This window comes from Vanellus vanellus, assembly GCF_965231255.1.
Source record: "Vanellus vanellus genome assembly, chromosome: Z".
Lineage (NCBI taxonomy): Eukaryota > Metazoa > Chordata > Aves > Charadriiformes > Charadriidae > Vanellus > Vanellus vanellus.
Genome location: NC_138908.1, coordinates 69,299,640 through 69,350,489, shown reverse-complemented (window position 1 = coordinate 69,350,489; position 50,850 = coordinate 69,299,640). Strand labels below are relative to the sequence as shown.

The following is a 50,850-nucleotide window of genomic DNA, read 5'->3' as shown; positions in this document are numbered from 1 at the left end:
ACCCCAGAACAGGGATTACTGCTCTAGCACTTCCACCATTAGTCAAACTTCTCACTTAGAATAATTATTTGAAAAGTTTGAACAATGTTTTCAGTGTCAAATTTATGCATGAGTCACTTAGTGTGAATTACTTTTTAGTAGCATAAAAGCCCTAAAAGGAAGCATAAAGTCTCTTCAGAAGTCATTAATTTTGTAAAATTCATAAGATCAAATATATGTAGTTTAATTAATTACATTTCCTTTGGACTTGGACTAATTTTATTAACAGTTTTTCTTCAGTATTGACAAATAAGACTCATAATCTTAAATTTTCTAATTAGACTTTTTTCTTTAGCAGAGACATATTTGATGTACAATTTTAGTATTTCAGTATAATATTCCTGACTTTTAAAGAAATACGATTTATTGAAGTGGGACATGTGCTCCCAAAACTCACTGTCACATAAAATGCAGGCTCAAAAAATGGTCTTGATGATACTATGTAACTACAAAGATTATTTAATAAAAATGCAGTACGCTGACCTTATCTAATACTAGGAAGACTATATATGTGTTTATGTAACAAACTGTAAAACAAATATGTAATGATAATTGATTTATGTTAAAGCAGTGAATTATGTGGCATATCTGTTTATTGTCTGTGTTTAAATGGCTGGAAAATGTATAGTTGCTTTAAATATCATTTAAGTATGTAAAGTGTAGTAACAGCCAGTGTTCAAAATGAATAAGCAGAATTTTTTTGTGATCTCTGAAGCATTGTATAGGTGGGGTTCACATCATGAAACCTGTAAATGTATTTCATAATTTTTCATTAATTGTAAACAATTTGAAGGTGTTGTGCAAGGAAACCAAAGTCATCTAAACCAGTTGATAGATCTTAGACATTGTACAAAGCCATAAAGACAAATGAAATGAAAAAGTGTCATGAGATCAGGCATCATATTCTCAAAGAATTGCTACCTCAGATTTTTTTTTCCTCCCTTTGAAAAGGCAGACAAAAGCATTTTACTTTGTATGTCAAATTGTGAATCATTATATCAAGATTAAAAAAAAATCTTACTTGTTCAAATTATTTTTTTAACTAACAGCTTGTCATGGAATCATCACTTATGTTGCACTGGTCATACTAGGGTGGGATATTGGAGATGTGTAGCAAAATGAAGTGGGTTTAATATGAAAAAAATAACAGAGACACTTCTGTCTTGTAGGGAAAGCCATACTGACCAGCTTGGCAGCCAAGCATCAGTCCCTTTCCTGGACTGAAAAGTTTTTTGCCATTGCCTGTGTGCCCAGCTTGCTAGGACTGAATGAGCTGAGTTGTCAAGAGATGCTGTGATTCTGGATCTCAGCAATGGAACTAAGCATTTATAAGTACTTGCTATTTAGAAAGACCTGTTTTCAGCTGAGTTCCTCAGAAAGAAATTTTTAAGCTCTGTCCCTAAATGAATGAAAATGAAGACTAGCCCTGCTCTCAACTATCTCAAACCCTCATACTAAATTCAGACTCCAGTTCCTGTGAGCACGGAAAGATGAACTGAATTACATTAATTGGAACAATCTGGTGGCCCTGCCTTGGAAACCATTTTGAAACAAATCAGGGAATTTATTAATCTTTCCTGTGTATGTCAAGGAGGAGATTAAATATAAATGGAATACATAAATACATAACATATGGGGATAGAAAGAGAGATTAATGAAGGGAAGAGGGACACGGTTGCTGCATGTGGCAGAATGGAAGAGGAGTACAGTCACTATAGGATGGTACACAGGTAGATAATAAGAGAAATCAGAGGGGGTAAACATGCATTTTGACTACAGCTGAGAAGAGAGGAAGGTAGAACAGAAAATGGAAGCAAAAGAATCAAATTTAAGACTAGACAAGAAAAAATGAGAACTAGTAGAACTGAGAGGAGTGATAAATGAGTTTGTGAGTAAAAAGTAAGAGAAGAAAATACTTTTATATCAAAAGTGTGAATATACACAGCTACCTGACTCCACAAAAGTAGTGAAGCCTTATTAAATGCTGAAGAGTTGGCAAAATGCTGAAATCAGCTACTACAGATCAGCTGTTATATATAAACAGAAAAAGTCTTATACATGAGAAGTAGTCATTCACTTTCTATCAGTTACAGAATTTTCTTCTACATATCTGACATCGGTCCCAGGCAAACAGAATACTGGAAGAGCTAGACCCCTCATCTGATCTGTTGTTGCATTTTCTACATCCCTAAGGAAAAAATAAAGAGAAATAAAGTGTACCACACTGTTTTTAAAAGCAACCTTCAGTTTTTCAGACAGATCTATAGATGAGGTGTATGTATTCATTTACATTGTCTCACACATATGCCTATCATTCTTAAGCATTCTTCTATTTTTTATTTATTAAAGATAATGAAATGACCTGGAAGCTCCAAGAGAAAAAGGACTTTGTGGATACTACTAAATGGTCTCTTGGCGTTTCTGGGCACTGTTTATTTTGTACCTGTGACAATGTGTCTGTTAACATTTTCCTTAATCAGAAAGTCCCTGTCTTGGTGACAAATTTGGAAAATTCGCAAGTCAGGCTTAAAACACATCTCTCCCATGTAAGCTGAGTTTTTAAGAGAAACTATTATATCTGTCAAAAGTAATTAAGAAAAATATCTGAATTAGTTGTGTGGCCTCTTGCAATACTTACGTGCTAAAACCTGGGCTTATACTCAAGACATTGGTGCATAGAACAGTTAGACATAAGGAAGTATTTTTTCACTTCTTCCTCTCTTATATTTGGAACGTTTAACGTCCTGTTCTACATTGTGATGCTGCTTGTCTTGGACCTCGTCTTTATTTGACTTTTTTTTTTTTGACAATGCTGCTTTTGGGGCTGCTTTTATGAGCTGCTGAGTACTTTCGCCTCATTTTGACATCAGTAAAAATGGAAAGATATCACTTCAATTCCTACAAAGACTGCAATGGTCAGTTTTACAGACATGTAGCACTGAGTAAAATTTTTATGGGATGCTAGAAATCTTTCTAGAAGTCACTTGTAGAAAATATCCCTTCAGTAGGACAGAAATGTCTAGGAAGAGGCAGACTTTTCTACATGCAGAATTCATGCAGAAATATAATGATGTCAAATCCCATTTTTTACTATTAATAATACTGTAGACTAATCTTAATTCTCATCCCTGTGTCCTTCATTCCAAACTGAAGAGGAAACTACTGCTCAGCTACATTCAGAAAGAGCTCCTGGGCTGCTTTAGTGCTGTTTATTTTTCATCTTGTAAAGTAATTTTTTTATTTTGACTACAAATACCATCCATCATCTGGAATAACACAACCATCAGTTCCATATATGCATTACATTTCTCAGAGGTACTCAGCACTATCTGGGCTTCTGAAATCTTTATATTGTGCTTCATACATATTTTTAGTCATTGTTTAAAATACAGCAATACTGAGGGTGCTGGTCTGAAAAAGTACTGCTCAGAAAAAACATGTCAGCAGCCATTAACTAATTGTATTTGTTCAAATTTCTGCCATGCTGTTAAGTGCAGGTAGAAGTCTCTGGAACTTCTTTGCCTTTAATTGTGCTAGCAGGTGTCTCAAAGAAACATATTTATAAATTAAATTGAATGTTCTGAATAATATACAGAATAAACAGTATACTTTCCAGCAGAGAAAGAGACCATCCAATATTTAAAGCAAACTTATTTCCATTTGCAGCATAAACCGTTTCATTGCTAGCCTTGCAATACAAGCTAGGCGTTTTTTCCATTACAACTTCAGAATTTGTATGCAGTCTGGAACATCCAAGTTATTGTAGTGTCATTACTGTAGCAACAGAATGACTTGAAGCACAATTATTCTATGAACCAGATCCAAATTTTTGTAAATTTCTAAAATTTAAGAAATTATAGAAAGTAGATTTCATATGCAGTATCTATATTGGTTGGAGAATACTGGTATAAAAATAGTTGCTCAGGAATTCATTGTTTCTAAGTGTATCTGAAGGAAAATGCTTTATATTTTTTAAGTTCTTAAAAATGCTGGCTTTAATAAAATCTGTTAGTGATTTCACTTTAAGATCAATATTGTTCTGAAGTCTGTAGCTTTCTGATGGACTTTTCAATCTTTTGTCAATGTAAAATCTCTTTGCAATGGTGTTCACATTTCAATTAATAAAAGTTCTTGAATAAAATTCACAAATTCTATCTTTCTTCAATTCTAGTACATAATCTATAATAAGAAAAATTCATTCCTGATTAGCATGCTCATTATTCACAAAGGGGTGTGTATTTTAGCATTATAATTACCCAAAGTTAGTTTGGGATATGCTCATAGCTCGAATTTGGTCCAGAAGTTACAATTTTCGCTATCTCAGTCTAAGTCAGCAACTGCAAAGGAACACATTAATACACATCATTTCATTTCACATCCTATTCAAGGTTAGGAACATTCCTTGATGCCTCAAAAGAGTCCCAAACAAAACTACTTGATAAACTTTTAACTTTTTTCTTTAGACATAACTAAGGTATGTGAGCACTGCCCTGGTTAGTAGAAAGCACAGATTTCTGACCCATTGCAGCAAGATCAGGCAGTTTTCCTGAAAAAGTGGGGCTGCACCTCAGGATAGGCAAAGTTAGTAGTCAGCCTTCTGCCTTAGGAGCAGCCAGGGTCACCAAATCATTGTGAAACACCTTTCACTGACAATTGTGTCTAGTTACAGTGTACGTCAATTACCATTCCAGGGAACACAATCACAAATTGGATTTCTTTTAGTATTGCGAAGCACTGGAAGGTAATGGAGGAACGCAACAGAGAGCTTCCGGTTTTTACACAGAATCACAGAATGGTGGGGGTTGGAAGGGACCTTTGGAGATTGTCTAGTCCAACCCCCCTGCCAAAGCAGGTTTACCTAGAACAGGCTGGAGAGGGTGGTGTCCAGGCAGGTTTTGAATGTCTCCAGAGTCACAGACTCCACCACCTCTTTGGGCAGCCTGTTCTGTCAGCGTTCTGTCACCCTCAAAGTAAAGAAGTTTTTCCTCATGTTCAGAGGGAATTTCCTGTGTTCCAGTTTGTGCCCATTGCTCCTTGTCCTGTTGCTGGGCACCACTGAAAAGAATCTGAGCCCATCCTCTTGACACCTGCCCTTTAGATATTTATAAGCATTGATGAGATCCCCTCTCAGTCATCTCTTCTTCAGGTCACTCAGCCTTTCCTTTGCTCCTGTCCCCTGATCATCTTCGTAGCGCTCCACTGGACTCTCTCCACTAGTTCCTTGTCTTTCTTGAAGTGGGGAGCCCAGAACTGGACACAGTACTCCAGATGTGGCCTCCCCAGGGCAGAATAGAGGAGGAGGATGACCTCCCTCAATCTGCTGGCCACACTTTTTTAATGCACCCCTTCTTGGCCACAAGGGCACATTGCCTCGTCTAGTGGGAAGTGTACCTGCCTATGGCAGGGGGGTTGGAACTAGATGATCTTCAAGGTCCCTTCCAACCTAAACCATTCTGTGATTCTATGATTCTATGATTGCTGGATCATGGTCAACTTGCTGTCCACCAGGACTCCCAGTTTCCTCTCTGTAGAACCGCTTTCCAGCAGGTCAGCCCCTAACCTGTACTGGTACATGAGGTTATTCCTCCCTAAGTGCAGGACCCTACACTTAGAATCATGGAATCATAGAATCATCTAGGTCGGAAGGAACCTTTAAGATCACAGAGTTCAACCATGAACCTAACTCTGCCAAGCCCATCACTGAACCATGTCCCTAAGCACTGCATCTACATGTTTTTTAAACACCTCCAGGGATGGTGACTCCACCACTTCCCTGCGCAGCCTGTTCCAACATTTGATAACCCATTCGGTCAAGAAATTTCTCCTAATATCCACCCTAAACCTCCCCTGGTGCAACTTTTTAGTTGCACTTTAGGCTACTCTTGTCCTATCACTTGTTACTTGGGAGAAGAGACTGACCCCCACCTCCCTACAACCTCCTTTCAGGTAGTTGTAGAAAGCAGCAAGATCTCCCCTCAGCCTCCTTTTCTCCAGGATAAACAACCCCGGTTCCTTCAGCTGCTCCTCATAAGATTTGTCCTCCAGGCCCCGCACCAGCTTCATTGCCCTTCTCTGGACACACTCCAGCACCTCAAGTTCTTTGTTGTAGTGAGGGGTCCAAAACTGAACACAGTATTTGAGGTGGGGCCTCACCAGTGCCAAGTACAGGGGAATGATCACTTCCCTAGTCCTGCTGGCCATACTATTCCTGATACAGGCCACAATGCTGTTGGCCTTCTTGGCCACCTGGGCACACTGTTGGCTCATATTCAGCTGGCAGTTGACCAACACCCCCAGGTCCTTTTCCACCAGGCAGCTTTCCAGCCACTCTTCCCCAAGCCTGTAGTGTTGCATGGGGTTGTTGTGACCCAAGGGCAGGACCCATTAGTTGGCCCTGTTGAACCTCACACCATTGGCCTTGGCCCACTGATCCAGCCTGTCCAGGTCCTCTGTAGAGCCTTCCTACCCTCCAGCAGGTTGACATTCCCGCCCAACTGCCTTTGTTGAACTTCATTAGGTTCCTCTCCACCCAACTCTCCAGGCTGTCCGGGTCTCTCTGAGCGGTGGCACAGGGACCCTTGCAGGGGGCTGTGCTGGTACTCTTTGCTGAGGAAGAACTGGACGCCGCCAATATCCCGCTGCCGGCCCGGGGATAACGGCAATGCCGACTCGCCGCCGTTGGAAGTAACGGCCCGCGGTAACGGCCGCTCCCGCCGGCACGTGCGGGCGGGCCCGGCGGGGGGCGGGGCGAAGGGCGGGGTCGCACCGCCTCCGCCCGGTGCTGCCCCGGTAGCGGCCGAATATGGCGCGGGGGTTCGGCTGGCTGCTGTGTGGGGGTAGCCGCCGGTTTGGCAGTGGTAAGGGAGCGGGGCGGTCAAGGGAGGCGGCTCGGCTGTACCGGAGGCGGGCGGAGCGGCTGTCCGAAGCCCGGCGGGATGGGGCAGCCGCGGTTGTCCAGTCGGGCGCTGTGCGGGGCCGTGAGGCGCTGAGATGTCTCTTGCCGCGGTGGAGGCTCGGCCCGCCGAGGTCTGCTGGGGCAGCTCCTCTGCGCGGAGCCCAGAGCTCCCTCAGGCCTGGGCTGGCCGGGTCGGACCGGGGAGGCCTTGGGGGGGCTCAGCGTGTCTCCCCGACAGGCCGCCCTCGCGGGGATTTTGGGTTGCAGCACCATGTTTGTACATGGCGGGGGGGGGGGGGGGGCGGGGAGCAGTTTGGGCGTAGCTGTACATAGCTGTAGATCCCTTTGAAAGACATCCAAAAGGCAGAACTTCTCCAACGCACGGATTTTAATTAATATTTTTGGGACTGCGCTCTTGTTGGTGATTGTTAATTCATGAGTGCTGTAAGTGGGTTGTAAGGGAAGTGATAGTGTATGTAATTTTTTTCAGGAAGCTTTAGTCTTCGTTTACGTTTTAATGTGTTTTAGAAATTGTTAAAATCTTCAGACATTTAAAAATAAATAATGTAGTTCTCAGCAGATAACATTAGGGATGCAGAAAGAGAATGTATTTAAATGGTAACTTTTTCTGATACCTGCTTAATTACACTTCCAGTTAAATGAAAGGCATGACAGTGTGATGCTTACAGGATTTCAGAAAGAGGACGGAAGACGGCAGTGAGAGTTATCGGGGCCCTGGGCACACCTTGTCTGCCCTGAGCAGCTTCACCTGGGGCCTCTGCTTGTGCCCACGGCCCGGAACCCCTATTTCAGCCCAGCCCTGAGATTTCAGTCCCTGCCTCAGCTGTGACAGGAGTATAGCTGTGCCACCAGTCTGGCCTATGGCCCCGTCTCCTGGATGGACCTTGGACCTCTGTTGTAGCCTTGTCTCCAGCCCTGTCTCTGGCCCCATCTGCTGCTGCTCCTGACTGTACTCCATGGGTGAACCCTGGACCTGATTCATCTCCTCCACTTATGTGGGGCACTCTTAGTGGGCCCTGCTTTGCCCACCTTGTTTACGTCCATTGGGACTGCACCCTGGTCCCTGAGAGTACCGCCTGTGCTCTGGTGACCCTGGGCTCCTGGCTCACATATACATATATATCTATATACATTTTGCCTTTACAAAGATGTTACCTACTTATTTTTTCCCCCAATAAAATCTCTCAGACAAGGAAAAAAAGCATCTAAAACTTGCTTTGACTGTAGTTTGTGTATTCTCTGACAAAGCGTATTGAGAAACTCAGATGTGCACTTATCAAAGTGTTTGATAATTCTCTATTTTGCAGTTGCCTTTAGGCAGCAGAAATGGAAAAGTTCTGTCTCCACACAAGCAAAAATGCCTCCTTGTGATTTTGTACCTGAAAAATACGAAGTAAGTCCTATGTATTACACTGAATTTAAGTAAGACTACACTACTACATCTGAGTGACAGGCTCATCTGCTATTAATAGTGTGTTAAATATGATTATAAAATTTGCTAATTTGGGCAGAAGACAGTTATGTTGCAATGAGGATATAAACTGTAGGTGTACCTGTGTGACAATTCTGTAACTTATGGCTAAATTGTTGATTTCAAAAACTTTAAGGAAGTAGTAAGTGCAGAGCAGCAGTCATGTCAAAAGCTAAGTTTCAGAGGTTTGTAGAACCCTCTGTGCCAGAATTTGTTAAAATCTTCGTTCTGTAAAAAACCACTCTAGACAGCTGTGTAATCTATGTGATCCACTACAGCTTCATTAGTCTGGATCATTAGAGAGTATAAGCATGCTGACCTTTTTATTCCATTCAGTCCTATCCGTATGAACATATGTGGAAGATTCGTGAACAAAATATTTCTCCTTCACTGCGAATGTATTACAAGAAGCCATTGTTGCTGCATCAAGGACATATGCAGTGGTTGTTTGATTATGAAGGACAAAGATACCTTGATCTCTTTGCTGGAATTGTCACTGTCAGTGTTGGTCACTGTCACCCGTAAGTTTGTTACTGTTTGATTTATCGTATAAAATACAGGAAGAGATACCTATGTAGGTTTTGTTCTTTGTTAGTCTGTGGCACTGTGAGCCTAAAACCAGAATATAATTCAGTAAATGTCATGTATGTCTTATATTAAGGTCAATTTCCACTACATTTTGCATAATTCATTAATTTTGTCTTATTTGTTCATCCCTTTGGCAAATGGCTCGGTGTCTGCATTTTCAGAATTAATGACAGGTAGGTGTGTGGATGTACGTGTGCACGTCTGCATTGAACTGAATTCCTTTGTCTCTCCTTGTGCTACATGCAGGAAGGTAACTATGGCTACCCAGAAACAGCTTGCTCGCCTGTGGCATACCACTAATATCTACATGCACCCATCAATCCAAGAGTATGCTGAAAAACTAACTTCTCTTCTTCCAGAGCCACTTAAGGTACTTTGCATCTGTCAGGAGCAGGGGCTGGTGAAAGGGGTGTCTGTTCCTAAGAAACATTTAATATAAAAAAAATTATTAAATGAGCCATGATATCTGGGGAGGGAAAACCTGCATATGGATTGTAGACCGTCAGATAAAGAGAGCGTGATGACCCTCAATGCCTTCTCTTTAGACCCAGAGGTAGAGATGTATAACATCCCAAGCTTCTGTTCTGTTTGTTCTCTCCCTCCAGTTGCCACTGTGAATGGGCATTGCCATCTTAAATATTACTGAAGGAACTCAGATGATGTTAACTATTCTTATATGTACCCAGCCTTAATTTGCTTGATCTGAAAATTAGCAGTGAAAAGTAATTGACAGTACTTTGTGTAGGGAGGTTTACTAACATTTAAATAAATAAACCACAGAAATGTTGCTTTTCACATGCCTAGAAACAGTAAGAAAATTATTGTATTTGCTTTCAGGTAAAATAAACTGGTCATAAAATGACACTGGATTAGCAGGAGAGTGTGAAGCTATCGCAATCTTAAAAATGGAAGGAGAGATAAAAAAAAATTTAAAAATGTAAAGCATCTGCATAGTTTAAGCAGTGGAGAATCTCAGTTACTTCTGAAAATTAGCTTTAAAAGCAGTGACTTTAGAATTTGAGCCGTTTTCAGATCTCAGCACTTGTATTCAGGATATCGCCTTAATTCTCATTTGCTCCCAATAAGCAAGCTCTGCTTACCTCTTTTGTTCCACAGTTGTGTGACAAATGTATGTGTGGCTATGTATGTTGTAACATGTGGGGACACCCTACAGCCGTTTTACCTGTAGGAAGGTTATCTCTATTCAGTCAGTCATGCTTAGTTTGACCCAGACACTTTCATTTTTCTTTGAATCACTGTTCCATCTAAGGAAAACCTGAAGACTCCAACTCTTAAAGATTTTCTGTATTCACTCTAAGTAGATCAGCTTGATTTTAGTTCTCATCTGTAGTGTATGGGCAACATTAAGTTTATTGCAGTGAAGTCACCTTGTGGTAGTGATAGGTTATATAGCTCCTAATGTTGTTAAGTGACGTGGTCTGATGCTGAACAAGACGGTGGTAGTTGTGTGCTGTACTGATCCTAAGCATCCTCCCATAGGTGGTTTATCTAACCAACAGTGGGTCAGAAGCCAATGATTTGGCTATGTTCATGGCAAGACTATATACTCGTAACTTCGACATCGTCTCTTTCAGGTAATGATGATAGATCTTCACAAAACTCATTTGTGTGTGTGATCAGTCTCTGTGTGTCTAAACCAGGAAATAATAGAGAACTCTTTAACCCAAGGTCTGCTCAGGAGAACGCTGTAAAAATTATTTTATTTGACAGGAGTAAAACAGGAGTTGAAGATTTGATACAGTATATTAGGACTAGGTTGCATACAACCTGCAATTTTTGCTTTTGTTACTTAGAAAAGGGTCTAGTCTCTGTGTTCAAGGTGTGCTTTGGTGGATCTTCATTCAGGGCCAGAGCAGGCCTTGGCAATAGCTACTTTCTTCCTTTGTTCCACTCCTGCAGTGCCCCACTTTGTGAGGGTACAAAGGTGCCTCTGGAAAAGCAGTGCAGTGGACCACAGCAGCAAGCTGCATTGTCTGAAGGCTAACCTGGCAGAAGGATTTTTTGTTTTGTTTGATTTGCTGCCTTATTTTTCTGCCAGATCCCTGAACCATAGTTCACTGCACAGGTAGACAAATAGCTCTTCTGGCTTAACAACAGAGGTGGTGCAAGGGTGAGTGCCATGTAAGCACCAGCGTAAGCACTTCTCTGTACTGTGCATCCCAGGCAGCCTCAAATATTAGAATAAAAGGCCGGCCTTGCTGTGAAGAGCTGTATTCTGTTATTCTGCTCAGCAGAACATTGGGTACCCACCTAGCTTGTATGTTCTCATTAATGAACTTTTGATTTGTGTATAAAACTGGCAGCAAACCACCATGTAGTTTAATGATTGGCAGCATCTGTTGGAGAGAGCAGCAGTTCCCAAGATTCAAAGAACAGAGATGTTTGCTCTGTAGGGCTCAGGTGCTACAGCAGAACTTCGCGGGGCACTGTCTGAATTGCTGTTGGTTCCAATCATTGTTCTCTTGTCCTTGCAAATATTACCTCACAGTTTTAACATTTGAAATTTCAAGAAACCAATGCAGATGGGCAGTCATGGGTCTCCAAAACCAGAGCAAACAATGGCAGTAGGAATCGTTTTGACTGTAATAATGCACATTTTTCTCAATAATTTGTAGCTCAGATGCATCGCTTCTTGGAACTAATATTGCTATAGTCTCCTTTTGGAAATGAATGATGTTCATGTGCTTTGTTTGTTTGCGCAGAGGAGCATACCATGGAGGCAGCCCTTACACCCTGGGACTGACATCTATTGGTCTTTATAAACATGGTGTTGCCAATGGCTTTGGCTGTTCAACAGTGAGATTTTTATTTTTTTTTTTTTTTTAAATAAAGTGTGTAGCTAACAGTTTATTTAATATTTCAACAATTAGTATGTTTTCTATCCCGAAAGTGCTTTATGGTTACTAACTAAACTGCAGTGTAGCTGCTTCTGCTGTGTAAGCACAAGAGACGAAGTCCCTGTTCCTTCTCTGTGTAGTTACTTGTGCTAATTTGAGTGAGGACAGCCATAACACGAGTGGTCTTGACTTACAGTGCTTTAGTCGTGCTTGCATGGAAGTCTATGTAAGGTGCAAAATAACAATGCTCAGAACCCCTTTTCTCAAGTTTATTTTGGCAAATCTGTGCAGAGCTGCTTTCAGCTGGTCTGAAGTACCTCACCCCTGGAATGAAAAAAATCCTTAAGTCCCTCATTTTAACAAGACACGAGACATACTGTTAAGAAGATTCATTGACAATGAATGGCAGTATGTTATCTCTCTGCCCTTGAGCCGATGGGAATGACTTTCTGTCTGCTAGAAACTGTTATTGGCAACTCTGATCTGTACTGGTGACAGCTCAGCCACAGCACTGGGTGTAGGAAGGGTGCTTTATATCAGGCTTCCAACCTGGCTCAATAAATGAGTTGCCTGAAGTCATGCATTGATTCATCAGCAGTCAGGTTTAGAAGGCTGGAGTTCCTAATTTCCAGCCTGTACTTACTCTACTAGATCTGCCTGCTTTCCTGTATTTTGCAGTTTTTTATCATACCTCAGATTATTGATGTGCTACTGGCAACTCTAAAAATGTTGCTATTACTCTTAGATAATCAAAACTGCTGATTAACTTAAAGAACAAAACAAAGGAAATCATCAACTGAGTAACTATTGGTGGAATAGTCAAAACTTGCTGTTTCCAAAACTTCTTTTTCTGTTCTAGTATTCCTTGAGGGTTACATTTAGTATTATTCCATAAGTGTTCTTCAGGCAAGTCTCTTGAACTAGGTATGCCCTTTGACTCTAACAGACATTTTTTAGGTTTTTTTCATTAGTTATCCCTAAGTATGATCAAAACATCCCTTAGAAAGGTGGTGTCAAATCTGTAGCTATTTCTCTTATGCTTGACAGACAATGTTACCAGATGTTTTTCGTGGTCCATGGGGAGGCAACCATTGTAGAGATTCTCCAGTGCAAACTGTTCGAAAATGCAGCTGTTCAGAAGGTTGGTCAATGACAAAATGTGTTTGGCTTTTAGATTAGAGCATACTAGAGGGCTGTGGAAATAGGTTATATTTACCTCCTCAAGAAAGGTAGACTGCTGGTTAGGATTTCCAAGGGCCATCAAAGAAAATATTGCGGAGAACCTCAGGCACATACTTACCACTGAGAAAAATTTTGGGCAGGTGACACCTCATATTCTCAGATTTCTTCTTAAAATCCCAGTCTTTGTTTCCAGCACTTGTCATGATCAACTCTGGAAGCTGTGGAACTCAGTTTGGCACACCTGGAAGAACAGAAATGTTGATTGGTGTTTTCTGCTGTTTCTGAAGTTTGGACAGCTCTCCAGCTTTTGTTTTGGAATAATATGAATTATTAAATAAATAATAAATAAGGACCACCTGAAGCCAGTGATAGACAAAAAGTCTTACATGAAGCAAAACATGCCATAAAATGTGAAAACTCCTCTACTGCTCTCCTGTTAACAGCAATTACAGTATTTTTTTTGCCACTATTTCAACAGGCACTCTTTAGCATTTTAATTCACATGCATACATAACAGAATGTTTTCTTTTTAGCTTTGCCCTCCCTAATGAATGGGAGCATTAGCTATACTAATTGCTCTGTTCTTTATTTTGTGTAGACTGATTCGAAGCTGTATTCTCCAGAATCCTCATGCCTGTACTAACCTAACGATCCCTTATGTCTTATGCGGATGTTTATTAACCCCTGAGAAAGTGTCTGCTTTTTCCTTCTGCTGATGTAGGTGAATCACAAACACTTTCTCTAACCTACAGCTTACTGACCTGTATAATGTGTAACATCTTATTGTCTGGCAGCTTTGCCTTGCTGTTTTGGAACTGTCGTCCCTTGGAGTATAAATGGTTTATGAGAAAACAAGGGACTCTCTCCTATAATGTTTAGCCTTTTATTGTGTATTTTAGAGGTGGTTTACTATGCAGTCAGATAATACTTGTTGTTTAGATGTGTAATTTCATGTTTTGAAGCTAGTCTTGTGTCATTTTAAGTAAATTCCTTTTAAACTGTTTACCCTGTAAACAGGTGTATGTCATGCAAACGACCAGTACATTGAACAGTTCAAAGATACTCTGAATACTTCCGTGCCAAAGACAATAGCTGGATTTATTGCTGAACCAATTCAAGTAGGTAGTTTGCCATTTCTCAATTGTGATAGCATAAATAGTGTGAAACACTCAAATCTGATATTCTTTAGCTCCATCGTAAACACACACTTCTGCTGATTTTTATTATTTTTTTAATGCCGTGAACACCTTAAGTATTTGAAAGAATGGATGTGCTTTCTTAAAATTTCAGCTTTTGTCACTGATTTCAACGGAGCTAGAATTTTGCTCATGAAGCTAAATTAAACAGAGAATCATGATTAAACATACATGTTAATTCTCTGGTTAACTTTGTCATCAAAGACAGTCTGGATTTCTCAGTGTGTTGGTTTTCAAGGTACTCGTTTTGGCAGTTTATCTTCAATCGATTCTGTCTTGCAGTAATCCAGTTTACAATACGACCTCACAAACATTTGTACCAGCACAGCTAATGGAACAGCAGACTGCTCTGTGGAATGGGAATGAGTGACTTGAGCAGGAACTTTCTGAAGCAGTTTCACTGCTGAAGCCAAAAACTTGAGACAACAGCCTTGCTATTACCTGAGGGCTGCTGGTGTTTTTTCATGGTAGGATAGTCACATAGTGGAACGCCAGTTTCCTTGTCTGTTCCCAAAGACCTTGTCTTTTTTGTCTTGGCAGGGTGTTAATGGAGCTGTTCAGTACCCAAGAAGTTTCTTGAAGGAAGCTTATCGGCTAGTACGGGAAAGAGGGGGCGTTTGTATTTCAGATGAAGTGAGTTTTTTTGACATAAGATATCTAGAGTTTCTAGGGTACCTCTGAAAGTTGTCTTAAAAGAATCCAAGGAATGGAAACTGGAAGCCTGGAAATAATCTAAATGAAATGCTATACATTTTGTAGCTTAAGTTTAACACAGTGCATCTTTCCAGGTACCGGAGCCTCCCAGTTTTTACTGTCTTTATTCTGCTGTGTGGCATTCTGATTTTAGACACAGGAAATGTTCATAGCAGACTTCAGTCCTTTCCTTTTGGGAGCAAAATTTACACAAATAAATGCCATATGTTCATAAATGCCAGCTGTTGCCAGCTGTGATGTGAGGTGTGTCACAATAACAGTTGCTCTTATGAGTGTTGTTGCATACATAAACTCTAGAAGGGAGTTGATTGCTATACCTCTCCCAATATATTTTATAAATAGAATTTGCTTAGCTAAAGCTGTTCTGAAATAGTAGCAAACACTTCAGAGTGATGGTGATACATACCTCAAGCATTGCAGTAGTAGAAATCAGCAATCATGGAGTTGCAATTTTGAAATGTGGTAGGCAACTGCATTTCCTCTCACTTTTGAAATGGAACCTGCAGCTTCTTTGTGCGTGTCACCATGCCTAAGATGTGGTGACATGTTATCTCTTTCACATGTGAAAGAAAAATCTCATTACAATAAATGTATTTTGTGTAAAGCTGTCTGAATAAGGATCCTAATACAAGTTGACTCCAGATGTAGTTGGATTTTAATGCCAATCAGTAACAACAGAAAGACAAGAAAAAGAAATGATATTGTAAAATGTGAGAAAGTGATGGGAGTTTCTCTGGATTTTTCTCTTGAAAGGTACAGACAGGATTTGGACGGACAGGGAGCCATTTCTGGGGATTTCAAACACATGATGTAGTCCCTGACATTGTTACTTTGGCAAAAGGAATTGGTAATGGCTTTCCAATGGCAGCTGTTGTTACAACAAAAGGTATAAGTGTTCTGTTCTGCTAAGGATTAAAATAGAGCAATTACAAAATATACAATAATTACTTACTGGAGAAATGTGTGTTCAAACAGCTGAGCTTTATTAATAACCTTCATCTCAGTCTATCCTGTGACAAATGAATTGGATTCTCATTACTCACTCGTTTTGCCAAGTGCAAAGCTTTATTTAAATGGGGTTAGTTGTATAACTGAAGCAGTTATATGACCATATGAGTCATTGGTAGAGCTGGTAAGAGATCCTGAAAGCCCTCATTAAATTAATCGTTTTACTAATCAATGTACTGTGAGTATGTAAGGCAGCATGTTAGCCAACTACTTGATATGTACAAATGAATCTAGTGAAGAAAATTTGTAAATGCCTGTTTAAGGGGACACCTGACAGCATATGTTAGAAGTATGATTTTTAAAAAAAGTCTGGGTTTAGCATCTGCCAGACACTATAGTTTTGGGAAATGGTCATATTTTGCACAGAATGCTTGCATTGTCTCCAGTAAACTTAGGGTTGAAGCACAGCAAACTTAACTTTTAAGTTTAAGCACATAAGTACTGTTACCAAACATAAGACAACTGTAAGAGTTATCAATGTTGTTCTTTTTCTTATAGAGATTGCAAGTTCCTTGGCTCAAAACCTTCATTTTAATACATTTGGAGGAAGCCCTTTGGCCTGTGTAGTTGGAGCTGCAGTTCTTGATGTAGGCAAAATGTTGTATAAGTTTATATATTCCACACTCTTTCTTGTAGCGATAGGTGAAAAATGTTTACATGCATCCTTACGATAAAGTTATATGTGGGCAACTTTTTAAATAACTGTATAAAATGCATAAACATATGTGTGTATTATGCATACCTGGACAATGTGCCTTATGTGTAGGAAAAAATAAATTCCTGGTTAGTTCCATTGCAAAATTTTTAGCCCTTTAAGCATGAATATGAGCCCTCTAATTATGTTTTCAGAATCTTCTTTCTTTGTTCCACTTTCGTTCTTTACTTTGTTAATAAAATTGTAGGAAAGCACTTTCTCAAAAGACTTAGCTAACTTTCATTGATTACGCAAATCCTCAGGTAACCCAAATTTATTCTCTGGCACACGTGCTTACCAGAATCGTTTTAACTCCACAGCTTTTACCTTACACCTAAGAAGCCTTAACAACCAGATAGTTAAAAGTATTTGAGGTCAGAATTCCTTTTGAGAAAAAAAAACAAAACAAAACAAAACAACAAACCAAAAACCTCATGAAAAAGACAATAGAAAAATCTGTAACATATTTCACCTATTATCTGGCATAAAATCAGTCAGTAGGCAGTAGGTCAGTCTTTAATTTGTCTTGATCATGTACAGACCATTTTTCCTTTAATCTCACTTTATTACAGCAGACACTGTTTCTACTCATGTTACTTTCCTGAGTGTTTTGTTTTTTTTTTTTTTTAATATTTTATAAGATGGCTGATCATATAAATAAAAACACTTTGAAAAAACAGTTTATAAATAACAAAGCCTGAACCCATGTTTTGGGTTTGTTTGGCTCTGAAGTAATGTGGAGTCTGGATCTGAAATAAGACCAAGGAGATTGTCAGAGCCAGGAAGAATAAAATGGAGTTGAAAGAAAAAAAAAAAAAAAAAAAAAAAAAAGAAAAGAAAAGAAGCATCCACTTTAACTCCTGTAATGGTATTTTTTGGGTTTTTTTTTTTTCATGTGAATGTTCTTAATGCAAATATTAAGTTCATAACTGTGTCAGTGCTGGTAGCTGCCTGCATGTGAGAACTTCCATTAAGGAGAGCAGACTAAGGAACAGAAAAAAAGATTGTGATTAAAAAGCATGGTGTTGATAAATCTAATTAAGACACTCAAGTTGTTTCCTAAAAGGCTGTCCAGTATGCATAGGTGTGTCTTGTCAAATTACATGCTTCTCCTGATACTGGAGAAAGAATTAAAATATTTCTGGTAGGATTTTGAAAATAATTCTGCTGATCAGGTATTTTTCAGTTATGACTACATGTGAATTACTGGATTATGTCTATGGAATAAGTAAAATATGAAAAATGCCACAGCAACATCAAACTATTGCATTCGACTCTGATGCCATTAGAGGATTGTAAGAGAAGATAAATGTAAGGACCGAGGTAGTGAAGGGACATAGTCTGCTAGGAAGTGAGATAAACATAATGTGTCATCAAGCTAAATGGGGAAATAAACAACTGTATTGGAAGCTTTTCCTGCAACACTGTCATTGTACCTCATTTTAACCAGGCTATTGAAGAAGATGGTCTACAAAAAAACAGTGAGGATGTGGGAACATACATGCTACTGGAGTTGGCTAAACTACGGGATAAATTCGAGATTGTTGGAGATGTACGTGGCAAGGGACTTATGATTGGAGTAGAAATGGTGACAGATAAGGTTAGTGATTTACTTTATTCCTTTCAGTTTACAGTGCCATTGAAAGTTTTATCACATTTTATTTCTGTTGAAATAACAGGAAGATTTTCCATTAAAAAGAAGAAATGAAGTGAGAAAACATCGCTCTGGCTGAAAATGAGCCAGAACATTCCAGCATTTCAAATATTTCACAAGCTTTGAGTAAACAGTGACTTGTGTACCTTAATTGCATAAATGCATCTTAGAAAGCAGATCAATTAGGCAGCTAATGTTTTCAGCCAGAGATCAGGCTGGGATTTATTGGAGAGACAGGAATATACATCTTTTTCATAGAACTAATTTAGAATATCTGTGTGAAGTTTAATGTTCACATTCTTTAGGATAGTCGCCGCCCTCTTCCAGCTGAGGAAATCAGTCAGATCTGGGAGGACTGTAAAGACATGGGGGTTCTGATTGGCCGAGGAGGACTCTACAGTCAGGTACTGAACCTCTGGTTATACGTAAAGCTTATTTTCTCTCCTTAAGAACTACATCCCATTTCCCTCAAGCTAAATTAACTTTAGTTTAGAAAATAAACTAGAAAACCTATACTCTTAGGAACTAGCTTTGTTTAATTTTGCTTAATTTACAAATTGTGCGGGAGCTGTTTGTTTCTTTTCAAGCATGCTGAACTAGCACTAAGCTTAGTTTTCCCTTTCTGGGGACAACCTCCCCTAGAAAAGAAATGTACTGTACTGTGTGTAAATTAGAAGAGAAGGGCAATATTCGGGTCTGATAAGTCTTTGTTGCTGTTCAGGTTATCACCTGGCCTGTCAGCATAGAACAAGTCTAATTTTGCTAGTTTTTTTCATTCTGGAGAGCTGGTAACATTTGACCTGGATGGTAATTAAAAAAAAAAAAAAAGGTCATCAATTGGAAGTTCAGCAATGGAGCAGTAAGAATTGCATGTGAATAGCCATCAGCCCACACCAATTGAAGATGTACCATGCTGTGTCCAGAGCACTGTGTCACCAGCTTCTTACAGCACGTGAGTTAACAACGAAGAATTGCCTGCTGGCTGGTCAGGTCAGCAAAGCCCCCTGACATAGAGGAAGCAGCTTCTGCATGCTACAGATGAAGGATGGCTAAAATAAATAGGATGCCACATCTGTCACCTCATCAGTTCTCCCACAAGTCACAGACCAGAACATGGGTAACAGGCTGCAGCTCAGAGTATAGTAAAATTTGATTCTGTCCCAGGAGACTGCTGTCTATTTGTGAGTGGTCATTTCAGTTGGAGCTGTAGCAAAGGACCATTATTCCACTCTTGCTGCATAAAGTCCTGTGATATGACAGAAAAAAATTAAGCTGAAAGTCTAAGATTCTTATGGAAGTTAAATACTCTTGGAAACATTATAATATAGATCAATCATTTGGATTTAAGAACCTAATTTCTTGACAAGTTAAACTGTGCATATATCACTTCTTGATCACCATGCATTCAGGCAATGGTACCCTAACTGATACTTAGCATTTAGTGATTTTTTCATAATACATTCTCTTAGAAGCCTTAAAAAAAAAAAGCCTATAATATAACAGCAAATCAGCAGGCACAATGCAAGAGGTTACCACTCTCAATAGATATTACTTTTCCCTGTGGCAAAGCTGCCATAAAGGAAGATGCCTTTCTGAGTACAAACCTATCTAAGGTTCTGTACCAGCTCTATCTGGAATAACAGAGCTGCAAACATGACCCACTCTAGTCAGGTCTCTTTTGGGGGCAGTTGCTTTGTCGTAGGAGTGGAGCGGGGAGTGGGATGCAGATAAGTCCAAAACTGCCTGGCTTCAAGAGTGCGTTTATCAGAAGCCTCAGTCCCTGCTCTACTGTTCTCCTGTAATATTATTTTTCACACTTTTGGTTAGAGTTTTGGGGCAGAAAGTGAGATAACCTAGATGGGCTGCTAGAAAATGTATGCTTTCCATACAATTTTAAAGGTTATTTTTTCTCTTCTCAGACATTTAGAATTAAACCTCCTATGTGCATTACTAAAAAGGACGTCGACTTTGCTGTGGAAGTATTTCATACTGCTTTACAGAGACACATGGAAAGAGTAGCTGCAAAATAGACTTGTTCTCTTGTGTGAGGCACACACGGAACCCGATACTTGCCACCCAGATGCTGCAATAATCTACATAAGAAAATCATAGTCTGAAGATGAAATACTTGTTCAGTATCATAAGAGCAGCCTGACAGATCCAGTGTTTAATAATGAATATACTCTAATCTGTTTTGTAAACATACAGTTCAGTTCTACAGTGGTGTCATGGATTAGCTGCACACCTATTCTAGCCTTAGCATAAAAAACCCTGATGGGATTAACTTTATCTCATAAAATGAAGATGCAGACACATATTCATCTTTGATCTATGAAAGTCGTAACAAAACTGGTAATTTTTAGAAAGACTGACAGCAAATCAATAAAGTTGTTTTGGGTCAGTACACAGTGTTTGGACTTTGTAGCGTCCGCAGTGTCCTGGGGGTGGTACCAGCACTGCCATGGAGTGCCTCCTGCTGCTCTGGCCCCAGCCTTTTGCTCTTAAGTGCGCTTTCACGGAAGCATGGCATGCTGCCAAACAGCTGAGTGCTGGCCTGCCGGTGGGGCTGGCGCAGAGCTGGCTGGGACCAACTGCCTTCCACAGTGGTCACCACTGCTCCTGCCCCCACCCCTGCTACCAAAACCTTGCCCTTTATACCCAATATGTACAAACATTTGTAAAACACACAAATGGTAAAGTATTTGTTTTTATTTAAATAAGAAAAAAAAAAAGTAAAAAACTAGTGGTGCAGGGTTAAGTCTCTGTAGTCAATCTCTGGCAGAGAACCACCATGAGCAGAACATAACTGGAGGCTTCAGACAGAGTTAAAACTCTTTACCCTTACTACAAGGATACACTGTAATTAGAGCATAAAAAAAAACTCTGTGTGCACACAGAAGTTGAAAAGTTTCTAATTACAATAATTATTTTTGTCATGGGGCTCTAATCCAGTCATCGTCATCTCCAAAATATGCTTTTCTTTTTCTCCTGCTGCTTTTGGGATTGCACAGCACACACATTAGTCATTTAGCAAAGATGCAGACTCTGGCTGGTGAAATAAGATACACATTTCTTTCTTACATAATCACTTTTTTGATGTTTTAGTCAATTCCCTTTTTCAGTTTCCAGCCAAAAAAATGGCATTGTGGATGGTCAGCAAGAACTGTACATTTATCATTTTACTTTTGTTCAAATTTTGAGTAATTCCTTGACCCAGTAAAGGTACCATGTAAACTTGTGGGGGAAGGAGAGAGTATTCTGCCATTTTGTGTGACGAGCTGAAACTTTAGAGGAACTTGGTTAATGCAACAACAGTGAGTGCTTCTGGAAAATTACACAACATACTACAGCCCTTGCTGCCCACAGCCTTCTCCAACTGCATTGACAATTCCTGTGTAAAATCCACTTCCACTGCAAAATCAGGTGTTTGTTATCCCACCTTTTTTTTTGTTTTTGCTTTAAAGTGCTACTTAAGCTCACATAGATTATGCATGTAAAGGGAGATGCAATATCAATTCCCATGTTGTTATCCAGTAGAAATCAGAATAAATGTCATTCATTATTTCTCCCTTGCCTTATTACAGCAAGACTCTTCTATAAGACTTTTTTTTTTTTTCCAAACACATGGCATCCAGGTAGATGTACAAAACCAACAGGAATTGTCAAAACTAATTAACCAGCTTTGTCATCTTACTCTTTCCCTTCTGTCTGCTGCTTACTGTAATTAAGTAATTTGAAAGGGCCCTCCAGGATAGCAGAAGAAAAGCCTGTGTTCTTCCATCTCTTGGTGATGTTTGATCTAAAAGATGATCAAAGCAGCACAGGCCCCTCTACTGGCTACACTTACCCTGAGATAAGCCCTCTCAAAAAAAAAGCAGCAACACAAGTGTTAAAGTAATTTATTATTTCCTCCATGCAAGTTTCTACAGGACTACAAGGTGAGTAGCTTTGACTTACTATTTCCCCATCACCACTGAAAGCTGCTGAGATGGTAGGTCCGAGCCTGCCATTACAGGCAGATAAAACCAAAAGAAAGCACAGATTCCTTCACAAGATAATACTTTTTGTGGCATCTTCCTTCTTTTTCAAATTAGGACTTGCCTTTTCTGTTTAACTCCAAACACAGGCAAGGTGCAACTTTCAGTTTTGGGAGAGTTTTCATGTACAATTCTGAAGACTGTCACTGTAACAAAATTCTATCTGTTCTTACGTTTCTCTTTTTTATTTCTGGTGTTTACAGCTCCATTTACAGCTGGTGCTTGTGTTGCTTTTGCATGTCCTGTGGCTTTTAGGTGCTCAAACAGTTTATTTCGGGATGGAAATGCACAGTTGCAGGTTACACAGTGGATGGGAACTTCATTCTACAATGAGAGAAAAAACAAAATGCTTCACATATGTAATAAATACAATACACCAATTTGTTGCATGCAGTATCTCTTAGACAATGAAATGTGAATAAGCTGATTGTTTCTATCATAGATATTCCATTACTGATTAACAAAATATATACTTGTGATTTTTTTCAAGTTCAAATTCTTGAAATTTCAAAGAGTACTATGCAGAACCAAGAACAAGAATAGAATAGAAGCCTTGCAAATCTAATTCAAGATAAAGAATACTTTTGATCTCACCTTGACTATACACACAATATAATTTAGCCTCTGAGATTTAGTGAATTTAACATGTGTCATAGCTGTAGATATTACAAGACTTTGCTCTTTCTCGGAAGCATCAATATTGGGAACGATCCAAATGGTACTGCCTGTCACCTGCCTGATGACAGCAGCTCTATCTTCAGTTGTTTAATTCATTGGGTTTGAACTGCCTTAGGTACAGAGCTTTAGCAACTCTATCAGAACTGAAATTTAGTCCTGCTCTTCTCTGCGAGGACAAGAGCTGATGTTCTAGTCTCCTAGCGTCTAATAAAATCACAGGGATAGAAATCCCTGTATTACTAAAATATAAGCAAAAAAAAACCTGAAACAGTTGGACTGGAGGTGATCAACCAACCAATCTTGTTTGTAATAACATGTCCACCAGCTTTTAAATAGTGTAAGTAACTTGACATACCGTTGTTGGCTGCTCTGAAGATGCCTTCGCAGGCTTTTTTGCATCCTTGGCTTTTTTCCCTTTAGGCTTAGTACTGCGGATAAACAAAGAGAAACCAAGATCAGTGCACAGGGACGCTCAACATTTAAGAGCTTCTGATGGTTTCCAATCATCAATGTCTCTGCCGCTTCCCGCTGTTCTTCCTTCACACAACACAATGCAAGTGCTTCCAGCAAATTTCCATTTAATTTATGCGATCAGTTGTTGATCTCAAGATTCAGCTGGACAATTTATCTATACTGGTAAGTGATGTGGCACGGATCTGCGGTCAAACACCATTTCCAAAGTAGATCCCAGCACTCCTAGTTTAGTATCGTATTTATTCAACTCTGACTTAGTGGAGCATCCCCCAGTTCACACTGGTGAGTAAATCTAGACTTGTTTGACAGTATCAAACATGACACGGAATGACACAGTGACAGCAATATTGCAATTCAGCGCACCTTTTCACTTCAGTTTTTGTTTCGTTGACTTGGCTGACATCTTCTGTAGCGCTTGCATCCTCTGACACAGCACATCTTTGGCCATCATTTACCAACTCCTCTGCTGAACCACTGTCCTTGTCTATGCAGGGCACCTCCTTTTGTTCAATTGTCTCTTCATCAGCACTTTTTTCAAGAGAGTCCTCATAAGTCTATCCAAACAGGAGAAATGCAAGTTAACTGCTTTAGGTTCATTACACAAAGCCACGGACCCTCTTAATTTTACTGTGTGTTTCAGTGAGATTGTGATAGGTAAAACCTTAGTTCTGTTTTGAAAGATGAGGCCACCTGTCATGAAGGGAAGAAATACCAATAAAACAGCCTCTAGAACTATGGAAGAGGAGAATGAAGGTAGTTTTTAATTATACTTAGGGGTCAACTCTGTTCTGGCTACCACTTCACATTATAAAATAGTGGCTTTGCTTGTTACTTTGCAAAACATTAATTATTTAGACTATAAAGTTTTACTGTGCCAGACACCTGCGTTAGGACACTTAAGCCAAAATATCTGACCTGACTGAAGCTAGATAGATACGCTGTATTTTCCCTCCCTAACATTAGAAACACTGGCAGACTTTCCCACTTACCAGAAGACAGAGCAGACTCAATACATTCAGTTCGGCAAAAGATCAACCCCTGAGCATGTCAGAAGCAAAACAGCTCAGCTCCCAAAAGCAGGATAACAAATTTGCCCTAACACTACAATGCAACTCCATCACCTCTAGCATCTTTTGCAGAGTCTCAGCTACCTGAAAAAAAACTCAGCTAATATATGTACCATCAAGAAAACAAAACAAAACAAAACCCACAGCAATTCCCTATAATCTGTAAAGCTTGGTAGGCGATGGAGGTTACGTTTCCAGAAGAATCTCTCTGCACAAGATTCCAGCTCATGCTATGCAAGAGCGGCACCTACTGTCTGGGTTGCAGAAGACCTCGAAATCAAACTGATGGAAGAGAGATGCAGTGCCTATATGCAGCCTACATGCAACCTATAGAGCGAGAATGAGACCTTCTGATTTCAAACTGAGGAGGGAAGAGCTGGACAGGAGTCTGATGGTCTGCACAGAAACAAGAACATCAAGCCAATAGTGACTTGGACTATGCAATACCAGTCAAAGAGAAGCAAGGAAAATACAGTTGCTTGAAGGTCTCAGGATCCTTTTCTTGAGGATGAGAGCTAACGATGGTGTGGGAGAGAGCAGAGAATGTGAACACATAATAGGAGACTAGAGGGATTAGGTTGGGGAAAGATAGAAGACCATCTTGGGAAAGGATGGAAGAGGCAGGACCTGGTACAGATAGCTCACTGGGACAAGGCTAGGATTGAGGTACTAAGTAGAGGTAAGACTTGAAAAGGATCAAGCTTGAGTAAGGCAGACAGAAGAGTCTGCTCACTATAATGCTGCCACTCAAGCTTGCTGTCAGCACAGATTGGTTATACCATGCAAAGACTCAGATCCTGGAGTACAAACAGATTGGTGTTACTCGTTTACAATCCAAGTGAAAGGTGGAACAGATGCATTCATTCCAACAACTAAAATGTCAGTAGGATGCCAATGATGTGTTACTTTTTTTTTTCCCCCCGTGTTAGAGATTAACAAACAATACATTACACTAACTCTAGCAACCAAAGCAGAAAACGACACCAAGTAATTGAGCTGCTAATGCACTAAGGCCATCACTGGTCTTTCTGATCAATTCCTTGTATTCTCCCTATCTGCCCATTTCCATCTGTTTTCCTTGCACTTCAGACTGTAGCCTTTTAAGAGCCAGCACCACATTTATGAGGATCTGCACAAACAGAACGAAGTGAGGTCTTTGAAATTATTATAATAAAATATGATTATAGTAAGTGTAATAAAAATTATTTTGTAGTCAAAGAAGAATTAAGAATCTCTGAAAACAGTCTTCAAGTTCTGTAGAGTTTCAAGTTGTCTTCTTATTTTTGGGGACAAAAGTTAAGTTAGGAGACAACTAAACTCGGTTGTAAAGTTCCCTGAATATCATTATATGACTACATACCATCATTGTTTTCTGTTTCTTCTTCTGCTTCTTCGAGAGTCTGTAAAGAGAAGAATTTAAAACTACATTTTTTCAGGAAAAAACACAAATTAGTACAATTCTAAAAAGATACCAAGTTATATTTTTGCTTATCCTCTTAACAGGATATTACAGAGACAGTAGCCACAAACAGAAAATTACTCATGTCTGAAGTGAAAAGAACAGTTCTCCTGAACTACTCATTGCATTTGGTGAGACATTTATTCTGCTCAGACTCAACTTGAACATACTAGTGAGATAGTTGGTATCATGCTTTGGCCATTCAAAAAATGAACTTGTACAACTTGCTTCATCAATTCTGATTTTAAGCACACTCATTTTCTAGTTCTGCCAGCATCCAACTGACAAAAAGTACTAAATCAATAAACACTGACCCTGTCCAAGTTCCCCTGTTAGAAAAATAACAATCACTACTTTTCCTTAACATGTGGCTTTAAGCAGAGAAAATATGAGACTATTATCCTACAACATTTGATTCCAATCATACTACTGCATGCCTTTTACTGGAACTCTGATGCTAAGAAATATTTTAAATTGCACAATCCTGTGAGTTCCAGCACAATTATAAATCACCAGAAGCTCCCTCTGAGGCCCTCAAAGACTTATTAAATCGTTAGTCACGATAGAATTAAAAACAATTTAGAGTACTTCTGCTTGGGCATGTCTTCTGTTTCTTCCTCCTCTTTGGTGTGTATTCCATTTGCATCATCCAAAGACACAGGAAACTTCCCTTCTTCTTGTTCCAGTTGCTGTCGTAACAGTGCTACCATCTCTCGATGCCTCTTTGATTTTTCATGATTTTTCATGCTGTGAAGATCAGCAGATCATTACTGCAGGTAGCTCTGAGCAAACACTGTTATATTTACATATAAATTAATAACAGACCCATTATCCATCACTAGTAAGTATGAAGAATTCTGCCCTGACAATGTCTCTACTGGAAAGATGACACTGACCATTATGTGAAGTCAAAAAGTCTTTAAAACACATTTTTAAAAAAGTTAAAACCTAGCACTCCCACCCCCAAATCCCCAACCACAAGCACTTACGCTTTCTCAGTTTTTAACAATTTGTCACAAGCAGGGCAGTACAGACCATCAACAAATTCAGCTTCTTCAGTCTCATCATTCAGTTTATCTGAAGAGATCAGTGGGGATCAGAGAGACAAAGTCAGATGAATGATTTTTTAGCAAGCTGCGCTTAAAGCCCCAGCAAATAGTTGCAACACTGACACTCAACATCTTTAGTATTACTGACATGCAGACAGATCAAGACCACCTCACCAAATCATATGTTAGCATAAATTAACAGCTGTAGTTTGATATCTTCTCATGTTCAATGGAGAAAACCAGAGAGGGCAAGACTCTAGCCTGGCACGCCTCAGCTGGAGGCAGGAAGTTGCACTACCATCAGAACTGTGAATCTGGGGCTTTAAGTGCAGTGAGACGATACTCAGGCTGCAGCGACACACTACAGATCACCCTGCCGAACACCCCATACCTTCAACGCCTTTTGTCTCCTGTTCTTCTAATTCATCTTCATCCCCTGATCCATCTCCAAATTCCTTTTCATATTGTGCCTCCATCTCTTGCAACTCTCTCTCCAGATTTGACATAGTTATCCAGCTCTGCTCTTTATACTGCTCAGCAAGCCTTTAAGTAGAATAATACAGTAACTTCTACATCACGTCCATGAGATGGGAATTACAGAAACAGTGTTATTTCAAAGATAACTTGTTCTTCTCTGGTGTTGTAGGAGGAAAGTCCCAAACATATTATGATGGAGTAAACAATTGTAGAGCCTGGAAAACTGAGTAGTTAATTTGCGATGTCAGTGGACACATCTATGCTGCAAGTAAAGAGACATTAACATCCATGGATCCTGCTTGAATTTCAGGCAGTAAATACTATGCAGCATAGTCAATATTAAGCTGACAGCCAGAAAGTCAGCTCAATCCTCAAAGCAGTACAGCTTCTTTTACCCGATGCGAAAGCCACAAGCACATTACCCCTTGACTCTGTGCTATGGGAATGTACCAGGCTCAGTTTTCCAAATCTAAGCGAGTCCCAAGTTATCAAACAGTGCACCACAGTACAGCTGAATTTTGCTCCAGCTGATTCCTTGACTCAGAATTATCAAGCAATTTGTCAGTACTTGCATAACTCTGCTTCATTCTCCCTTCATGAAAAAAAAAAATCTACATAATGTATTTCATATATATTTTAGTTATTATTATATAATTTTAATCAATATGCAATTATTTTGCAAGTGCGGTCTTGTTCAGTATTTAAGCTACTTCCTCCCATTTTCAGGCAAAAAGCTCTTCTATTTGAAAGAATAAATTATGCTTACACTTGGGACATTGCCTCTTCCTTCTACTTAATTTGGGGAAAAATAAAAGCATCAAAAAATGCATTTAGTCCAATAAAAGGGTCCTTTCCAAAGAGTTAAAAGGAAAAGCAAATCTAAGTTCATTTTCCCTCACTTTCTGTTTAGCAGATACAGTTCCAAGGCAGATGCAGCTGGTCTAAGTCCAGGTTGTCATAGTCCCTTTCTCCCTCATTTCCCACCATTGATTCTTTTTTCTTTAAAGGAACTACGATAACTATTAAATCTTACTTCCCCAGGTAATTAAAAGCACACTGGATTCTGTGCTACTACAGCCAGTTACCTGCAGCACACAGATAACTATTCCCTGATTATCTCGGAATTTTACATGTCAATACAATGCAAAGAGACTCAAGTTTCAAAAAGCTCAGACTTTAGACCAAAAGTAATACATGAAATTTTCAAGGAAGTTTAAAAAAGCAAGTGGAGCTACTATTAGAATCTAACTCTATATGGTATCCTCACGGATAGTTTTTCCAAGTTTAAAATAAGAGATTGGTTCCACATTTACATACTTGGCTTGTTTGAGCTTCTGCTGCCTCCGAAATTCCTCCGCTTTCCTAGTTTTTTCTGCATTTTGTTCTTCTACGAGTTTTCTATGAGCCTGTACTCTTTTATCCCTTTTGCGAATAAAGGCAACTAGCTGGCGGACCAGTTCATTCCTCTCTTTCCTTGCTTTATCTCTCGTTTTCTTGTTCTCTTTTTCCATAGCTCGTTTCTCCCAGCGGTTTGAGGCTTGTCGTGTGTCATATTCTTCTTTCCAAGCAAAGTTTTTCTGAGTACAGAAACTCTGCCAATATGCATAGAAAGGGTGGACTACCTGTAAGAAAAAAAAAATTTAAACGAGTCATTCATTTAGAAGGGGGACAAAAAAAATACCCAATAATTCAGGACTTCTATAGCAGTTTTGTGTCTTGTACACAGGCCAGTTTTTCCCCAGAGTATAAAGAAATCACATAAAGGTTTAAAGAAACCTCTAATATCATCCTTAAAATCTCAAACCATGCCAAATCAACAACTTGTCTAAACTATTCCGAACCGCAACTTTTAAAAAATATTCCCTTGCAGGATTAGATTGCGCTGATGCTAGTGCCCAGTTACTTTGCTTTGCTGTACTTTTCCTGTCAAACTCAAAAGCACAATCAGAATCAGATATGCTATCCACAAGCAGGTATATGCACATATTGCCTAAAAATCGCCATACCAAATTTTACCAAAGGTCAGCTGTACATTTCCAACAGCAGCCAACAACCAGCATAAAAAGAGCAATAAAACAAACACATGTACATAATACTATTTTTTCCCCAGCATATTCTCTCTGCTTCCAGAGCAAGATAAAATAATAGCTCCAATGGATTTCTCTTTCATAAATTTGTTCAGTATTTGTTAAGTCATGTAAATTGTTGGCATATACAAGATCTTTGAGCTGTAACTCGCACAGTTTAACATGGGGCTACATGAAGATGCACTTACTCCTGTTTTGTTAGGAAATTATGTGACTGCAGATTACAAGGATGCCCTCTAGCTCTCACATTAAAAGAAACAGTGAATGATCTTTCTTTATTCTCCTTCTCTTACTATTAAGAAGTAAGTGCTGGATTAATAAAATGGCATCATTTTTTTTTTTTATTCTCTATTCCTCTCCAAGTAATTATTTACTTTCTGCATTTTGTATATTCAAAAATAAGACATGCCTAAACTCTTACACGCACTACTGTTTGTATTTTAGAATACCTCACAGAAGTATTTAACCTAACAGCTTAATTATCTCCTCTTCTCTTCCTTCTGCCATTGGCATTCAAACAGACTACAACTATCAACACCTCAACACTAATTTCTAATGGCCTATCTACACGCAAAGGTTCATGGCTGCAACCTCTGGCAGGTAAGTCACTACAATTTTCTCTGCTATCACAAAACCCCAGCTCTATAACCACCAATAAATATTCATATTTAATCCAATAACCTAAGTGAGATTAGACTCCCTGTCTCAGATTTCTGCTTCAGAAGAGCATGTCTTCTGTGCAAAAAGGATGCATGGCAATGAGCTGATGACAGGGATCATCGTCCCCTTCACCAGCTGTATAAGCTAAGGCTTTCCTCCTCCTCAGTGGCTACCTGAAATACAAGCACATCTCTGACATTCTCCAGAAGACCGTACAGCAGCTCTTGCTGAACTCCCAGGTGGATTTTGTTTTGCCTGCTACTTATACTTGGAGCTGACTGCTTTTGTTTCTGCATCTAGTTGACCTACAAGTCTTCTAATCCCATGAAGTCTTGTGAAGTCTGTCATGCATTGATCAAGCTGCCTCTCAAGCTTCTTGTGAGCTAACTCAGTAGACTGAACCAGAGAGCATTCACATCACAGATTTTAAAGTCTCTGTAGAGTTTTTGTAGCTCCCTTCTAAAACTCTTTTCCTACAATACTCCCACTGAGTAGAGAAGTGGGCACTGCAATGCTGGAATCTTCTGACAGTGTAATCTCTTTGTCTGAATACAAGATAACAGGGATAATGACTTTCCCATTTAACTGAGGATATTTCCCATGAAATACCCCTACGTATCCCATCAAAAAAAAAAAAAATAAGTGAGAATTCTGATTCCAGAACAGAGTGACAATGGAAACGTCAAAGCATGCTGGTGCTAGAAATCCAGACATTTTTGCAGTTATTAATTGACAACATAAAAGCTATTTTGGGTCTATAATCATATCTATGCCATGGCCTCAAAACAAGCAGCTTCCAAAAGATGTCTCAAAGTAACTCCATTAATAGATTGATTTTAGCAGTTTCAGAGACAATAAATATTATCCCCCTGGGAGAGATTTATATTTGTTAAGCCATCGTGTCATTTTATCTGACATTTAAACACCCATTCTGACACTTCTTAGTTTGACTTGTAACTTTGCTTCCAACTCCAGCCAAGTTTTGTACCATGGAAATTACTCATTTTCAAGGTACACATCAATTTAAATTTGTTTTTGATAGAACGACAAATAGTGGGCAAACAAGACACAAGAATTCAAGTGTCCTCCACATATTTTCTTTTCTTGCTTCCCAAAGGAAACCATGAGGAATTTTGGAAATTAGATCTTACTGCAGATGGCAAGAGTATCATAGCAGGAGCTCACACTGCAGGTCAACCACCGCATCTTCAAATTCCTATAGGCTGTGTTATGCAGAAAGTGCTATGCGATTTTCCTAAATGAGGCAAGACACTACATGTACGTTTCCTCATCATAATTGACTGTTTGCCCTGTGAAGTGTTTGTCTGACAACTTACACTAAAAGCCTGGCTAATAATGCAGTCCAACAGGAAATACCAATTTTAATTCACCTAAATATTATGAATCAGAATACAAGCACTTCCTTTACAGTAATAGTCTACAGAAGTAAAAAGACAGCAGATACGTGGGTTTGTATTCACCTCAGAGGTCTGCAGGAGCCTTTCCTTTAAATTCAGTGTGGGACAAAATAATGACTTAACCATGTTACTTTCAGTTCAGACTCATGCTTGCTCTTACCGTATCATAGTCACTTTGTGAATATCCAAACATAGGGAATTCTTCAGTATCTTCCTGGGTCATATATTCCATCTCTTCTTTTGCAATCTTTTCAAAAACTTGTCGATAGACTGTAAAGAATCCCTGAATTTAAAATAAAAAAGAAATTCTGATTCGTTTTGTGTGGCTCAGTAACAGATGTACAAATGCTCAACTACAGTAGTGTAGTACAGTAGTGTATTTTAGAGAAATATTACAATTCTGCAACAGCAACTCAAAATCAGGGTAAAGACTTGTAGCTATTGCTCTAGATAGCAACACCCTTCTGTTTAACAAAGTTCCCACTCTTTCCTGTTCCTTTTATTTCCATCTCCTTTGTGTAGTCTCTGTCTCTTGCACACATGAAGCTCTTAAATTCAAATCTAAACCAAAAAAGTTTCAGTATGCTGGGGATACTGATACATTTCCGGTTACACAGGACGAAGTTTTGAGGAAGTTCCAAATACAGAATTCCTTATGGAGTATCCTAATTATGTCTTTACTTTTTAAATTAAGATGTCACTAACACAATCCTACTATAGTAACCCAAACATAGGTAAGGATTTTCTCTGGCAGAGGTTCTTCTAATCACCTAGAGCTTTTTAAGTTACAACAAATGTCTTAAAATCTAACAGGGAAATAAATTATAGGAAGCATGCTTCCCCCAGGCACTGTTATTATATTGCTTTTCTTTAGCCTGAAGCATTCTAGCTTGTTAAAAGATATTTCTGAATAAACAGATGGTATTGCAAAGCATTGGAACGCTTCACTACATAACATACATAAATAATATACACACGCTCTGCAGTTGTATGGTATAATTGGAAATCATGGAAATCATAAGTCATTTGTTGGACAATATGCACGAATTAAAGCTTGCCTAAACATCCAGCACAAGTTTTGCTTTGGAAAGATTTATATAAGCATTACTACCTGCACTCAACAATTCTACGCATAGCTTTTCAACATGAAGCAAATGCTGACACTTTTCATGAAATTTAAATTGAAGTATTAAAGATGAATTAATGCATTACCTTTTCATCATCTCCGTATCCAGAGTAACAGCTAACAGTGAAGTAGCGCAGCAGATCTAAACTATCATCTTGATAGTCTCCATCAACTCCTCCTTTCAGCAGAGCCTCCCTATGATTATCATACCTAGCAAAAATTCACAATATCAAGGATGTAGAGACATAGAACATTCCCCAGTGCTGGTAAACTAACACAGTACATGTATTGGTGTTGTTGCAGGGACAGACACGACACTGAACATCAAGTTGCAGGGACAGACACGACACTGAACATCAAGTTGCAGGGACAGACACGACACTGAACATCAAGTTGCAGTAATCGTACTTTATTTTACAAGCAGTGTTCTTTTATATCCTTTTACCCGTATGCTTATCTATGCATATACTCTACCATTCTACTTTTGCCCAATCCGTTCTCACATCACATGCCAGCCAGGCAATACAATTGTTGATCACGTGCTGTTAATGCTCTGGTCAAAGCCAGGATGTTTGCCACCCTTATCTTGTTTGCTTCAGCTCTTCTCAGGACTCTCCTAGTCTCTTCAAGGGTACATGGGTATCTGCTCAAGGTCAATGTTAAACTTGCATTCTGATCCCTCGGACCAGCTGAGGTCTCCCACGTATCACCTCAACATATAGCTTAGCTCAGTGTCTGGAATTTGTGTTTCATATGCAAAGTCTTTAGAGAGGAAAAAGACAGGCTCAGTAAATACTCTCTCTTGACCTTTACTTTACTTACTAGTACTTTATCTGCAATGTCTATAGCAGCAATTTCTTAACAGGAAGGTAGCAAAAACATTTAAGCAAGATGCTTCTGTAAGCCTTCAGCAATGGGCAGGACATTATTTAAATTATCCAATACTTACACACACACACAAGAACCCCAAAATCATACATTAGCATACAAAAATCGAAAAATGGTACTTTCAAGGAAGCCAAACTTAGTACAGGTGGGTTTGCCTGCAGCCCATTTGAAAAACAAGTCACACAGAACACATGAAGTAGCAATCTCTTGGAAAGAGACGTGTCCATGTTTCACTTTAGGACTGTTAGAGAAACACGACACTATGTATGTCAACAAGGCTGACCATCTGCAGCCACCAATATCATATTAAACCCCTGCACGCACTTAGTGCGGTGCTCGCTCTTCCCCCCTAAGGCAGGCAGGGCTGTGACCGGAGGGATACCTGTGCTAACCCGTGCAAGCTGCCTCCTGCTCTGGGCAGGAGAGATGGAGGCCAGCACCGGCGTGTCCCCAGAGCGCCCCTCGGCATCCAGCCCGCTGCCACCTGCCGAAGGGCTGCGAGGAGCAGCTCTGCCTGCCCAGGAGGCCGCACCTCGCATGGCTCTCAGCCTGTCCAAAGCCTGAAAGAAAGTGGCTGTTCCCGCCACAGGCTGGCCCTGACCAAGCGAGAAGCAAACTCAGAAAGTCCTGGCTGAGACATAATTTTAAGCAGTCTTTTCCAGGCCGCCACCAGATAAAGGCTGCTCACCAGGCTCTTTCCTGGGGGTCACTGAGGACGTCATACGCTGCCTGGATTAACTTGAACTGTTCTGCTGCTTCCTCTGCGTTCTCTAGGTTTTTATCTGTAAGACAACCGAATTAAAGTGTAAACGACCCCACGCCGCCACCACAACCGCTTCAGAAACCCGAGACGGAAAGCACCATGCCGCCGGTGCTACCGAGGGCGCTGCCGCCAGCAACCGACCGCTGCCCGGGCCCTGCCTCCCACCCCAGCTCCCCGCAGGCCCCCCGCCACAGACCTGGGGCGCCCCGGCACCACCGGCGGCGGAGCACCGACCGCAGCCGCCGGTGAGGGAGAAGGTGCTCCTCCCCCCGCAGGCAGCGGCCCGCGGGAGCCCAGCGAGGCGGAGGCAGGCCGGGCCCTCTGCTCAGGCCTGCGGCCGGGCCGGGCCGGGCCCGCGGAGGGCGGGCGGGCACCGCCGCGGCCGTACCTGGGTGCCATCGCAGCGCCAGCCGGCGGTACGCCCGCTTCAGGTCCTCCTCGGCGGCGTCGCGCTTCACGCCCAGCACCTCGTAGTGACATTTCATGGCGGCGGGACGGCGGCTCCGCGTGGGGGGAAGCGCCGGCCGGCCGGCAGCCCGGCAGAGGCAGCAGGCGGAGGCGAGGCCGGCGGCGGCGGCAGCGGCGCAGCCATGAGGCGGCCTGGCCGCCCCCGCCCCGCGGCGGGAGGAGCTCGACGGGCGGGAGGCGGGGCGGGCCCCGCCAGGGGAAGGAGGGGTGGCGGGAGGCCGCTGCCACCCCCACCGGCCCTCAGCCATGGCCACAGCGGAGCGGGCGGCCGCCCTGTGTCGGCCGGCTGAGCTGTTGCGGCGCAGGAGACTGGGCACCGAGATCTGGGTGTGTGGGCCGATGGGTGGTTGACTACGGGTCGGCAGCGCGCCCTGGCCGCCCAAAGGGCCAGCCGTGTCTCTGGGGGCATTGAGCACAGCGCAGCCAGCCCGGTCGAGGGAAGTGACCGTTCCGTTCTGCACCGCACTGGAGCGGCGCCACCTCGAGTTCTGTGTGCGGTTTTGGGCCCCTCATGTAAGATGGACATCAAACTGAGTGTGTGCAGAGGAGGGCGCCCAAGATGGTGACAGGCCTCAGGGCAAGGCTGATGAGGAGCAGCTGAGGTCACTTGGCTTGTTGAGCTCAGAGAAGAGCAGGCCCCATGAGGGTGCCCTCATGGCAGTCTACACCTTTGTCGTGGGGGGCAGTGGAGCAGGAGGTGATCTCCTCTCTCTGGAGACCAAAGACAGGCTATGAGAAAATGGAATGTAGCTGCACCAGGGGAAGTTCAGGTTGGAAATGAGTAAAAGGTTCTTCACTGAGAGGGTGGTCAGTCCCTAAGAGGCTCCCCAGGGAAGTGGTCACAGCACCAAGCCTGTCAGAGTTTGAGGAGCATCTGGACAATGCTCTTAGTGATGTGGTTTAGTTTCAGGTGGCCCTGCAAGGAGGAGGGAGTTGGACTTGATCCTCATGAGACCCTTCCACCTCGAGACATTCTGTGATTCTATGTATTAGATTACACAAATATAGTAGACACCTGTATTCACCAGTCTTTCTTTCCAATCAGATGGCACACAGGCCACCTCATTACAGAGGTAACACTGAATTTCCCTTGCTCTACCAGGTGGAATAAAATTTAGTGCTTAACAGGTCAGCATCCTCTTGTGCCAACAGTTCAGCACCAAGGCACCAGAGGCTGAAAACACCAGGGGAACCACAGAGGAACAGTGCATGAGCAAGATCCTGAAACACAGGAAAGCTGAGGGAGCAAACAGGGAAACAGTACTAGCCTGTTTATCACTCCTAGCTATGTTTCAGGTACAGGTTTAGGTGCAGGAGCTACCACAAGCTGGTAGCAGAAGTAGCCGCTTTTTTTATTATTAATAAAAAAGAGCAAGTAAGAGGCCATAACCCTTTGCGTTCCCTAGGGATTATGAGGAGAAAAGAAATTAACACCACTCCCCAAGAGAGAATTCCTACAAAGTTAAAACTTTTTAAAAGGATTTTCTTCTGCTGTCAGACTAGGAAACCTGACTTTTGAATTCCAGTTAATGATGAGCACCAGTTACTGCTCAGTTATTTGTATTCCTTGTACATGTTACAGTGAGTTGTTTCCCGGAGGTATTCAAGTGTAAAAGGCCGATTCTCAAAAGCAGAAATATTTTGAAATATTATCGCCCCTTCCCTCCTGCCATAGTGTTTTACAAAACCCAGAATCATCTCAAAGAGTGGAAGACAATAAAAGACTGCAAACTCAGTTGTAATAAAGAAATTGGTATTTTGTTTATTTTTGTTTTTTAAAAGTCCAGTTAGTTTTGCCTGTAAAAACAAGTATTTACAATATGATATCAATATAGCTATGAAATACAGCGAAGTATACCTATACCAGACCAACACGACTTCGGAGTCTGCTTAGTTTCTTCAGTTGTAACATTTACGCTGATGCTTCAGTTCTGAAAAGCTTTTTTTGCTTCTTCCTCTGAATTTTGCGTGGCTTCTTTTTATCTTTAACAATTGGCTTTGACTCTGGTTTCACAAGCTGTATTTCCACTGGCTTTTCTTCAGCTGGAGTTTCGAAGACCACTTCAGTGGGATCTTCTTCAATAAGAACCTTACTCCCTTTTTTCTTAATCTTCTGGACTTCCTTCACTTGTTGTTTCTCTCTGAACTTAGCCGCCACTGACAATCTTATTAGCCGTCGATGCTATAAAAATAAGAAATAAAATTACATCAAATCAAATTATTACAAATAAGCAAGATGGAAGAAATCAGGTATTAGAGAAACAGGTGGTGATTTCTCTGCTTAATTGTCAAAATCCTCAGCATATTGCCATCCTTTCAGTGACATGGATTTTGCATTCATTCCATTTTTACACAATTACTTTGTTCTCCAATTGTCATCAGTTAGGGCACTCTTTTCTACAAAGTGTTCCAGGGAAAGGCATGCATGGTTCTCCTGCACAGACAGCCTGCAAGACCAGTCTGCAAATTAGTTGCTAAACGAAAGAGAAGACAAAGCTGCTTACCATGTTTGGGGACTGGTAATGGGGATTTTCATACAGAGTTGCTCCTCCAAAGCTACCTTGGAAGATTTTGATGAGGTTGAGGACAAAACGAGGCCCAATTTCTACTAGAGATGCATCTTCTTGTATTATCTGCAATAAAAAGAACACTCTTCTCATGGATTGAATCAAAGTATATGACCTCGTGGGCACCTTGCATAGTGATACACAACTGAATTTAAATCCAAGATACGATGCCACTAAAGCTGGTAAGCTGGACTTGTACAAACACAGATCTTTATCTAAAGCTGTTCTTTTGGGTTCAAGCAAGTACTTAGAGAGTACCAGGTATCTATGAATTCCTGCTTTAGAAGGTAAGCTCCAGCACACTGTGGGCCAAAACACCAAGTAAGGTTGAAAGATGTTACTAAGACAACCATCACAGAATTACAACAGAAGGTCACAGAATCACAGAATAGTCAGGGTTGGAAGGGACCCCCCGAGATCATCTAGTCCAACCCCCCTGCCAGAGCAGGGTCACCTACAACAGGTTGCACAGGACTGCGTCCAGGCAGGTTTTGAACGCCCCCAGAGTGCGAGACTCCACAACCTCTCTGAGCAGCCTGTTCCAGTGCTCCACTACCTTTAAAGTGAAGAAGTTCCTCCTCATGTTAAGATGGACTTTCCTATGTTCAAGCTTGTGCCCATTATCCCTCGTCCTATCAATGGGCACCACTGAAAAAAGACTCCTCCCATCCCTCTGGCATCCTCCCTTTAAGTATTTGAAAGCATTAATAAGATCCCCCCTCATTCTTCTTTTCTCTAGACTAAAGAGACCTAAGTTCCTCAGCCTTTCCTGATATGAAAGATGTTCTAATCCCCTAATCATCTTCGTAGCCCTTTGCTGGACCCTCTCCAGCAGTTCCCTGTCCTTCTTGAACTGGGGAGCCCAGAACTGGACGCAGTACTCCAGATGCGGCCTCACCAGGGCAGAGTAGAGGGGGAGGATGACCTCCCTCAACCTGCTGGCTACACTCTTTTTGATGCACCCCAGGATGCCATTGGCCCTCTTGGCCACAAGGGCACATTGCTGGCTCATGGTCATCCTGTTGTCCACCAGGACTCCCAGGTCTCTTTCCACAGAGCTGCTCTCCAGGAGGTCAGCCCCCAACCTGTACTGATGAGTGGGGTTATTCCTCCCCAGATGCAGTACCCTACATTTACCCTTGTTGAATTTCATTAGGCTCCTCCCTGCCCAACTCTCCAGCCTGTCCAGGTCACGCTGTAAAGCAGCACAGCCTTCTGGCATGTCAGCCACTCCTCCCAGTTTAGTGTCATCAGCAAACTTGCTGATGGTACACTCTATCCCTTCATCCAGATCATCGATGAATATATTGAACAGGAATGGACCCAGTACTGACCCCTGAGGGACACCACTTGTTACTGACCTCCAACTAGACTCTGCACCACTAACCACAACCCTCTGAGCTCTATCTGTCAGCCAGTTCTCAATCCACCCCACTGTCCATTCATCTAGCCCGCACTTCCTAAGCTTGCATGTGAGGATGATGTGGGAGACAGTGTCGAAAGCCTTGTCAAAGTCAAGGTAGACAACATCCACTGCCCTCCCCTCATCCTCCCATCTAGTCACTTCATCATAGAATGCTATCAGATTAGTCAGACACGACTTCCCCTTAGTGAATCCATGTTGACTACTTCTGATAACCTTCTTTTCATCCAGGTGCTTTGAGATGATACCCAGCACAAGCTGTTCCATCTTTCCAGGGATGGAGGTGAGGCTGACCGGCCTGTGGTTTCCCGGGTCATCCTTCTTGCCCTTTTTGAAGACTGGAGTGACATTAGCTGTCCTCCAGTCCTCAGGCACCTCACCCGTCCTCCAGGACCTTTCAAAGATGATGGAGAGCGGCCCAGCAATGACTTCTGCCAGCTCCCTCAGCACTTGAGGGTGCATCCCATCAGGCCCCATGGATTTGTGAATATATAGGTCAGTTAAAGTACACAGAACATAAACCAGCTCTCTCCAGAGACATGGGAGAAGTCCATTTTAGTCAAGGCTTTACTGCTTCTCACACCACCCCACCAACGAGCAGGCCAGGGCTGGGGGAGACACAAGAAGTTGGGAGGGGACACAGCTGGGACAGCTGACCCCAACTGACCAAAGGAATATTCCATACCATATGATGTCACGCTCAGCGTATAAAGCTGGGGGAAGAAGAAGAAATAGGGGAACATTTGCAGTGATGGTGTTTGTATTCCCAAGTAACCGTTACGGGTGATGGAGCCCTGCTTTCCTGGGGATGGTTGAACACCTGCCTGCCACTGGGAAGCAGTGAATGAATTCCTTGTTTTGCTTTGCTTGCATGCATGGCTTTTGCTTTACCCATTAACTGTCTTTATTTCAACCCACAAGTTTTCTCACTTTTACTTTTCCAATTCTCTCCTCAATCCCAACCAGGGGGGAGGGAGGGAGGGAGCGGCTGTGTGGTCCTATCTGCCAACTTGGGTTAGACCAGACAGTCCAGGCCAATCACTGAAATTACTTTGTGCAAGTACTAGGTGTTGGCATAGCCTGACAATGATTCTTCCCATTGTATTGTAATTAATGGACTTGATATGATATTACTCCGCTGAGCTCCTCCTGAAGAGTTAAAAGAGACCACTAACCTGGTAATTCCGAAACCAGATCCTCTCGTCTGTAATGGTGAAGGTGAAAACATGATCTACAAAAGGCTGGCTTTTGGGATGATACTGTGGTGTACTAAATATCTGCAATAAAAGGCAGTATTGTAAGAGGCCAAACACACAGGGCTCGTTCTTAATTCATTTTAATTTACTAAGATCTCAATCCCAGGTTACATTTCAAAACCCAAAATTTAAATGTCCCAGTGATTTTTAAGCACACGACCCCAATCCTTTGAAGATTTTCTTCAAGTTCAGAAGTGTAAAACTACAGCTTAAAACCCCCTGAGATTCTTAAATATGTTGCCAAAAAACATTTCCAATGAAAAAGCAATACTGGACAACAGAACTAGAGACTGACCTGAATAAATAATTCTTTTAGCAGGGCATAGTGTGGCTCCTTATCGAATGCCTACAAAGGAAAAATGTAATTTTACATGCAAAGCTAAGTGCAATAGTCATGTAAAGAAAATAAAAGCATAATCGATGAAATAAAACCTATACTTACTGGATCAAAAGACAAAAGGGGCCGTGAGCCCCTTAGGCAGTTTCCTGTCATCTTCAATTCAGCCAGTGTGTGAACTACAGTGATTTTTTAAAAAAAGATTATTTTAGTACTTACAAAAAAAAGGTACAGACAAGAAAGCAAGAATCCAAACACAGTAATGTCAACAAACTTACCGTTCTGCACTAAGAATTTAGCTGATGGCCCCTGTGGTGTATTTGAAAGCCTGAGAGGACAGGTAGTGGGGAGGAGAGAAAAGAAAAAAGTTAACAGCAGCCAGAAGGTATACTGTATTTCTACAGTACACTCCAACCAGTTATTTCTGTATTCAAGTAATTTCAGTTGCTTTTTGTAGCATTATTGAGTTCCTTTAACATACTTCTAAATACCTGCTTTCTAAACAATTTTGAAAATGTTTCTGTAGACAGTCTACACAAGCTGGTCATGTATTGTAAACTTGCACTACCCACAGAAGTGCAAGATTAATACAGATTTAACTAAGAAACACAATTTCATGCATCTTCACTATTACAGTAAGAAACTTTAGATAGAACAGAAGCACCCCCAGCTAGATATAGATACGCAAGAAAACATAACATTCCCTTACCACATATAGAGATCCTGTTTCTTTTTGGCTTCAAAAAAGATGCACTTATTGCAGTTTTTCATTTCACACACCTACACAAGACACGTCAAATTAGATGTTTACAAAATTCTGAAGACATTTCCAAAAACTTTCTATATTAATCCCTAATACCTTCCCCTCTCCAAAATAAAAGTTCAAAAGCAAAGGCCTCATTTTAATAAATTGCACCTACTGATCCCCAAATTTAAGTTGAAGTGCTTGGTTTGTTGAAAAATCTCACATATTTATTACTAGGAGTAGTAACTTCACTAAAGCCACAAGCAATCTGATAAGCTCTCCAGAATATAAACATTAGAGCAGGAGCTGCGACATTAGGTTCTAGTTGCAGAACTACCAATGTCCTACTACATTGTTTAGCCTGGCTGCATATTTGTTCCCAGTTTTCTTGAAGTACAAACTGTAATACACCTTTCACCTATATAGAAAGGCACATTCTGTTTTATTTCTTCATGACAAAAGTCTATGTTTAATTAAATGTTTCATTTTGGCTTTACTAATCAAAAGTGAACTTCTTGTTTTAACATGAGCACTTTTTGAATATCCGTAATTTTCATCCATGAAGTTACACAACTCCTATAACTAGGGTAAGATCCTTTGAACCTGGTTGCCCTTTTCTCTTGTACATTGAATTTCCAGAGAAAATAAAACAGAAGTACGAGTTAAATCCTGGATTACCTCATTAATTACAAACAACTGGTCTTTACGGTCCATTTTAGTATCTGTAAAACAAGAATGGCATTTAGAAGGCTGGAAAACCAATTTAACACACAAAGTTCTTTTAACAGTCAGTCCTTTTGTAAAAACTTCCCTGGTTATAAATGAAAGATTAAGAATAACGATCAAGTTCTTTCAACTATGTTATGCAATAAATAAACATAGCAGCAGAGCTATCTGTGCATTTACAGGACTGAGGCCATAGAATTCATTTACCAGAAAAATATTAAGACAGTCACTGTATTTGTTGGCTCAAATGGGGTGTGGTGTTTGTTTGTTTAATATAAAAGTTTCATCAAAACAGTTATGTACCACATTTTTAAAAAGAACAAGTTGTTAGAAGTTCTTGGTTTGAAACCATTCTGAATATGTAAGTTAGGGATGATGCCTAATCCCACCTGCTTTAGAGTGAGGCATCAATGTCCTTAAGTCTTGCATTAGGTGCCTTGTTCTGAAATTAATTCCACGAGAAGAGAAAATAAGCACTCGCTCCTTGTTTTTCCATTTACCCTAGGAAAAAGACACAAAAGTTAAGCAAGAAGTTTCTAGCCTTAAAACTACTAGAACACAGCAACAATAAATGTTTGAACTGTAATTACAGAAAAACACAGTAAAAACATTTGGTATTAAGATTATCTGCCCATCTGCACAGAGTCACTCTCTCAGCAAGAGTGCTCACTTCCCTACAGAATATGGGGGCATAAGTTTTCACGTGAAGAACTGACATCCATCCTGCTTCAGTATGTTCTAACATTCACGCGAAACACGTAAGTGATAAGAAAACCATATGCATTACATATTCACAAAAGGCAACTCTCCTTCCCTGCAAAATGAGCCGAGCTACAGTCTCTGACCACAATTTAGCTTTTCCTACAGATAAGCCTGTGATAAAACCTCAAGACTTCAATGTCCTACTTTTTATTTTTCTTTGAAGCAAACTACAAGGCAATTACTGAAGCCTTCTCAGGATGATTCCTAAATGAAATGGGCATGATTTCCATATATTTTTTATATACAAAAGAAGTACCCAGCTCTGTAAAACACTCCAGAGATTAATACAATTTATTTACATTGACCAGAATAACGCTCGTCGCATATTTTCACAGAAATAAGACGCCATCGCATGCTACTTCTATTTGTGCAGGGATTATAAGAAAACCCCACGAACACGCCTCTCTATCGCAGCTTAGCAGCTGGGCTCCCCCAGACACCCCGCCTCCCGCTCCCCCAGCCCATGGAGGCGGAACACCTCCCGAACGCCCGGCCCGAGCACGGAGACGAGGTACCCTTCCCATGGGTAAGCGCAGGGCCCGGGCAGGGAGCCGAGCGGGGACACCGGGCCCGGCACGGCCCGCTCCGCCCTGGGCAGCGGGGCTGGGAGGTACCTGCGAGACCGGCGGCGGGATGCTGTACTCCTCCGGGCTCGCTCCCTCCGGCCCCGGCTTGGCATCGGGCTCAGGGGCGCTCGGAGCTCTCTTAGCTCGCTTCTTGGGCCGCACAGCCGGGGCGTCAGGCTTCCTTTTGGCCGCCACCATCTTGGCCGCACCACGCTGTCCCCGCCGTCGGCTGCACTTCCGCTCGTTCGTACTTCCGGCTGCCCTCACTTCCGCTCCCTTTCCGGAAGGGCGGCGGGCGCGGCGGGTTGGTCGCCATGCCGCTCTCCGCGCAGCCGCCCGCCAGCGGGCAGTCCTACGTGTTCGCCGCCAGCCTGGACAACGCTCGCCACCTCTCCAGCCTCCTCAGGGCCGTCCACTTCCAGGACCACGCCACCTGCTTCGCCACGGCCAACGGCCTCCGGGTGACGGTGGAGGACGCCAAATGCATCCAGGCCAACGCCTTCATCCAGGTGGGGGCTGCGCCCCCCGCCCGGGCCCGGCTGCTGCTGGCGGGGCGGCCCCTCCCCGGCCTTAGCGGTTTGGAAGGGCTGGTACCGCAGTTAGAGACCTTAGAAAGGCCCCGGTTACCTGGTAGAGGAGGTGTGCAGCAAGTTTACCCACAGAGAAGGGGAAACTTGGGTGAAATCGCGGCTTAGCTGCGGGAGCTGACACGAAGGAAATGCTGTGATGAGGCTGTGGCCATTTATGAGATGTCTATGCTGTTCAAAGGCTGAGCTCAGTGCCTGGTTTGTTCATGCATGCCTGCTGGCGTGATGAGCTTGCACCCTTGTTTAATGTGTTGGCACCTACTAAGCCCATTGCTCCTTCAGACCATACCGTTCTTAGATGCATGAATGAGTTCATAAACTGACTGTCCTTAGGTATCTCTGTTTTGCTTCATCCCAAAGTGAAAAAGGTGGGTTTAAGCCAACTGAAAGAGAGTACCAATTCACAAACACTCATCTGCAGTAAGCAGCTAGTGCCCAGTGGCAAACAGGATAGCTTGGAGAGTTTACCCACATCAGACTACTCAAAGGCATGTTTCAGCACATTTCAATGTGGTGAACTTGCTATTCTGTTCTCTTCTTACATTTTTTTTATTATTTGAAATGTTTATTCATTCTCTAAGTGAAAAAAAGTAAGTAAGTATTGTTTCTGGAGAAGGGTGACAGTTACACCGTGTAGTTCCCTGATTATTTCCAGCTCCAGAAGTAGGCAGCTTCAGGCTTTAACATTTGTGGCTTGTTTTTAAACTATAAGAGACAAGTGTTTAGGTTTTCTTGCTTATGTGATGCTACTTTATTTCAACTGTGACCTGATTTTATTTTACTGGTTTTTGAGGGTGAAGACCCTTTGTTCTTTCATCAGTATTGTGTTATGTGTAGAAATCACTTTGTATTGCACTGATCTCTGAAAGTGAAAGCACTGAATTTGAGGAAATAAGTGTAAACTAAAATAATTGCAGAAACGCCCCTCTCTTAATCTCTTTCCTTTCTCTTACAGGCAGAAATTTTTCAAGAATTTGCTGTTCAGGAGGAATCGGTGACGTTTCGAATCAATTTGTCTGTTCTTCTTGACTGCTTGACCATTTTTGGTACCAGTTCTTTGCCAGGTGTGGTGCATGTTTACCTTGACAGTGTTATGTGTATCACATGTAATCACATAGTGAAACCTGTACAGGAAGATTCCTGTATAGGAAGATTTCCAGTCTTGGCAAAAAACTAATTACTTCCTCCCCTGAAGTCCTTGTGAGCATGGCAGCTGTCGCTGGTAAGCAGGATCCACCCTGTTTACTTAAGCTAATATAGCTGTGTGCTGTGATAACAGTTGACGGAGAGAAGAAAGGAGCTGATATGAGCCTAGCCAGTGTGTCAGGGACTGCTGCAGCAGGAGAGGCTAAAAGAGGCTAATTCAGTTTGGAAGATGGAAAAGAGGTATATGTCTGTGTGGTGCTGTTGGGATAACCGAGAAACAGAGGCACCTTCCTGTGAAGATAATGTTTCCTGGGTCTGTGTAAGGCACAAAAGAACCACTTGTTTCTGGTGAAAACCCTTCTGTGGCATGAGGTCCAATGAACAGTCCCAGCTTTTTACCCTTGCTCTGATTTGGGTCTGAGGATCTCACATAGTTTTCATAATCTTGATAAGAAAACACGTCAAGTAATTTGTTCAGGCGTCTCTGGCAAGTTGTGTGACATTTAGGCTAGAGTTCTGACTCTGAGGCCAGTGCTGTACCGGGACTGGCACATGCCATGACTGCCTTTCCTGTCCATCTGTTTTCAGTCCAGGGCCCAGATCATCCACATCACACAAACACTAATTTGTTTGCAAGTGCTGTTCACTTATGGGGAAACCTGGGCACAGCTGGCAGAATAGTTCGTCTGCAGCCCATTTGGGGTAGTCAGTATGGATATAGAGTGTGCCACGGTTCACTCTGCTAGGGACGGTGCTTCACACTGCCACATGGTTTTAAGTGGCCAGCAGGGCAGGCTGCACATAGCATCAGGCTAAAAAACCACTGCTTGGGCAAGCTCCGGCAGCCTCTTATCAGAGCTGTTACTTTGAGCTGAAAAAGCACAAAAGCTGTCAAGTACATCTTAAGGCCGCAAGAGATCCACATTGGGCTTGCAAGTGACTTGGGCTGACTAATAGCTGTGAACTGTAGCAGAAATCAGCGCTCTGAGAGACAGTATATACATAGCTTGAAAGTTGTCTTGCTAACAAATTTTATATCAACTCAATAATAAATGTAATCTCTTTTTCAATATTTCTGTGGCTTGTGCAACCCTGGAACATCCAGCTACTTCAGAAACATTAACAAGCGTATGCGTGAGTTAGGAAATGTTCTGGTGCAGATTTACTGGGCTTGAAGAAGTCTGCAGGGGTTCCAGGTAGCACCATCAGTTCACTGTGCCCCTGCTCCCAATGCTGTTACGTGGCACCTTCTGTTCCTTCCCTTCTTCAGGCTACACCTGCACTTGGTTTGTGAGCATTCTCTCCAGCTTGCAGATAAGGTACTGAGGAATGATACTTACCTAAGGTCTTGCAAGACACCTGTGGCTGGATTAGTAGCACTTCAGGTGCTGTAAGACCACTTTAAATCTTGCTTATCAAGTGTGTGAATTATAAAAATCAAGTTGACTGTATTATTGATCCTGTTTGTAGTCTTTTCAGTGACAGAGGTGTGTGGGAAGCTGCCTTCACAATTACATATACAGATACTGAATTACAGGAACTCACTTATTTAAACAAAAAAAAACAGGTCTCTGTGAATTTTATTTCCTACAAATTAATTTGTTGTTTGTTTGGGTTTTTTTAACATGATGGTTGTTCAAAAAATGTTTTCACAAGCAAAAATAACTACAAGTTAGCATGACTGTTTGAGTGCTACAGGATGCCCTGTGTACTTAAGTGGAGTGATACCATGACAGTTTTTTTGGGCAGTTCTACCATTGCGGCTGTGTGTTGAATTCCATGTTCCTTTGTTGTTTCTGTTGTCACTCTGACCTAAAGACCTAAATCAACTGTATTGAACAGCAGTCTGATTTTGAGAAACCAAACATTCGGATTATGATTACCTAGCAAAAGGAGGATGAGATGGTAATGCAAGCTAAGCTGTGTTAATTTCAGTTTAGGTTGCACAAGTAGCAAGAGTAGTAAAGAAAGATGATGTGAGCCAGAGAGAGCCTTAGGACTATGGAGGATTTTCCAGTTCCACTGAAATATTTGTAGCATATCCAGCTTCATTGTCACAGTAGTGTTTCCTGTTTGGTACATGACACGAGTTGGATTTGAACTGGTGTCTACATAGAAATAATTCCATTTTGCTGCATAACCATTAGCACTTCATAGGCTGTCTAGGAGGCCGCACTAAGCATGCTACGTTAGTATATCGGAGCTTGGACCAAACATGCTAAATCAAATTGATCTGTGCCCCATATGTCAGTAAAACGTGAATTTTCTAAAGGGAAAAGATGCAGTAGCTAGCTCTCTGAAGAATGTGTATTTCATTCTCTTTTTCAGGAACATCAACAGCCCTTAGGATGTGTTACTGTGGTTATGGTTATCCCTTGATGCTGTTTTTGGAAGAAGGAGGAGTAGTGACAGTGTGCAAAATTAACACTCAAGAACCTGATGAGTTGTTAGACTTCGATTTCTGCAGTACAAAGGTTGTTAATAAAATTATCCTGCAGTCGGAGGGGTTACGAGAAGCATTTGCTGAACTGGATATGACCAGTGAAGTTCTGCAGGTTACCATGTCTCCAGATAAACCCTACTTCAGGTACTGGAAACTGTGTTTTCAACTCACATGTTCATGCTTGGCCTCCATTGGTAAGGACTGGAAGTTTTCAAGGTGAAGACAGGGGGAGCTATTTTAGAGTACTGCTTTATTTCAAGAAGAATTGTAATGAGTGTGGCAAATCACCATAAGTAATCTAATTAACATAAATGTATTGGCAACCTGGTAAATGTGACACTGATACAGACAGTTTAGCATTTTTAATTAAATAAAGCAAAAAAATCCTGATAGTACTTTGTGAAAACACTATATGCAAGGTGACTGATTCTGACAAGTTTTTAGAGAGCTGCGGTCAGGTATGTTGAAATGGTGCCTCTTGTCTTCCAGGTTATCCACTTTTGGAAATGCAGGGAGTGCACATCTGGACTACCCTCGGGACTCTGATTTGATGGAAGCATTCCACTGTAACCAGACCCAGACAAACAGGTTAGGAAGTCTGATCAGTGCCCTCAGTGGCAGGGCATGCATTCTTGCTGGAAAGATTAAAAAACTGGTTTTGCATTACCATGACATTTATTTCACCAGTAGGGGGGGAGGATAACTTCTGATAAAAGTCTGTGTCTGTGATCAAAAGCTAAGTGATAACAATGTCTGTCCAATATTGTTCCCAGGAAAAGATCAAATTAGCACACTGCTAATTGTTTTTTAGTTATTCTGTGGCTTTAATTGGGAGTAATATTTCAGTTCCTCTCTGCACAGTGTATTTTTTTCAGATGACTTTTTTTTTCCCCTGCAGGTACAAGATTTCTTTGCTTAAACCATCTGCAAAGGCACTGTCTTTATCTTGTAAAGTGTCCATTCGAACAGATGCTCAAGGATTTCTTTCACTGCAGTATATGATTAGGAATGAAGATGGACAAATCTGTTTTGTGGAATACTATTGTTGCCCTGATGAGGACATTACTGAAGCAGAACTGTAGGTGTATGTTGTGGTGTCTGTATTATATTTATGGATATATAAAATACTATATTTTTTTATAAAACTGAATGAAAGCTGTTTCATAGACTTGATACTGTAATTTTTTTTTAAACTCTGGAATTAGAAATACGAAGACTTTCTTTTCGTTCCCTTGCAAGCATTTCTTAGCCTTGACTCAAAAAACTGAAGCTGAAAAAGCAAAAAGGGGAGTTGATCTCCTATAGCCACCAATTCCAGCACAGATGTTAAAGTGGTGTTTGTATAATACATTGCTTTTTTACAGTGTTCTCCAAGAATTTTTGTTTGTGTCTTGTTTTTTTGTGTTTGGCTTGTTCTAAGCAATTACATAAAGGAAAATCTGAATACTAGCTGTATGTTAGCCAGTCAACTTTCAATGACTTGAAAATAAAACCAAATTTGTCTTGAAAGAGGATGACATTTTCAAACTGGTTTCTTAATAGCAGCAGGTGGTTTCTTTCTGGCGAACGCTGACATGTTTTGCTGGTGAAGCCACTATGCTCTTCCTCATCTTGATTAATTCTTAATATAACTCAATTCCTTGGAATTTCATCTGATACCAATTTACCCTTTTGTCTGCAGTACTCATGTTGAATTGAATTAAGATAGAAGCCAGGATTTACTTACTCATTACTTATAACTGTTCTGGCAATGTTACTGTTTTGTATGTAGTAATTTGTTACACATCGGTGAGAATGCTGCTGCTGAAATGTTACTGTACCTGCATATCCCCATTCCTGCCCTGCTACTCTCTACTAATGCTGTTAAGAATCATCAGAAGAGAGAAAAGTTTCTTATTTGAAATTATTTGTAAAATTTGTTTACCTTCTCAATAGCCTTTTTCAGCAACAGGAGGGACTCCTGAACTGATGTAAAGAAGTGTCTGCCTATGTCCCATGGAGTGGTGTATTCTTGTCACTGCTAAAAATGGGCCTAACCTCTTACTCACTGAAAAGGGAGTGCAGTTTCTGCAGAGTTTTCTGCAGGGGCCAGTTTTGCAAAACAGTGAGGTGGGCTGTAATTAGGGCAGAAGTTGCACTTCTCCTTTCACACCTCTCCGTTGCAAACAGCTTGCTCAAAATGGGAGGTCCACTGACCCAGCTGAGCGTTGAACCATCATCTGCAGAGACTGCATATGGCACTGCAAGAGGCTGAAATCTTCCTGCCTGGCGGCCGCGGGGTACAATCTCAGAGTCCGCGATCTGCGGGTAGTTTCTACAGCTTTAGACTGCGGTTGAGTTTTCTCAGAAGATGAAGCCCTGCTTTGTGCATGTGGAAAACAGTATGTACATACGTTACCAAGTTGATTGCTCCGGAGTTCAACAGAATCCAAGTCCTTTGGGTTTATTCTAAATTTAAAACGCTTTTCTTGACCATTTTTCACCTCTTGCTTATGTCAGCGAGAGTGTACTTTCAGAGCACACAGTGACAACTGTTCGCTTTTATTGTCTTCCATGCAGATTATCGATTTATTGCAATAAATTTTACATTTGAAAAACAATTACAAATCTTTGAACTACAGGACTGATAAAGATACCTAACAATATTCTAAATCACTCTTATTTACTGTATTTATTCTTTTTTCCCAAACTTAAGTATTCCGTATAGCGTATAGGTGAATTTCCTTTTGGCTTACTGTCTCAATTTCTTCAGTGAAAAAGAAAAATATGTTCTCATGGGGAATTATTAATATTATCCATGAATACTGAGTGTTAAGAATGATTTATATAATCTCTGGGTGACCAGATAAAAATGAAACAGAGCACGTCACTTTCTTAATGTGATTTATTTCAGAGTATCAGCGTTCCTCGTATTGTGTTCAAGGACATTACTGTGGCTTAACATTTGTACTTTTATGTAATTGCCTACAGATGTACTATATTACTTCTTAAAATAGTACTTTTAACAATTTTGTCTATAATCTACCAACTGCGATCATGGAAATAATACCCTAAGAACTTAGAACACCACAAAATACCAGAAAGTAACTGTTGCATGTAATGAGTAATAGCTATTTACAGACGTGCATGATTCGTGCAGGACTTAATGTCCGTACCCCAACCAGACAAAGTCAGGGCCTTGACTCAGAAAGTGGGGATGTGCTTGTGCACGTTGTGCCTTTGTGGATGTGGTTCTGGCTGGACAAAAACTTTGGAATTCCGGGCTACAGACTCCTTGCAGTAAGGCAAGGAGTGGATTTAGGATCCACCTATGATGGATTC

The 50,850-nt window shown here is 41.2% G+C and overlaps 4 protein-coding genes across 4 annotated transcripts; 2 read left to right on the top strand and 2 right to left on the bottom strand.

The window, feature by feature from the left end:
• Positions 1-6,841: 6,841 nt before the first annotated feature.
• AGXT2 (alanine--glyoxylate aminotransferase 2) lies at positions 6,842-20,447 on the top strand (the record flags this gene model as incomplete). Its single annotated transcript, XM_082497514.1, has 14 exons — positions 6,842-6,896; positions 8,263-8,348; positions 8,763-8,947; positions 9,261-9,384; positions 10,515-10,609; positions 11,738-11,831; positions 12,920-13,013; positions 14,072-14,172; positions 14,791-14,883; positions 15,718-15,850; positions 16,471-16,559; positions 18,117-18,266; positions 18,626-18,724; positions 20,240-20,447. The coding sequence occupies 14 exons, from the start codon at positions 6,842-6,844 to the stop codon at positions 20,348-20,350; spliced, it is 1,509 nt and encodes a 502-aa protein (XP_082353640.1). The 3' UTR covers positions 20,351-20,447.
• Positions 20,448-21,011: 564 nt separating this feature from the next.
• On the bottom strand, positions 21,012-35,090 carry DNAJC21 (DnaJ heat shock protein family (Hsp40) member C21). The gene is made up of 12 exons (XM_082497493.1): positions 34,892-35,090; positions 34,429-34,522; positions 32,939-33,062; positions 31,887-32,009; positions 28,879-29,183; positions 27,476-27,627; positions 27,025-27,112; positions 26,624-26,782; positions 25,937-25,976; positions 23,873-24,063; positions 23,391-23,463; positions 21,012-22,681 (listed from the first exon to the last, which is right to left on the bottom strand). Exons 1-12 carry the CDS (start codon positions 34,986-34,988, stop codon positions 22,517-22,519), a joined length of 1,611 nt encoding a protein of 536 aa, XP_082353619.1. The 5' UTR covers positions 34,989-35,090; the 3' UTR covers positions 21,012-22,516.
• Positions 35,091-36,719: 1,629 nt separating this feature from the next.
• On the bottom strand, positions 36,720-43,571 carry BRIX1 (biogenesis of ribosomes BRX1). Its single transcript, XM_082497934.1, has 10 exons — positions 43,402-43,571; positions 42,415-42,526; positions 41,978-42,021; positions 41,264-41,334; positions 40,833-40,882; positions 40,660-40,733; positions 40,513-40,563; positions 40,137-40,238; positions 37,476-37,604; positions 36,720-37,153 (listed from the first exon to the last, which is right to left on the bottom strand). Exons 1-10 carry the CDS (start codon positions 43,549-43,551, stop codon positions 36,884-36,886), a joined length of 1,053 nt encoding a protein of 350 aa, XP_082354060.1. The 5' UTR covers positions 43,552-43,571; the 3' UTR covers positions 36,720-36,883.
• Positions 43,572-43,667: 96 nt separating this feature from the next.
• RAD1 (RAD1 checkpoint DNA exonuclease) lies at positions 43,668-48,906 on the top strand (the record flags this gene model as incomplete). Its single annotated transcript, XM_082497888.1, has 5 exons — positions 43,668-43,862; positions 44,896-45,004; positions 47,415-47,673; positions 48,019-48,117; positions 48,428-48,906. 5 exons carry the CDS (start codon positions 43,668-43,670, stop codon positions 48,609-48,611), a joined length of 846 nt encoding a protein of 281 aa, XP_082354014.1. The 3' UTR covers positions 48,612-48,906.
• Between the last annotated feature and the right edge of the window lie 1,944 nt (positions 48,907-50,850).

What these genes read in the sequence shown, in the direction of transcription:
- DNAJC21 (XM_082497493.1), bottom strand. Translation starts at nt 34,988, where the DNA reads ATGAAATGTCACTACGAGGTGCTGGGCGTGAAGCGCGACGCCGCCGAG. An exon ending in TTGTTAAAAACTGAGAAAGC is followed by an intron (nt 26,783 to 27,024) that starts GTAAGTGCTTGT and finishes TGATCTTCACAG; the next exon opens with CATGAAAAATCATGAAAAAT. An exon ending in AGAAACAGAAAACAATGATG is followed by an intron (nt 24,064 to 25,936) that starts GTATGTAGTCAT and finishes CTGTTTGGATAG; the next exon opens with ACTTATGAGGACTCTCTTGA.
- BRIX1 (XM_082497934.1), bottom strand. Translation starts at nt 43,551, where the DNA reads ATGGTGGCGGCCAAAAGGAAGCCTGACGCCCCGGCTGTGCGGCCCAAG. An exon ending in TAAAAGAATTATTTATTCAG is followed by an intron (nt 40,239 to 40,512) that starts GTCAGTCTCTAG and finishes CTTTTATTGCAG; the next exon opens with ATATTTAGTACACCACAGTA. An exon ending in ATTACCAGTCCCCAAACATG is followed by an intron (nt 37,154 to 37,475) that starts GTAAGCAGCTTT and finishes TTATTTTTATAG; the next exon opens with CATCGACGGCTAATAAGATT.